The following is a 71707-nucleotide window of genomic DNA, read 5'->3' as shown; positions in this document are numbered from 1 at the left end:
TTGTAACAATCTATAACAATATTCCCGTTTATTTCATCTGCACCAGGTGCTTTATTTTTTTTTAAGGATTTGAAAGCTTTTTTAATTTCATCAAATGATAGATCGGCAGATAATTCTTCAGAGCAAATATCTTTGTCAATAGGTACCAACAAATCATAAAATGAGGTTTGGGTATTTGGTATTTTTCTTGATAGAGTTGATCCAATTTCAGTGAAATATTTATTGAATTCATGAGCTATTATTTGTGGTTCATACAAGCTATTGTTATCGACTTTAAGCATTTGTGGCAAAGAGCTTGAGCATGTTTTTTGTTTTCCAGTAATTTCTTTTAATACTTTCTAAGTGCTTTTTGAGTCATTTTTAACTTTATTAATTAATTTTGGATAGTGAGTTTTTTTTTAATTTTTTCGAAAAGATTTTTGTTATCTTTGTAAATTTTTTCACTAGCTGGTGTTTTTGTTTTCAGATATTTAATGTATAGCTTTTGTTTTGTTTTGGATGATTTTTTGAATCCTTTGGTAATCCAGGGATTATTAAAGTGTTTTGTTTTTAATGTAACGGTAACAATTGGAAAATTAGATTCGTAAATAGAGGTGAATGTTTCAAAGAACTTTTCATTAAGGTTGTTTGCGTTTTCATTAGAATTTAAGTGTTTCCAATGTAATAATGAGAGCTGATTTTTGAAAGACTCAATATTTGATGGTTTAAAAAAACGTTTTTTTATAACTTTATTTAATTTTTGTTGTGGTTGGTCAGTGTTTGTGGTTAGAAAAATAGGAAAGTGGTCTGAAATATCTGTTTTTAAGATGCCTAATTTTATATCATTGTTGAACAAGTCTGTGGAAATAATATTATCCAGCAAGGTTGCTGAATTTTTTGTTACTCTAGTTGGACGATTTATTAAAGGAATTGCTCCAGATTCAAAAATTGCATCATAAAAATTTCTAACTTTGTTATCGTCATTGTAGTCAAAACAATTCATATTAAAATCACCAATTAAAAAGTTTTTTTTCTTTTCGTTGTTACCTTTCGCAATAACTTTTTGCTGTAAAAACATGCTCCAGTTCTCGCTCACGCCAACTGGCGGTCGATAACAACAGCTAATTAAAATGTTTTATGTTCGTACATTAATAATCTTAATTGTTAATATTACTCCATCGCCGTCAGAAACGCAAAGATCATTTCTACAACAATGCCTAATATTTTCATGAACGTAAATTAGAACTCCACCACCACGCTTATTTATTTGTCTTTCAAGAGAAATCATTTCAAAATGAGAAAAATAAAAATTAGAATTTTTATTAGTGTCGTTTGAGGTAGCCCAAGTTTCAGTTAAGCAAATAATATTAAAAAAGTATTTAGTTTCCATAAGTAAATTTTGGAACTTTTTAAAATTACAATTAATGCTTCTGATATTTACGTGTAGAATTCTAATTTGAACGTTGCTTTCCTTGTTAACATTCTTAGAATTCCTTTTAATTCACTTGGATAATAGTAAGAACATTCGATTTTTGTATCATGAAAATAATTAATATCTAGGTCGGAGTTTTCGTGTAATGAAAAAAATTTCGTTTCAAAAAAATTAAAGGCAAGAGTTTCAAATTCAAATTAAATGTATTCTGAAATAGATTTTACATTTCATGGAATATTTACATATAGTACAAGTACTAATTTTAATTTCAAAATGAGAAAAATAAAAATTAGAATTTTTATTAGTGTAAACACCATAATAAGAAACTAAAACACCAAACAAAAAAAAAAAAAAGCACAAAAAAAAAACACAATAAACACACAAAAAAAACACACACACACAAAGAAAAAAAAAAAAAAAGAAAAGTAAAACAGTACAATACTTAAACGAAAAACTTTTGGAATAATAATTAAGTAAGAAGTTTGATAATTTACGACATAATTCAAATTTCTTTTATACATCTATCTAGAATAAAAGACTTTTATATACCTAATTAAAATATGGCAAAAAAAGAGAAGTAGATTATAATAATATACAGTAACAACATTGTAAATAATGTAGTAATATAAGTATCGGCAATAATAATAGGCAATAATAATAAAAACTCCAGTTATTGGTAATAATAATCAAAATAATAATAATACAAATGATAAAGATAACAATTCTATTAATAATAATAATAATAATAATAATAATAATAATAATAATAATAATAATAATAATAACAATAATAATAACAATAACAAGAATAATAATAATAATAATAGTAATAATAATAATAGTAATAATGATTGTTAAAAAGTCTGTTAAAGAATCTGTCCATTAATCCTAATCAGTAAATGTTAAATGTGCTGCATTATACATTGATGTGTTATATATATATATATATATATATATATATATATATATATATATATATATATATATATATATATATATATATATATGTGTGTGTGTGTGTGTGTGCGTGTGTGTGTGTATGTGCGTGTGTGTGTGTGTATAAATTTTTTATTTCGAAAAATCGTTTATGTATATATTTATTTATATAATAAAAGTTTATATAAATAAAATTAATTTGTTTTATAGAAAGATGGCTAAATGTTTCTAAAAAGTATTATTCTAAACTGTATTAGTAAAACGCCTCCGTCTTATTTTTTTATTTGTAGATAAAGTAAAGTATTTTTAGAGCATAAACAATTTTTTGAATCATTTTTTTGAAAAAAAAAAATTATATATAAATGTCATATACCACCAAAACCAGAAGTAAATCAGCTTGTCAACTTAATAAATTGATTTGAAAGAGTTCAGAGTTTCTTCCATCAGAACTCCCAACTTCCAGAGATACTCTCAAGTATGGCTTATATTTAAGGGAGATTTGTGGAAAAGCTACAGAAACTATACTGTAGATCAGCTTGTAAAGGATATTATTCCAGGAATTTTGTTAGAGTGGAAAAAAGCTAATTCTCAATTTATAAATCCAGTTATTAATTCTGAAAGAGGAATCAAATGCAAAGTAAAAGATTTGTGGTTATTGGCTGTTAAAGTTAGTAATGGCACTGTAGCCTTACTAATTAGAAATAGATTTATGGAAAAACTTGATTAACTTTTTGTTTTTATTTTACATGCAATTGTAAAATACTTTTTTGCTTAGAGAATAATTGTGAAGAAAACTGTGGCAGAAAAACTCACATTGTATGTACTTGTAAAAAAGAAGAAAAAAATTCCACTTCTTGAGTTGAACTTTGTTAGATATCAAAGAGAAAAAGTTGGAACCAAAGCTATACTTCAAATAGCTGGCATTGATCATATTGAAACTCGAAAACAAAATAAAAAAATTAAACGACTTTCAATAGAAAATCAGGTTTCACAAATAAAAAAATAAAAAACAGACCAGGAGATTCTTAATCAAGAAAATGATTTTTTTTCTTCCCAAGAGTGACTCAGATGAAGTCTGTGAAGATGATAAAAATTATCAAATGATAAAATAAAAATTAATATTTCAAAAATGAAAAAAGTGTATTATATAACACCATAAATATAAAAAATATAGCATTAGCAAGCTTAAGGCATCATACAGGTTTAAGAGAAACTGCAGAAATAGCAACTGATGCCCTTATTGATGCTAAAATAATCACTAAAGGAAACACTTGCTTAATTATTGACCACAACAAAGTTAAGCGAGCTCAAGAAAAAGTTGGAAAAGAGTTGACCTTAAAACTCCAAAATTAACTTAACAATAATGGTTTGAGATGTATTTTTTTTTATGTTAGAAAAGATGACACTAAAATTTTCTTTGATGTTGAAGGCAGAAAATTCTCATAATAAAAGAAGAACATTATACTGCGTGCAGTGAACCTGGTGGAAATTATCTATTCCATTTTGTTCCTGAAGAATCAGATTTAAAAAACCTGTAGAGATAATTGCTGATCATTTAATTGAATGGCTTAAAGGAAGACATTTACATTTGACAATGGAAGCCATAGGTTGTGATAGTACTAATTTAAATACTGGATGGGCAGGAGGAGTGATACAACGGGTTGAAAAAAAACTTAATAAAAAACTTTTATGGATTGTATGTGATCTGCACACTGAGGAACAAGGGTTAAGAAGTCTTATTAAGTTTCTTGATGGTCCTACTAAAGCCAGCAATCATTGGTCAGGACTGCTGGGTAAGATGTTAAATGATGCTACCAACCTTGAAAATAACCCAGAATTTTTAAAAGTGTGTGAAAACTCTCCACTTATCTACCTTAGTCCTGACATTATCAAAGATCTAAGCACTGATCAGAGGTATGCGTACCAAATTGTGACATCTATTAAAACTGGAGTTCTGCTTAAGAGACTTGCATTACTCGGTCCTGATTGTCATAGTAGATGGGTAACTACTGCTTTAAGGTTTTGTAGAATCTGGGTATCTAAAAATGGGTTAACAGGTGACCTTTTAAATAGGTTGAAAATGATTGTTGAGTACATAGTAGGTGTCTATATTCCCAACTGGTTTAGCATTAAAGTAAATTCGTGCTGGGTGGAAGGACCAATAAACTTACTTAAACATATACAATTACTAAAAAATCAAACTCAGGAGGTAATTGACATTGTTTTACCCACTTTTAAACAATCAGCATGTTATGCTCACTCTGAATCAGTTTTGAAAAGTATGCTCTGTAGTCAAATTGAAGATGAGCAAAAAGAAGCAGTTGATAAAATAGTTTAAATAAGACGAGGAGGGAATGAGGCACTTCAATTTGAATATCTTTTAGGATTCGAAAGACTCCTGCCATCATTATGGAAGCAACCTGTTTGTCTGAACTTATAGACTGAAGTGATATACTGAACCACCTCTAACATGTCATTTATCAACTGAAGCAGTTAAAGAACTTATTAATACTCCAATGAAAGTAACAATGTGGCCTTCCCATACACAATCTGTTAAAAGATGTGTAAAAATGACATCTGAAAGTGCTTGCCATGTCTTTGGTCAGGCCAGAAGAAATACTTACATTCAAGGTCAAATTGCTAGCAGAGAATTAATGCCCAATAATTCTAGTAAGAAAGACATGGTAAACCTCATTTAAAAAATTTAATCATCTTTAGTTAGATAACTATTTCTTGGGCTTGTTTTTTTTTGAAGTAAATATAAGCATATGAGTGTATAAAAAGCTTGATGTTCTACTTTTTACTTCAAAATCTAAACTCTTTCTAAGTAAAATAATGAGATATACACTTAGTTTTTGGTATTACAAATGTGTGTAAATACATATATATATATATATATATATATATATATATATATATATATATATATATATATATATATATATATATATATATATATATATATATATATATATATATATATATCGCCACACCCTAATATATATATATATATATATATATATATATATATATATATGTTTAAATATATATAATATATATATAATATATATATATATATATATATATTTTATTGATACGGTTTACGGCGAGCAAAATGGCGGCTTAATTAAGCATCGATTTACTTTTCTTTTAATCCGTGGTTATCAAAGCAATCACCAAAGAAAAAAGAATAAAGAACATAGTCAATATATTCATAATTCAATATATTCAGTTGTTGAAGTTGTTTGAAAGTTGTTGTTTTCTTGGTTGTTGTTTTCTGGTTGTAAAGTTGTTCAATAAGTTCAGCTGTTGAAAGTTTTCGTTTTCTGATTGTTGTTTTCTGGCAAATTTTTTTGTTTTGTTTTTTTGGTAAATTTGAGCAGAATTGTTTCTGATTTGAATTTAATAAAAGAAAAAGAACTTGATCATAATAAAGTAAAAGAAGAAATAATGGAAATTACATTGAAAAATATAGAGAAATTAATTACAAACAAACTCGAAGAACAAAAAAGAGTATTTTAAAAGAAACGGAGCGCCTGTTAAAAGGGCAAGAAAAATTTTTTACTGGTATAATTAGTGCAAATTTAAAAATACTCACTAATCGATTAGATAAAATTGAAAAAGAAGTAGACACTAACAAATCGAAAGTCTTGAGCATAGAAAAAGACCTACGCGATTTTAAAGAAAGTCTTAACTTTCAAGAAATAAGCATCACGGAAAAATTAAATCAGATCACGAAGCGTTATGAAAAAGAAATTAACAATTTAAATAAAAAGGCATTAGATCTGGAGAACCGGTCTCGAAGGAATAATTTAGGAATAGACGGGATATATGAAAAACCAAATGAAAATTGGGCTGAGTGCGAAAATGTAGTAAAGGAAATGTTCAAAAACTAACTAAAAATTAAAAATGATATAGTTATAGAAAGAGCTCATAGAATAGGCCCACCTAAAGAAGATAAGAAACCAAGAACTATTGTCCTAAAGTTGTTAAATTTTCAAGACAAAACAAAAATACTTAATGCTACAAAAAACTTGCGAGGAACAGGGATTTATGTTAATGAGGATTTCGCTAAAGAAACGATCGAAAACCGAAAAAAGTTGTGGGATCAAGTCAAAAAGCTGCGAATCGAAGGTAAGTATGCAGTTATAAAATAAGATAAAATTTTTTCTAGAGAATTTCGGAAGTAAATGTGTTTGTTCTTAAAAAGAACTCCTTTTAAATTTATTTGTTATAACTAATCATGGCTTTAAACTTAGTTTCTCAACTTAGTTTCTCCGCGCAGCGGCCTTGCTCGGCAAGGTTCGTGTTTCGGAGTTAAAGAGTTGAGAGAGGGTTGCACCACGAATAATGACTAAAAAAATAAAAATAAAAATATTAAAAAAAAAAAAAAAAAAAAAAAAAAAAAAATGAGTATCCTCCTCGACTGTAGTGGCCCCCCTCGGGCCTTGGGGAGGTGAATAATCTAAAAAAAAAAAAAAAAAAAAAAAAAAAGTGACTTTGACCTAATCTCTAACACTTAAAAAATTATCTCACCTCCAAAATAAAGCCCTAAAAATAATCTATTTTCAGCATTTTAACTCTAACCCAAATATCCTCTACTACATATCAAAGATACTTAAGTTAAAAGACCTTATTCAACACTCCAACTGTTTATTTGTTTGGAAACAGCAACATAAAACCTTACCTCCTCCATTTACTGATTTTTTTACTTATGAAAAACTTCGATCAGCTAAAAACTTCAAATTATCTATACCAAAACATAGAACTGTTTGTTATAGACATGAATCGATTAAATATCAGAGCATATGCACATGGAATAGTCTCCCCTCACAGTTAAAATCTCTCCCTACATTTTCCAAATTCAAAAACAGTGTATTAAATTTTTTATTAAACAAGTATTCTTCCTAATTTCTATGCTACTCTACTGCTAACTATCTACTATCCATCTTAATCTTATTCACTTCAATGCTGGTCTATAACTACTAATAATTGATCTTTTCTAAAATTCTTTTCTACTACTTTCTTCATTTCAATGCTGATTTAATACTTGCTCTTTCTTAAATTTTTCTCAAATTAATATCACTATTCTATTTCCAACTCTCACTATTATAAATATTGCTATTTTTAATATTGTTATTATTATTATTGTTGCTATTGTTGTTATTATTACTATCAATATTATTGTTATCATTACTACTATTATTATTAATATTATTGTTAATATATTATTGTAATTAGATGGTTGCAAATTTTAAGGAAAATAAATATCTTGTTGTTAAATGATTAAAATGCATATAACAAGCTACAAAGTCTATAAGTTAAATATAAACTATGTGACATTGTATTTATATACAAATTGTATATAGTTTATTATTTATTTTATTTATTTATTTTGTCATTAAAAAAAGAATACAATGCCGTTTTATATAAATAAAATCTACATGACCGGGGCTAAAAGAAGACAATATTGCCTTATCACTACGCCCCGAAATTATGTTACATAGTTTATATACTATGTGATATGTATGCATGTAATCTATTTATGTTTTTATAATATAGTTAATATAAACTATTAAAATATATTTAATACAATTTATATAATAAATGATAATATAATATGTTATAATCATATATTATATACGATTTGTGTGCATATTATTTACATTGTATTACAGTTTATATAATGCGCACACAAATTTAATGCATACAAATCAAACATTAAAAAATCATAATATATGTCCAAGCATAGTATATTACGTAATATATATAATATGTAATATATATATATATATATGTATATATATTATGTAATATATATATATATATATATATATATATATATATATATATATATATATATATATATAGAGCCGCCAAGAGGGAAGGGCAAAAGGGGCATACGTGCCCCAAGCGCCAAGATAATAGGGGCGCCAGAAGACGAATGACAAAAATTTTTAGAAGTGCTTATAATTGAATTCTAACTTTTTTGCTTTATCTAATGTGTATAAATGTCTTCTAGTCTATATAGGATGCAAAGTCAAAGCTTCCCAGCCGGCACAAACACGAATTTTTAGAATCTAAAATGTTAACACCTTTTAGACGTCTAAATTCAAATAATTATAAGACATCTAATTGTTTTTATCTTTGAGACAACAAATAATAGCTGCCTTAAGCCGTCTAAAAGAAGACTACTATTAGATGTCTTATATTTATTTGAATTTTGACCTTTAAAAGGTGTTAACATTTCAGATGCGAAATTTTTTTAATTTTTATTTTTAGGTGCCCCAAGAAGTCCTAACGGTCTTGTCACAGAGCACCGCGGAAGTGCATTTAACCAGGAAGTTCACGCCTCCTTCCTTACCGTGACGCGAAAATTTGTCCAGAGCTCGTTTCGAACCTGGATCTCCTGCTTATAAAGCAAGCGCTCTAACTACTGCGCCACGGCCGCACAGTTTTAAAGACGTGTTTGTGCCGGCTGGGTTATAACTACAAGCTGATGTCTCTCGCCTTTACTTTGTGCAAGGTGACGGAGAGAATTATTAAAGGTTGAATTATGAAACACTGTAAACAATCTAGTTTCAAAATCTCAACGCATGTTTGTACACCATATAGGCCGCTCAACAAACCCGATTGAACCCCGCAACATTTTGCCGGAGGCAATTTACCGTGAACACCTAACTAAGACAATTTTTACTAACTTTACCAAAGCATTCAACAAAATGTCACGCAATGACTTTTTTATAAGGTTCAAATCTATGACATCGAGGCCAGCTGTTAAACTGGATCACTGGCTGGCTAGCTGATAAACAAAAACGTGCAGTAATTGGAGAATAAATGTCCGAGATGAAAAAAGTGGTTAGCAGCGTCCTTCAAAAATCAGTTCTTGTATCACTGCTATTTGTGCTCTTCGTCAATTACTTTCTAGACTCCATTTGTTACCATACCAAATTATGCGTCGATTTTGGCAGGATTATTGAGTTATTGATGTTAGGTAATCAGCTCAGCTTGCCGCTGAAAATCACTGCTGCCCAAAAGCCTTGCTTTAGCTTTAACTGAAACATCATGAAGAGCAGACGATGAAGCGCAGATGATGAAGAGCAGATGCCTCTTCTTGACTATGAAATAGAATTTTCGGCAAAACATATGATAGTAGCAAAACCACGATGAACCTGGTAATGTATTTTTTTTCGATAAAATTCTTAAACATCAGCTTGAAGAAAGTATCTTCAAAGTTGCGCATTGTTTCATTCAAAAAATTTAATCTAGATTTGGCATTGTGAAAACTGTTACTTTAAGATTCTGCTTCATCTGGTTGAAAGATCAAAGGTAAAAACTAAAGCTTTTGATATAGAAAACAACTTCATGAAAGATGTTTTGTATCTTAATAGCATATAGAAAAACGAAGACTTATCGGATTTTTAACACAATGCCATTATTTGTCACAGAAGATGAACAACCTTTAAGCAAAACTAAAAATTGATTAAAAAAAAAGATTGTAGGATTACTTAGCACGTGACCTAAAAAATATCTTTTTAATGTTCAAAAGACGTATTTTTTTCGTCCCGTCAGAGAAGACTTTTTAAACATAAGGAATATTTATTGGCTTCAGTATATACTGCCCACTGGGCTTTAGAATATATCGTGTTTAAAATGAATCCGATACGTCTCTTTCGTTAGATGACATACTAATAATAATAATAATAATAATAATAATAATAATAATAATAATAACAATAATAATAACAATAATAACTTTATTCATTAGCAGAGCAAAAGTAACAGCAAAAATAATAGTATTTATTACAATTATGATAATAATAGTAATAATAAAAATAGCAGTAGTGAAAAAAATAAATAATGACAAAAAAAATGAAGTTTCTATAAAAATAGTAAGAAGAAAAAGTAAAATAAGAAAACTAAAAGAAATTAATTATGTTAAAAATGCTAAAATAAATTTTTTTTTAGAATTTGTTTAAATTTATATTGTTTTAAAGAAATAAAGATAAATTATTTTTAAGTTTTAATTTTTCAAATTCATTCACAATGCACACAAGACTTCGATTCCATTCACTGATGCACTGATGTGTAGTGTAGTTCACATAAAATGATAATTTTTTTAGCTATATATGAATGTAAGTGTATCACACATCTTTCAATTAAGACAAAAGTAGTGTTAGGTGAACTCGATATTTATTTAGAAAAAAATTATATAATACTCAGATCTGAGAACAATTCCAAATAAAGATAAGAATTATTTAAATAAAAAAATGAAAATTAATTGACACGCTCAGATTTTTAGAAAAAGAGTTTTGAAAATATAAATAAATCACGCTTTTAACAGTAAGAATGCCCCAAGAACACTTTGACATGCATTTTTAAATAAACAAGGAACGCCCCGAGAACACTTTGCTACTATTAGTTCAATTTAAGATTGTTTAATCACGAAATTATTTAATCACGAAACAATAAAGAAATGATCCCAATCAAATTTCTGAGAATCAATACAGTTACCACTAGTTACGAAGTATTAATTATTATTAAATATAAAGCAAGTTATAAGCCACAAATACTTTAATTCTTGCAAAACAATGTATAATATTAGTCTAAAATTCCAAATTTTTAAATAATATAAAAATACATTTATATAAATTTATCTAACTTTTTAATATAATATTTCTCTATAATGCATATTTACATAAACATAGTTTTAAAAACAAAACAAAAGAACAATAATAAATAACAAACTATAATTTAAATAATTTTATAAATAAACTTTATAAAAAAACGTTTTTAAATTATTTACAAAACGTTCATGTTTAATCACTAGTCAAATATTTTAAAAATCATTCTATATAGACGTAACGCGTATGTAAACATTACACAAAACTACAACATGGAACAGGTCTTTGAATTTTTAGCCTCGAAAAACGTAACTTTTTTTAAAGGTTTATCATCTATCTTTTCACAATTTGTTCCATTTAAAACAACTGCTGATTCTTTTAGAGACTTGGGAACTTTGAGAAAATTGAGAATTACATAAGAACTTTTATTAAATGAAAAGTTTTATCAAAAGTTACAAACGAATGAAAAAAATTTACTTATTAGAATTTTTTTAAAATAGGAAGCAACAGTAATATAAAAACAGCTTCATTTACCATATGTGTCTGCAATACTTTGCCAATTTTTACGATTATCACTAACTCCGTCATAAAGTGGTTTCAACAAAGGATTGATAGCATAAAAGACCTTTTATTTATAAAACAAAATACACAACTTTTAATTCACACTAAAAAAATTTAAAATCAAAAAAATAAGTTATACATAAAAGTTCTATATATAATATATATATATATATATATATATATATATATATATATATATATATATATATATATATATATATATATATATATATATATATATATATATACACATATATATACATATTATATATGTATATATATACATATGTGTGTATATATATGTATATATATATACAAATTATATATAAATATATATATATATTTGGATATGTATTTTGTAGACCCTCGTTTGCTTTTGATCACTGGCTGTTGCAGTACTCGGCAGATATTTCCTTTATCCAAACTTTCTTTGATATTTTTTTCAATGATTCAATGGTTGATGGGTGTTTGTCTGCAACCTTTTTCTTAGTAATCTTCCAGGGATTTTTGATTGGGTTGATGACTAGACTATTCTCAAGATAGAAACTTTGAATTTTGCCAAGAAAATTTTCCCAACCTTTGCTTTATACAAAAGTTTCGTAATGCATGAAAATGGAACATCAAATAATAGTTATGTGTAATTGCAATTTTCTTAGTAGAAGTTCCACATATTTGGCTGCCCACTCATAGTTGTTCTTTGGAACAAAAAATAGAGCCCAGTTGTCCCAAATCGTCAAACTTGGTGAATGTTTGATTGTTTGAATTGCAAAACAATCCTGAAATCTTGGATGTCTTTTGAAAATTCACAGAAGTTTTGAAATTCACAGTTGCAGTGTGCACAGCAGTCTTACTGCGCAGTTTTACACTAATTTGCTGTTCTAAATATCCTTCATTGAATAATGAAACGATTTTACCCCTTTAAGTTTCGGAAAGTGATGATTTTTTGCCCATTTATGAAGCTTACATTCAACAATGAATATCTTTCTGATCGCTGCTCTGCTAACACTAATAGTACAGTTTCAATTGTAAATCATGAGTAAATGATAACTGATGCAATAGCAATAGATTATTGCATGCTATTGCCTTATCCCATTTAGTATGCTGCAACAATGAACACCAATCACACATTAATCCTATTACAGCTAGGTGGTCTTATTTATTAATGATTTAACCAACTGTGATTTATGTATGTATGTATGTATGTATGTATGTATGTATGTATGTATGTATGTATGTATGTATGTATGTATATATATATATATATCTGTGTATATATATCTTTATTAGTATCAATAATAAGGGCAAATCTTTAATTCCACCTTACTTGTATGGTTCAGACTTTGTCACCTAAAGACAAAGCTGAATTGTTTGCTAAGAACTTTTCATCAATATCATCTCTTGATTCCACTAGCTGCGTTCTACCTGATATAACCAACAAACAGGTTGATCCATTGCTTGACATTCATATCATTCCAGGTTCTGTATCAAAAGTGATTTCCTGCTTAGACAGCTTGTGGCCCGGGCAACATACCTGTTATTGTCTTGAAGAAATGTTCTCCGGAGCTGTTGTCTATACTTTCAAAATTATTCAACAAGTGTTTATCAGAGTCTTGTTTTCCAGCCTGCTGGAAAGTGGCATCTGTCATCCCTATTTTCAAAAATTCTGGAGAGCGATCTGATTCGTCTAACTACCGTCCCATTAGTCTTCTTCCTATTATAAGCAAGGTTTTTGAATCTTTAATTAACAAACACTTAATTTCTCATCTTGAATTTAATAACTTACTTTCTGATCCTCAATATAGATTTCGATCTTCTCGTTCTACAGCTGATTTGCTAACTGTAATAACCAATAGATTTTATTGTGCATTAGATAAAGGTGGAGATGTTAAGGCCATCGCTCTTGATATTTCAAAAGCTTTTGATAAAGTTTGGCATGCTGGTCTTCTCCATAAGCTTTCTTCTTATGGTGCATCTAGCAACATCTTAAAAAATATTGAATTCTTCCTTTCCAATCATAGTATAAAAGTTGTCCTCGATGGACAGCACTCTTCTTCTTATTCTGTAACTTCAGGGGTTCCTCAAGGTTCTATCTTTGGCCCTATACTCTTTTTAATTTACACTAACGATCTTCCAGATATTCTCACATCTAAGATGGCATTGTTTGCTGATTATACTACCATTTATTCTTGTCGTGATAAGAAGCTAACACTCTCTGGTTACATCTCTTTATCGAGCTCGGCACTTTCTTACTTCGGATTCCATTGTCTATCTCTATAAATCTCAAATCCAGCCTTGTATGGAACACTGTTGTCATATCTGGGGTGGATCATCTAATGATGCCCTTTCTCTTTTAGACAAGGTGCAAAAACGCATTGTAAATATAGTTGAGCCCGCTCTTGCAGCCAACCTCCAACCATTATCACACCGTCGTAATGTTGCTTCTCTTTCTCTTTTCTACAAATACTATAATGGGCACTGCTCTAAAGAGCTAGTGTCTCTTGTGCAATCTACTAAAATTCATTCTCGTGTTACTTGTAATTCAATTATGTCTCATCCTTTTTCTGTGACTGTTCCTAAGTGCCCCCAAAACTCTTATTTATCTAGTTTTTTTCCTTGAACATTAGTTCTTTGGAATTTGCTTCCTTCATCTTGCTTTCCCAATTCATATAACTTGCAATCCTTTAAGTCGTCTGTCAATTGTTATTTTGCTCTACAATCTTCATCTTTTCTCTTCCAGCAACTTCCAACCTTAATAAGTGGTTGCTTGCAGCCTTGTTGGAAGCAAAGTTTCAACTGTTTAATATTTATATATATATATATATATATATATATATATATATATATATATATATATATATATATATATATATATATATATATATGTATATATATATGTATATATATATGTATATATATATGTATATATATATGTATATATATATATGTATATATATATATATGTATATATATATGTATATATACATATATATATATATGTATATATACATATATATATATATATATATATATATATATATATATATATATATATATATATATATATACATGTACATAAATCACAGTTGGTTAAATCAAGATTTAATGTTTACATCAATTCTCAAAAAAATCTTTAATGTACAAATTAACTATACTTAAAGTTGTGCAAGCAGGCGTTTTTAGACAAAAATTAGTTTAATTTAATAAAAAATTAAGTTATCAATTAAAGGCACAAAATTAAAAAAATACTTTATATATAGGCATGCAAACAAAATCTATGAAGCCAACTTGCATTTTAGGTAAATCGCGATGTTTTCCTCTGTCCATCATTGGCTATAAATACAAACAATAAAAAGTATTTGCATCACTGAATAAAAACATTACTAATTATATTTTACAACAACTATTTCAAATCTTTAATAGCAAACCATTTTAAAGCATTAAAAAACTTACAATGGGTTCTGCAGATAACTTGCTTCTTTCTTGATCACCTTGTTCAAAAAACTCATTTGCAACAAATTCAGCAACCTATATAATGGAAAAAAAAAAAAAAAAAAAACAGCATTAAAAATTTTTAAGTGAAAACTTCACCATTAATTTATTAATTAAAATTACAAAATTAATTTGTAAAAAAATGTTCATAACTTGTGATAAATATATTTTGCATAAAACAAACAAAATAACCCTGTTTTAAATGAACTAATATAACTGTAGCAATCAAATTAAAAAAATATTATTTCTTACAATTAAATATAGCAATAGTAATTAAAATATATAAAATAATAATAATAAAATATAAAAAGTAGATTATCACTTTCTTTCATGGGATTATTTTCACAAAAAGCTATTTGTTTTTGTTTTTATGCTGTGCAAGATTTAAACTATAATTTAAATTTATTTATTTCTTTTATAAAACTTTAGTTTTAAAAATACAAGGACTAATTTTGATAAATCTAAAACCTAAATAAAATAAAGTTTTTTGTTTATGCTGATATTTATAATACTTGCGCATTTTTTAATATCTCACCCTCTGCTGAACTTCCCATGGTTTAGTAATTGCTGCTACATCACATGCTGTCATCATCATACCTCTAAATTATTATAAATAAAATACTAAATATCATTAATATACAAAAGACATTAAATTCCAATTTTATTACTTTCTAAAAATTTGTTAGATTTTTAGAAATTATAATTACTAGATTCTATCTTGTAATTGTAATTTCTAAGAATTATAATTACTAGGCAGAAACAACCATTGTACAAATTGAACCATGGAATAAGTTCCATTAATACCTTGCTTTATGGTGCTGTGGTAAAGAACATGTTTAGTGAGCAAGAAGTAACAAGTTTAATTCTTAGTAGTAGCACATTTAATTTGTTTCTAGGCAGCCTTGTTTGTCAAACCTTGTGTTATGGAGGATTAATAGATGGTTGTAACAACAAACACCAACACATCTATATATATATATATATATATATATATATATATATATATATATATATATATATATATATATATATATATATATATATATATATATAATATATGTATATGTATATGTATATGTATATGTATATGTATATGTATATGTATATGTATATGTATATGTATATGTTATGTATATGTATATCTATATACATATATATATATATATATATATATATATATACATATATATATATATATATATATATATATATATATATATATATATGTATATATATATATATATATATATATATATATATATATAAATAAAGATGTGATATATTTTAAAAATAGTATATAAGTAGCATATGCAAACAGTATGACATCTCTCTCTCTCTCTATTTATATATATATATATATATATATATATATATATATATATATATATATATATATATATATATATATATATATATATATATATATATATATAAATAGATATATGCCTGTACATAAATATATATATATATCTGTGGGTATATATATCCCATTATAGTTCACATTATGACTGTTTTAAGTAAAAATTATTTCCATGGTGCAAATTATTTTAACTTGCTGAATCATTCTTTGTAATTTTGTTTTTGTTGACATAAACAGTTTTTAAATAAATAATGGTAATCTTAAGGATACTTTGAACAACTAAAAAAAAGAACCTTAATGAATTTTATTAATTATGAATCATTTATTTTTTAACTCATTATCCAATAGTAAATGAAAACAAAGACATTAAGAACAGTCAGTTTACATATTAATTTTGTACTTTACTTGCAGTTATAGTTACAGTTTCTAGAATTGTTCATGCATAAACATATACTGCATTTTTTTAAATATACATAGCCTTGACTTGTTTTACAAAGCCTACATTTTTACTTTTTTATTTGCGGAAAGTTAAAGAAAATAAAAAACATTTACTGTTACTTATTTTCTTTAACTTTCTGCATTATGTAGACATTTGAAGGCCATATTTTACTTTATATTATAAAAAACATTTAAAAATAATAATTTACTACAGACACCTTACGTGAAACTACATGAAAAAAAAAGAATTGATTCTGCTGATTAACTTGAATCTGTTGATTAACTTATCTTATGTAATAAAATATTCTAAATACTGTTCGATATATGTTATTGTATTTATAATATTAAAGCAATTTGCATCCCATGTAAATCGTATCCATGTATGGGGCGGTAGATACACAGATCTCCCATATAAACATTTGAATCTCTGTATGTTATTATCTTTTTTTATTTATATATATACATATATATATATATATATATATATATATATATATATATATATATATATATATATATATATATATATATATATATATATATATATATATATATATATATATATATATATATATATATATATATATATATATATATATATTACGGCTACAACAAGTATAAGAGGACAGAATAGGGATTTAATGAATTAATTTTAAAAAACTACTTTTACCAAAAAATTTTATAACCTTAAAGAATACAAAATTGGAGTATTAGTAAAACTTATACTATAGTAGTAAAACATGACAAAAACCCATAGTAATTCATCAACTCTATTTCTAGAAAAACCAGTTTGAAACCACTACTTAAAGAGTTTTTATTTTTGTATTAAGCTGATACTTTGCAGAATATTTGATAGTATTATGTATAATATGTCATCAGCAGAATACAATGCTCTGAAAATTGATAGTAGCCATATGGCTGCTGTAAATAATAAAGTTCTGGTGTCTTGACTACTTTTACTTTGATAAGAAAACATCTTGAACAGTCTCTATTTTGCACAACTCCTCATGAAAATTTTCCTGGAATCAGCAAATTTTGCAAGAATGCCATTTACATTTTTTAGGGTATGACTTTACAAATTTGGTTGTAGCAATTTTTAGTTTAGTATAAGACAATTTTTATGATGCAAAAATGTAAGCTAATCAGTTACCTGTTTGTGACCATGGAAGCTGCAATTAATGTAGTGCAGTGTCATTAAAAAGATAACAAAAATTAACCTTAAAAAAAAGTTTGTTATTTTGAATCTTCTGATATTTTGTATGTTGTCAGAAAATAATCTGCCATTTCATTTATGGTTGTTAGTAAACATTTTTTTTTTTTAAACATCTTCGTTTTCAACAAGGCTGCAAGCAACCACTAATTAGAGTTGGTAGTTACTGGAGGAGAAAAGATGAAGATAACGATTGACAGACAACTTAAAGGATTGCAAGTTATATGAATCAGGAAAGCAAGATGAAGGAAGCGAATTCCAAAAAACTGATGCTTGAGGAAAAAAACTAGATAAATAAGAATTTTTAAGGCACTTAGGAACAGTAACAGAAAAAGGATAAGACTTAATTGAATGACAAGTAACACAAGAATGAATTTTAGCAGATGGCACAAGAAACACTAGCTCTTTAGAGCAGTGCCCATTATAGTATTTGTAGAAAAGAGAAAGAGAAGCAACATTACGATAGTGTGATAATGGTTGGAGGTTGGCTGCAAGAGCAGGTCCAACTATGTTTACAATGTGTTTTTGCACCTTGTCTAAAAGAGAAAGGGTATTATTAGAAGATCCACCCCAGATATGACAACAGTATTCCATACAAGGCCGGATTTGGAATTTATAGAGATAGAGAATAGAATCCAGTCAATAGAATCCAGATAGAGAATAGAATCCAGAATAAGAAAGTGTCGAGCTCGATAAAGAGATGCAACCTTAGCAGATGCTAATTTTGCAACGGATTTGATATATGGTTTCCAAGAAAGATCGGAAGTAAGAGTTAATCCTAGAAGATGAAGGATAGATGACTCATCGAGTACATTACTATTCATAAATATAAAAAGATCTAAACTATTGCAATAACAATTGCCTGAAAAAAACTGGATTTATCATGGTAACATCATGGGATGGTTGGCCTAACTATGTCAAAGTTTTGTGAGCATTATTGGATAGATACTCTATGTAGACAAGTCAACTCAATAATTTACAATTGCAATTGGTACAAACGGGAGTGTGTTGTAAACATTAAAAATACAAATATTATTTAATTTCGTAAAGTTATGCAATACATATCATGCAATGGCGTTCATTTTTTATTATAGTAATTATAACAGTATCAAGTTGGCAATTAGTAATCTGTTTTTATTTACTGATAATTCCCAATTTTTTATATGAATAGGTTTGTTTATATTAAAAATATAGTAGCATTAGAATTGATCTAATTTAGTCAGTTGACATCAACAAAACAAAAGTTTTAATTCTCAACAGTGTTTGAAAATTTTATTAATATTTTTTCTGATTTTTTTAAGTTGAGGCCCTGAAGGTGAAACAGACTGTAGAAGATATTTAGAAAAAAGTTTTTACTAATTTATTATTGCTCTGTTCTTTAAGAACATTGAGCACTCTATTTGTAGAACACACTAACTTAACTTACATATTAAGCTCCAAGTTTATACTTGTTGAGCACTCTTAATTATATTTTACTTAACATAAACATAGAAACTAACAATTTTAATTATTCGCTAAAAAATTAATTGTCCAATAAAAATCCTTATCCCAAACAAAAAAAGTTATAAATTATTCAAAATAAACTCTCTAGTAGGCTACTTGTTCCTTCAAAAAGTGAGCTAGGGCATATTAGTAAAATTAAATTAGACAAAATAAATAATATTATTTCCAAAAAAAATTAAATTTGCAGCAGTGGAAAAATACCACTGATGTTATAAATTGGTTTTCTAAAAATAGAAAACAAAAATAAATGCACACTTATACAATTTGAGATTACCTCTCAAATTACAATTTTTACCTCTCAATTACAGCAAATTTTAGATAAAACAATAAGACTCTAAAAATTTTACACTAAAATTACAGAGGACACAGTTTGTCTTATTATTCATTGCATAAAAACTTTACTCTTTTTTTAATGAGACGCAGAACAAAAAACCATGCACAAATGCTTTGGTGTAACAATCGGAAGTCATGACAGAGCAGAAATTTGCAAATTTGTAGGCTTATATATTTTAAATTCTATACCTAAAATAATTCAATTTAATCAGTTAGACCTGTATTGCGATGATGGTTTAAAAGTAATGCAGAATAAAACAGGGCTTCAACTTGAAAAAATCAGAAAAAATGTTAAAATTTTCAAAAACATTGGCTACCAAATTGAAATCTAATTTAAAAATTGTGAATTTTCTTTATGTCACATTTAACCCCTCAGAAAATTCTTATAAACCTTATAAAAACCTAATGATTAATTATTGCATATTAATATAAATTCAAATTGCCCCCCCCCCTCAAATTCTAAAACAAGCTCCTATTTAAATTAACAATAGACTAAATCAAAACTCTTCTGATGAAAATATTTTTAACTCTGTGTGTATGAAGATGCTCTTAAAAAAAGCTGATTTAAAAATTTTGAGTTGAAATTTGCAAAAATTTTTTGCTTGAAACAAAAATTGAAAAAGAAATAAAATTTGGTTCAATCCTCAGCACAGCAAAAAATGTTTCAATAAATATTGAAACATTTTTTGCTGTGCTGAAAATCTGAATGAATTTCTAAATGCATGCATGAAAATAAATACCATTTAAAAAATTATAAAAACAAATGACCAAACTAAAATTATTAAAACTCTAAAGAATTCTTTTTCACAAATTTTTTGAAAAATAAAGTAGCCAATGTAAATTCCTGCTTGCAACATAACTACAGTTTTTATAAAATTTTAATTATAACAATTCCCAACTTCTTGTCAAAATATTTTTTTTATAACTTAAATTTTTAGATATTTTGACATTCTTCCTGATAAACCTGCTGAAGGTGAAACAGACTGTAGAAGAAATTAAGATAAGTGTTTTTACTCATATATTATTGCTCTGTTCATTAAGAACATTGAGTGCTCATTTTGTAGAATACACAATATTATAAATATATATATATATATATATATATATATATATATATATATATATATATATATATATATATATATATGTATATATATATATATATATATATATATATATATATATATATATATATATATATATATATATATATATATATATATATATATATATATAAGTTAAGTTAGTGTGTTCTACAAATATTATTTATTAAAAAACTTTCTAGTCATTATTATTGCAGTTTTTAAAAAAATAATTAAACTTTATATATATATATATATATATATATATATATATATATATATATATATATATATATATATATATATATATATATATATAATAGTGTTTTTGTTTTTTAAACATATTTTTAAAACAAGCGTGGAGTGTTGCTACATCGACTATCTTATAGCCTGTTGCTACAAGGGAATGCTGTTACATTGACTGAGAGTTTGGTTTGGGCAAGCAATCTATCAATTTATATTGATAGTTTTTATATGGTTGGCATATCTAATTTTGAATGGTGTTTCACTTATACCGATGTAGAATTTATTGACAGGAGTGTTAATGGGATCATTGGAACTTATATTAACTTGGTATACAATGTTTTTTGTAAAGCATTAGTTTGATAAAGGACAGGTATTTTTTTTAAGGTAGTTGCATTTGGTTTTAGGTGGAATTTTGTTGTTGTTTATAATGTGTTGATTGTATGCTTTTAAAATAGATTTCATGCTCGGCATATAGCTATAACTTATTTTTACCATGTTTCTGTTGAAAATTTCGTAAAGTTTGTAATTTATTGGGAAGTGTTTGTTGATTATGATTAAAAAGTTTTTACATACATTAGTGCTAATACTTTTGCTGAAAGGAGGGTTAAACCAAAAGATGTTGTGTTTATGATTCTTGATATGTGTTAAATATAATTTAAAGATTTCATGGGTATAGAATATGGTTGAATAGTATGGTCATTGAGATTTAATGTGACGCCAAGGTAATTTGTAACTTTCATGTTACACTGTATTAAAATAGTGTTTCTTTTAAATATATCAAAAAATATTTTTATTTTTTCCATTTGGGGACCACTCATGCTTTTAAAAATTGCTAAACTGTCATCACATTATAATCCGAAATCATTTGTATTATAAAGTTGTGCAATTTGAAACAAAAGGTAAATTCCCACAAGTTCATATACTTCAGCACCGTCAAATGCTCCCATGAAAACATCAAATAAACCGCTTGATTTTTTAATCCAAACTTGATAATTATTGCGTAATAATGACTTCCTTGCATGATAGATGAATGATTTATGGCTTGGGTCAATAGTTAGATGCTGCTCAGTAAAATTAGTAGCACTGTTAGAAAGTTTTTTTGTTATTGAAGGGTAAAAATCAATAATATCAAAAACAAGGAATTTATAAAGATGTTTATCACTGATGGAATTAAACCAATTTGTGGTATCTTGTGTTTTTTTCCACTGTATGAGATGAAATATGTTTACAAGTTCAGAGTTTATATTGGAAAGTATTTATTTATTAGTATTAATTATTTTTTTAAACTTTACCAATTCTGCCAATTTCATTTTTGGCAGAGTTTAAAAAACAGAGAGTTGGATTGTTTGTAAAATTTTCTTTATGATCTTTTAATTTTATAAATTAATTTAAAGATGTATTAATGTCAATTTTATTGAAAACATCGTGATTCTGTAATATCCGTTTACTTTCTTTAATTATTTTATTTTTAAATGAAAACAAAAAATATGAAATTCTATTCTCCAAAAATCAAAATCTGTTAAACAAAAAAAGTGAAATCTAATAAAAGTTCCAATGATCCTACTAACACTCTTGTCAATAAATTCTACATCGGTATAAATGAAACACCATTCAAAATTAAATATGTCAACCATATAAAACTATTTAACATTATTAAAAACAAAAATGACACTGAACTATCAAAAGAATTTTGGAAATTAAAAAATGTTAATTTAAATCCAGTTGTTAAATAGAAAATAATTAAACAGTGCAATGCTTACAACCCTAGATCGAAATTCTGCAAACTATGCATAAACAAAAAAGTATGAAATTCTATTCTCCAAAAATCAAAATCTGTTAAACAAAAAAAGTGAAATAGTATCTAAATGCAGACATCAAAACAAATATCTTCTTGCCCAATTTGACACAACTAATTAAGCAATTTTCAGGCTATTTGTCAGTCGATGTAGCAGCACTCCCTTGCGAGTCAGGCTATTTGTCAGTCGATGTAGCAGCACTCCCTTGCGAGTCAGGCTATAAGATAGTCGATGTAGCAACACTCCGCGCATGATTTACAGTAAAAAAAAAATAAAAATAAAAACATTTTATTGAAAAAATTAAAAATAAAAATATTTTATTAAAAAAAATAAAAATAAAAACATTGTTTATATTGTTAAAAACATTCAGAATGTTTTTAAAACATTCTGGTCAATTAAATTTGCGTTTTTGTGGTTTTTTTTAAAAACGATTTATTTGTAATTAAATTAATGGTTTTTACTTTCATCCAACACGCAAATGTTGGATGAAAGTCAAAAGTAATTAAAAGTGACGTATGTGTTGGTGTAAGAATCACTTTTTTCCTTCCGCTTTTCCCAAAGACAACAAACTATAGATCTATATATATATATATATATATAATATATATATATATATATATATATATATATATATATATATATATATAAATATAAACACCTATATAAGTTAAGTTAGTGTATTCTACAAATAGAGTGCTCAAAGTCTTTAAAGAACAGAGCAATAAAAAAATATATATGTATATATATTTGCATATATATATATTTATACATGTAAATTTATACATGCATACATATATATATATATATATATATATATATATATATATATATATATATATATAAATAACTATATATATATGTATATATATGTGCATACATATATACATATATATATATATATATATATATATATATATATATATATATATATATATATATATATATATATATATATATATATACATACATACATACATATATAAATTTAGTTGTGTATTCTACAAATAGATTGCTCAATGTTCTTAAAAAACAGAGCAATAAAAATGTGTATATGTTTATATATATATTTGTATATGTATATATATATATATATATATATATATATATATATATATATATATATATATATATATATATATATATATATATATATATATATATATATATATATAAGTTAAGTTAGTGTGTTCTACAAATATTAATTCAATGTTCTTAAAGAACAGAGCAATAAAAATTATATATATATATATATATATATATATATATATATATATATATATATATATATATATATATATATATATATATATATATATATATATATATATTTATATAAAAAATGAAAATATTTGACATAAAAACAGCTATATACAAAAATACATGTGAAATAATGTATATCTTTATAAAAAGACACATATACATACCTAAGAATGCCTCGGTTTTCAAAAATAGTCCAATTTGCCTGCTGAGATTCTGCAATCTTTGTAAAATCGGTGCGTTTCCTTTAAGAAAAAAAAAAGTAATTTAAAGTCCCTAAAACTAAATTAAACATTTATTAATTTACTCTATATAAAAATATAACATAATTAAACTAATAATATTTTTAAATTAAAATTAAATTAATTAAAAATAGTTCATCTTGTATAAATATATAGCATTAACTAATAAAATGATTAACATTGAATCTTATTAAAAACCATAATATAATATTAAAAAAATGCTTACTTAAAATAAAGTGCCAGATCAGTAGATAATATAGCATCTTCAAGAATTTTAATAGCCAATTTGTAGTCATTAGGATTTAGTGAGTCAAAGATCTGTGTACCCTTATGAATTAAAATATTCATTTTTAATACATTTTTAAAAAGGGATTTTTAAAGAAGATGTTCTTGGATAACTATTTTGGATATTATAAAACAAGTACAGTAATCACCAGATACAATAATTAGATAATTTACATCTGTGGTAAGAATCATGATAGAATGATTAAAATGATGCCTCTCCATAGTAGAAGTACCATACAGAGCAGCTATAGGTGATTGAGTCCTTAAAAAAAATAAAAAATTGTACAGTAAAATTAGCAATGTTTCTCTAATTTGTTATTTTCTAATTAAAATATTTACTTTAGTTGGAAGTTGTTATTTGTTCCACGATGATCTAAATCATGACATAAACAAGCAACAAGAAGTACAAAGGATTCTAAATCAGTAAACCAGGAAAACATTTGACCTATCTGAAGGAAAGGTTATATATTGAAAAAAAAATCATAAATAAAGAAATAAAAAAATAGTTAAACAACAGAAAAAACTATTTACACTTAAAATAGTAAACATGGTCTGTGTAACATTAAAAGCATGCCTCCAATTATGATATGTAACACGACGATAGTTTTTCTTCACAGTTAAAACAAATTTGCACATGGTCTAAAAGGTTAAATTTTGAAAATAAAAGATAAAAGATATAGAGCTTTTATAATTATTAAATAACAGTTACTTATAAAAAATCATTTTACAGCGGAGTACACTTTGCAAAACATTAGGAAAGGGAGATGGATAAAATTAATCCTGAAAAACATCAGTAGAAATTTTAATTAGCAATGCAACTGCCCCTCTCCTTCAAAAGTGTTCACCTCTGGTTGCTTACTGTGTAAGGTATATTGAAAGTGCTCAAAAAATTTTTTTCTAGAAATATTCTCATCGTCATTAGACATGTTTCTCTATCTGTCATTGTAAGATCGTCAAATGCAAATGAATTAAAACTAAAACTTTCAGCAGCAGGAACTTCCAAGATCTAGATAAAAATTTAGCTTATATTATAAATAAATGTATGTACCTGTACATATAAATACATATATAATAATATTAGTAATAACAATAATAATAGTAATAACAGTACCAATAACAACAAATAAGTGTGTGCTGTTTGTGTGCATATATATATATATATATATATATATATATATATATATATATATATTTATATATATATATATATATATATATATATATATAAATATATACACACATGCATATTTATATGTTTCTGCGTCTATGGTTAAATAAATCAGTTGATAAATGTATACACATATATGACCACATATTAATATAATAATAGACTCCTGACAAAACTTGTATCATTACCAAGTGCGATTAAATGAAAGTCACATTCGGTTTATAGAATGGTGTAAATGTAGGCCATGTGTGGCAATTGTATTTATAACACTTAGGTGGCAGCTACATATGGCCCACATATGGCTATAATAACTATATTATCCATTAAATCAAGTGTGGCTACCATATGCAGTGCACATCTTCTTGTCCAGTTTATAGTAGTAATACTAAATGTTTTAAATTTTTCTCTACATCTGTTGTGTATCTTAAATAATGCATTACTTCTTTATCTCATTATTTTCTTGTATAAATATATGCATTTACATATATATATATATATATATATATATATATATATATATATATATATATATATATATATATATATATATATATACACACATGCATATTTATATGTTTCTGCGTCTATGGTTAAATAAATCAGTTGATAAATGTATACACATATATGACCACATATATGATCTCTATAATATATACTACTAAATATTAAAAATAGTATATGTATGTTATATCCTATTTTATATGTCCCTCACTTCACTTATTGCTTGAAGTTTGTATATTATGATAGCTAATGCCTTTCCAAAACATAAATCTCTGGCTATTTCTGTATGTAAACAATGCATATATCCAAACAATAAAATTAATTGAAGAATGTGCAATATCTTTTACTTAGAAATGAAAACAAATATTTTATTAAATTCATATTTTTTTTCAAACTTTACTTTTATTCTTTTCTGCTTTGAAGGTTTTAATAAAAGTTTTTATTATGTAAAAATGAACAATTAAGTGCAAACAAAGATAATATTACACATCAATAATAATACAAATCATTACCTTCAAAAAAGCTGCAGGAAAATATTTTTTGCAAAATCGTTTGCTTTAACATACTATTATTTAAAAACTAAGTAAATTCTTAGCAAATACTTTTATGGAAATATATGAGCAGCATCTTAAGTTTTCAAAATGAAACTTTAATTCAAACCGCTGTACAGGCAAAGAAAAAAAAGAAAGACAAAATTAAATAATTTTATGCCATAAAAGTATCATTCATATGTAGATTGTACTTGCATGAACCCAATCGCATCTTTAATATTATGTACTGAAGTCCCTGCAGATGGATATTTCAGTATAATGTCATGATTGAGATAGTGATTATACTGAAATGATTGTGATTTGTGACTGGATTGGTTAAAATAGAGTAGTACTTTAATACACAAAATAGTTGTTACTAAATTAGGCTACTTTAAATTAGTCTGATTAGATCTTTAAATTAGTCTACTTGACTACAATATTATCAATGACTTCATGCAAAAAAAAAAAACTCACAGCAAACTCTTCTACACCTTCTATAGGCTCAGCAGCATGGTATTGGAGAATCTATTTTAAAAAACCATAAAACAACTTAAAAAAATTTAAAAAACCATAAAATAATCTAAAAAAAAATTATAAACTCAAATAATGTAGAAATTTAGTACGTTATATAAATCACATACTCTAAAAGAAAAACACTAGAATAAATTATACTAACTTGAAAAAAAATTTAATATTTAAATTTATTTTTTAAATGTAAGATTTATTTTTTAAATGTAATTATAAACAGAAATTAAATCTGATAAGTTAAATTTAATGCAAGTTGTTATTAATTCAAACAAATATATCACAATATAATTTAACTTAAAAAGTTGATTCAAAGATTTTTTTTTAATTATTTCTTTAATACATGACTGTAGTTATTTTTTAAATTAAGTAATGTGAATAATGCATAAACTAAATTATTGAGTTTTAAAAGTGGATTCAAACAGTTCTTTTTACTTTTATTTCATTTTACTTCATACTTTTACTTCATTTCTTTGATCACTTCACTTCTTGACTGTATTTTATATACTGATTTATAATACCCTTAAATAAAACAACATTGGATACCAAAAAAGATCTTGGAATTACCATGTTCTCAAATCTTAAATGGAAAATTCAACAAATCGTACATCAAATGCTTATTCAATGCTTAAAATGTATAACAATTTAAGCATTGAATAAGCAATTTAGAGTCTCACCAATTTCTACACCAAAAAAATGTTTAAGATACTATATGTAACATATAAGACCCCATCTTGAACTTGCAATAGATGCATGATGCCCATAATTTAAGAATAATATTGATGCACTCTAAAAGGTTTAACATTACGCCATTAAAAAACTCAAATTCGAAAACTAAGTTTTAAAACAAGAATTAAAATAGTTAGAATTGAAAAAAAAGACAAAAGAGGTAATATATAACAAATCCACAAATTATCAAAAAAAATTAAATAATATTGAACTAAATAAAAATATTTTTCCTCCATACCAGCTTAACACACAGAAGGATAATATCAAAATTTGAAGAAAAATTAAAAAAAAATGCAACCTTGATCATTAACTTTTAACAAATAGTCTCACCAATGTGGAATAAAATACCAGTGAAAGCGAAAACTTAAACCTATTTGAATATTGCATTGATAAATGCAATATGATTTGTAACTTATATTTTATTTCTTAGAAAAATTTAACAAGGTACATGCTGTCCAAATGAAACTAATTACTATTAATTTCACTAAACTAGTTTTATTAATCAATGCACATTAGTACATTGAACTCACTACACTAGTTTCCATCCTACTAAAGCTTTCTATTATACTATTATATTAATACAAAATATAAACAATAATATCCAATCAAATAAAATTAAAAAAAAAACAAAATTATTTATTCTAATTACATAGTTATAGAGATTGTACTTTTGTGTCAACTTTTAATAAAAATTACTTCTATAGTTCAAGAAATGTTCCTTTCAGTTATATTCTAAATTGAGGTTTGCTCTAAATTTTTTCGTTAAGTTAATATAAATTGCAAACATTTTGTAATGGATAGACAAATTTATTTACTTTATATCAGAACACTTATAGGTTTTTGAGGCAGTCATGTTTGGGTTTTACTTTGGCTAGCAATGCATGTTTGCTTTAGGTTATCGAAAATTCGAATTCCAAGGTTTTACTTAAATGTGATTGATTCAAGTTGAATTCTGTTGAGATTGCCATTTGATTTACGATTGTTAATAAATAATAGAGATTTGGAACAAATTTGTATAGATTGATATGTTTATATTTGCTTTAGTTCAGTAGTGTTGAAAACACTGAGAACTTTTGTATTATCAACACAAATGTTTCTGCTAGTAGTTTTTTTGGGTAAATAATTAATAAATAATAGTGTAAGACCTAAAACTAAGCCTTGAGGAAGGATGGGCCATTATAGATTTTTTCCCATTCCAATGTCACATTTAAGAAGAGAATGTTGTTTTGGATTATTTAAAAAAAACACTTTAATCTACTTTAGAATATAACTTTCAACTCAACATAATTCAATTTTTTGCAGCAGTTAATGAGAGGAACTTTGTCAAACTATCAATTTAAATTCAACTAACTATAACAATTTAAATTCAAAAAACTATAAATAATTATAAACAGAAATTAAATCTGATAAGTTAAATTTAATGCAAGTTGTTATTAATTCAAACAAATATATCACAATATAATTTAACTTAACTTAACATAATGCTACTAATTTAACTTGATAAATATTATTAAAATATCTTTTTACCTCAGTATTGACTTTCTGTCTGGCAATTAACATTGTTGCTTTCTCATACATTTGCGTATTATGAATACCAAGACCACAAAATATTACAAACCCCTAAATAAAAATTTTCAAGCTTAATAATGTAAATTTATGACAAGAAACTATCTTTAAAACATTTAATTATAACAATATTGACAAGACATTTTTCTAAAAAAGTATATAAAAGTATACTTATAAATATAAAAATTCTTTAGAATAAAATATTCTTTTGATTTATATATAAAAAATTAAAAATTCAAATAAACAACTTTTTATTTTAATTTAATTTTTTTTAATTTTTTACTTTTAATATTTTATTAATTTTGAGATATTACACTTAAAAAGGTTGTCACAAAATCACAAAAGTTATCTTGCATAAAAAGTAATGAATCTACCTATTATAGATATTCATAAAAAACTTTTGTATATGTTTTACACATTATCATACAGAAGTAAATAAGGTTCTAAAACAATTTTTAAAATATGAAAGAAGACTGTATCATAATATTAACACAGTTAAGATCATTGTGATCTAATTATCTAAATGTGATCTGATTATCTAAAATGTTGTAGACAAAGTTAAATATGTTGCAGGTAGTTTAGTAAACTAAACCAATCCCATAAATGTACATCTTTGTTAAATTTTAGTAACTCATTTAGTTACCCAAGGTTGAAGCATTGAAATATGTTTTCATTTTACATTCGACGTTGTTTAAAACAACAAGCACTAAATATTTTTCAAGTGACAAGTTTCTAAGTTCTGCGTTTCCAAAACCAAACTTCAATTTTTTCAGCAATAATCAGCTGATAGTAGAGATTATCCTGGTCATATTTAAAAAATATCGAAAAAAATTTTTCCTAAAATATCCTGAATCAATAATGAAAAAATTTTTAAATATAAGAAATTTTTAAATACAAGAAATATCTGGAAAATTCCAAAAATAAAAATGCATTTTAGATTGATTAGATTGATAATAATTAGAACACCAAATGTATGTTCTAAAAGATACATAGGTCCATACAAAGATGGATATTGAAAGCATGACCATAAATAAATTAAAAGTATATCACCACAAAAACAATTACAAAATTATAAAGAAAAAAATAGTTGTTGCTTTTATAATAAATTTGTCAAAAGAGTTTACTTCATTTTTAAAAGTTTAAACATTTTTTTGCGTTCAGAGCTTCTGTGGTCATTTTATTTCATATCAGCAACTTGGAAAGAAAAACCAATTTAATATAAATATGAACTCGGGTGTAGCTTTTGTTTTCAATTACAAAGAAAATAGATTGTCTGTACAAACCAGTTTGTGAAAAACTTTAAAACATGTTACTAAGTCACTTTTAAGGTGCCAAACTTTAAGTCATTCTAAACCAAGCAACTATAGTCAATTATGATTAGACAAATTTCTAAGGTTCCTAATTTTCTTAGTAAATTTTTGTTGGACGCTTTCAACTGATTTGGTGTGGTGACAAAACTAAAGAACAATATTCTAAAATTGTTCTTATATAAGCAGTGAAAGCTCTATCTAAGAAACTGGCTCTTTTAAAAAAAAATTTCAAATAAATTTTTATAAAAGAGCTAGTTTAAGTTTTTTAGAATAAAATGCATGCACATTACTATGATTGATTGAAAATGAGTTTTCTCAAAGACAACTTAACTAATTGTAATGATTTTCTTTTAATAATGATGCTTACATAATTAATTTTTATTTCAATAAAAATAAAATATAGCCTTAACTTTACAATGTGCAAGTAACTTAATTTTTTATAAAGTACCCGCCATCATCTCCACAATTTTACTTTATGCCACATTTTTTGTAGCATTAATTCATAAATCTCGGAAATTTTATAAACTATTTTCACATTTGCCTCCTTTCCTCAATATTCCCTTCACAATAGCCCAGTAATATTCGATAACTCGCTTCTTAGGATAGTTTGGTGGATTAGCATCCTTTGGAACAAAATTGACTCTTTTTTTCTTATACTAAATATTTTTTTCTTATGAACTACTTTTTTGGAATAGGAGATCGATGCCAGATCTGGCCAAAACAAGGTTAATTATTTGTGCTCTTTAATTAGAGGAAGAAGTCGATTATTTGTGCTTTTTAATTAGAGGAAGAAGTTGTTTTTTCAAGCATTCACTTACATATAGATCTGGTGTCAAAGATTGATTTGTTATGAAAGGAGAGCTTTTGCTGCAAATTGCCTGCCATACATGGAACTCGAAAGTGATTTTCTTACTCAAATGTACTTAAATTTGTCAGAAGCTTTATAACGCTTTGACTGATAATGGTATTGATTACCAGGAAGCATCGAGTGATCTTTTTTACAGTAAGTTTTGTCTTCTAAAATGCATAAATTTTTTTTTGTAATTAATTTTTAGCTAATCCGATTGCCTTGATTTCTCCATCAAATGACCTTTTTGGTATTTTTTTTCTTGTAATATTCTTTCAGATTTTCTTTTTTGAATACTCTTTAAACGAAAACTTTATTGCATTTAAACTTTATGCTAAATCTTGTCGACTATTAATTTTTCCTTCTTTTTGGAAATAAATCTTGATTTTCCACCATTTCCCGATTTTATTTTACAGTTTTGTTTTCCTTTATAACATTTTATAATAATTTCAACGTTGATTTTAGAACTTTAAATGATTTTGAAATCATAGAATATGAGAACGTTGGATTTTCTGTGTAAAATTTAAAATTTTTTTTTTGATTTTCTGACTCTTTACTCAACATTGCAAAAATTAATGAGGAGTAAACAAAACTACATTTACACACAAGAAAACTAATTATGTTAGCACCATTATAAAAAAAAATTATAATAATTGATTAACTGGTTTTTGAAAACACTCAATTTAAAATCGTCCAAATTTCAACTGATCATGGTGATAAGTCAAAATAATAAATGCATATATAAACCAAGTGTTATAGCTGCAGTCACAACGGACTGCACACACATTGACTTTTAAATATGGACAGGCGCTGTAAAGTATACATACATCAACTGAGGGTTTAAGTTTTGGCAAGCCATTTTTTTAAAAAAGTATTTCAATACTTAAATAGCGTTTATAAATTGATATAATTTATATAAAAAATATATATAAAATTAAACTAGGTTTTTAGGTGAAAAAGCCAAAACAATTAATAACAAATATAGTAAAAAAATTAGTTGTATGCACGTACAAACGATGTGTAACTTAAAAAAATATGATGTAGAGCAATTGATGAACAATACCTTAAATCTTTTAATTACTTAATGACAAAAAAGAATTTTCAACTTGTATTTCCAGAAAACTGTTTCAATATCTGGAACAAATCAACTTTGAAAGAAATATATAGAATTCTGGAAATTTCCAGAAAAAGGTAATCCCTGGCTGACAACTATATAATATGAAGTTTTTTCATTGATAATCAGCTAACATCTTTATAAAATAAGGTTTTTTAAATAATATTTTTAGACAAATTTCCTTCTCGTGAGAGGTAGCAAAGTAATTCCAGTAAATTTTTATTTTGCATTTGTTTTTAAGCAACATAATCAAAAGAAAATGTATAGTAATTTTAGGTAGGATCTATAGACCAGGATCATTAGGCTAGGATCATTAGACCAGGCTTGTAAATACTTTACAGCTACTTCATTAAGGGTAGATATTAGTAGATCAATAAAAAAATTACTGAATTTTTGATTGGTTTAAACAATCAGAATAATTTTAGATTTTATAAGAATCACAATATTAGGTAACTAATATCATCATAATAAATTCAATTAAAATAGTTGACATTTTTTATGATTTTTATAACTCTTATATCGTTTTACTTTTATAAAAAAATGTAAAAAAAATTTGGGTAGCATTTTATAAATATCACTATGTAAAAGCAGTTTTTAGTTCTGATGAAAAGAACACACGCATACATATTGTGTTCCTGAAGCACCAACAATAATACACCATTTTGGTCACAATTGGCAAAATTTCTTAGTTCTTGGTTTTGAAAGTAACAGTTTCTTTAAATTACATAAAAGCAAAAGTTTTTGTATCTGAGCATTTCTCATTTTTATTTGGCATTATACAGCTTTGTTCAAAATCTTTGTAAAAATACTTTATCAGTTAAACTGTTACACCAGGAAGAGTTTTTCCTAACTTAGAATAATGCATGGCTAAAATACTTTTTTCTTGTGATATTGTCTACATACATTTTAAACTAATTTTTTAATCAAAGTTTTACTATTCTGCTTCGACAGGATAGTTGGACAAATTTTTTCCAGGTATATGATTTTTAATTGTCTAATACTTTCTAACTTACAGAAAGGCTTTACCAACAGTTAATGGCTCCATTGGCTAAGTTATTTAAGGACTCGAAGAAAGAGTCTAGCTCCATTCCCACATTAAATAAAGTTTTAAATCAACAAACACAATGCGCATTCTGTACCACAATTCCAATCTTAATGGCACTCATGCCATCTTAAGAATACTTTTAAATATGTCTAGGCAATTTATTATTTATTTATCTGTTCAAATTTCAAATTTTTCCAAATTTTCTTGGTATTTAAACCTCCTATAGGTTTTATTAAGAAAAGGATTTTCTGAAAATTTTAACTCAATATCTTTGAGTATTCTAAATAACACAGGTTAAAATTTGTAGGTGATGTACAAAAGTTTAAATGTTTGGTGATGTACAAAAAACAAAAGATTAGTTTTATTAATGATGGCTCCATAACTTACCCACAAATAAAATAAACAATATTTATACTTAATATGTAAGCTAAGAACATATTTTTGGGCTGAATAAGTGCGAATTTCATAAATGCAAACTGGAATAAGTGCGAATCAGTATAAGTACAAACTGGCATAAGTGCGCCTAAAGAATTTGCAAACATTGGCATAAGTGCAAACAGTCATAAGTGCGACCTGGCATAAGTGCGAAGCAGTTACAAAAACTGGCATAAATAAAAATTGGCATAAGTGTGCCAAATAAATTTGAAAACATTGGCATGCACAGTGGGCCAGAATGGCCAATTTTGAGACAAAATTAATAACTAATTTAATAGTAGTGCTAGATTCACTATTTTTGGCATGAGTACCAATATAAGGTTTGAGCTTCTTATGAAGGCATTATTTTTTATTTAGTTGCTATGGATACCTAACTTTTGCATAGCAACAACTTACTTTTTGTAGTTGAAGAATTGTTATATGTGCTATATACACTAAATTTGGCATGAGCACAAGAGTAGGATCTGCGCCTCTTATTAAGATGGTATTTTTTATTTGGTTACTATGGATACCTAATTTTATCATAGTAACAACCTACTTTTTGTAGTTGCAGATTTGTTATGTGTGCTATATACACTAAATTTGGCATGAGCACCAGTGCAAGATCTGCGCCTCTTATTGAGGTGTTATTTTTTATTTGGTTGCTATGGATACCTAATTATTGCATAGCAACAACCTACTTTTCGTAGTTGCAGACTTGTTATGTGTGCTAATCATACTAAGTTTGCCACGAGCACCAGTGCAAGGTCTGCACTTCTTATGAAGGAGTTATTATTTATTTTGGTTGCTATGGACCTATTTTGGTGTAGCATTAACCTACTTGTGTCATATATATTAAATTTGGTAGGAGCACTAATACGAGGTATGCATTTTATATTATGATATTAAGTTTGGTTGCTATGGATACCTTATTATGCATAGCAACAAGCTTTTTATAGTGACAATCAGTTTTATACAAATTCTTGACTTATTTACTGCAAATTATTTAAAAAATGGGATTTTTAATGCTCTGGTGTTCCAAATAAATGTATGTGGGAACTTTTTAATTTATCTTAATTATAGAATACTGACAGTTTTAATTTGCAATGCATAAATTTGAATTTCAATAATAATCAAAGCAAGAAACCAAAATTTGGCATGTAAAAATCCATAAGAACATCTAAACACTGTTTAACAATTGCAGAACACCTTCTAGCAAAACCTTCTTCTTAGTACTAACTATTGTTCTTAGTGAAGAAATGACTGGAACCCTAAAGCAAAATAATCGCATAAATAAATCTTCATTACATTTGGTACTGTCACACTTATGTGTGAAATGATCACAATACTTTTTAAAATCTTTATTCCGGGCCTCTATAGTTTCTTCACTTAAGAGCCCAATTGGTAAGGTCATGTAATCAACAACACTGGGAGCATGAATTAACATTTTGTGAATGCTCTGCGGAATATAGTACCATGGATAGCACTCCACGTAAAACCTAGCTGTATGTGTACAGTATTCCCTGAATAAATCTGAATCAAGCTCAAAACCACATGAAATACAAGTCAGAACAACATGGAGTATTTTTATAAGTTCAAAATTAAGTCCTGTTATTTCAGAAAAGAATTGTTCATTCTAAAAGGCTCTTCTGGAGGTGTTGCTATCATTAGATGTTCCTGAGCCGCTAGCCTTAGGTCTATCGACAATCAGTCCCGTTTTCTCTTGAAAAGCAAGTTGAATTTTTTTCTTTTGCACTTCAATTTGTTGCTTGTCAGCTGGTAATTTTGAAGACCATTTTTTGATTGGCAATTTATAAGCAACGTAGATTAAGCATTCAAATGTTTGTATCCATGCATGTAAAATCGAAATCCCATATTGTTACCCATTTTGAGTGTGCAACTTTAGTAACACCTGTAAATACAAAAAGGTGCGTGTATTTATATATAAATATATATATATATATATACATTATATATATATATATATATATATATATATATATATATATATATATATATATATATATATATATATTACATATTCATTTAACAATGTTTTATCAATAAAGACTCATCAGAAATGCATCATTTCTGATGAGTCTTTATTAATGAAACACAGTGTTAAATGAAAAACTTTTATTAAGTGATTTCTACATATATATATATATATATATATATATATATATATATATATATATATATATATACATATATATATATATATATTCATATGTATATATGCGCATAAGGGTGTGCCTGTGTACAAAATATTTTCTATATACCTTGTCAATATCATTTATTTCTTTAGGACTAACACCACATAGAGGTCAGCACTGTGATGAGTCTGTTACATCTGATAATGCAGCATGGGCTTTGCCATCAATCATAGTTATTACAATTTTATGGTCAACATCAATAGACTTACCATTATGTAGGATATAGTTTGTTTTAGATAGCTGTATGATCCCATTTTTTAATGTCAATTCCTCACTACGAAGAAGGTCTGAAGTTTCCTCTACAAATTTAAATCGCAAAGGTACAAAGTACAAAGTAGATGATGGTTTAGAATTTCTCCAAAGAATAATCTTTTTATCATTATCTATTTATCAATAGATAAGAGCTCTATAGGCACAAGCATGTAATAAACAGAGACTCCTCACTCTTCAGATTCCTAGTACACTCATCATCATTACATGTTTGTTTATAAATAATATGCTCACTTGAGCCATCAAAACCAGCTTTGTATATTAGAGTAAGTCGATTACACTAATTTGCATTTAAAACACCGGTCTTTGTCTCCAAAAACCTTGTTGTAGCGTGATCCAGTAGATCTTGAAGTGGAACACTAGCAGAATAGTCAGTTACCCTAATGTTTTTAGGATAGCATTGATCTTTTGCCACTCTAACATTATTATATGCTGGGTAGAGATTGCATTCCTTTTCATCAGCTTTGTTTTTCATAAGTTGATAAGATGCCTTTGTCAAATTACAATCTAAAATAAGGGCCAAAGCTTTATCAGTAGACATGCAAGATGGGGATATAGTATCCACTAACAATTTTTCTGCTAGTTTGGCTTTTTTAGGCTCATTATTTTTTCCAAATTTGACTTTAGTTGCAAATAATAGTTGGTTAGCTGAGTATTGATCCATGTCAGCAACTTTTCTATACTTAGATCTCAAAGAGGACTCATCAAAATTTAAAGTAGGTCTACCAAGAGAAGTAGTAACAATTGTTGGAGTAGCAGGTGGAACATATGCAAAAGGTATAAAGTCAGAATCCAACCATTTTGCATATTTTTTCTCAAATGCTGCAGCTTTGCAGTTAACATCATTCCAACGAGACTTCATGTTCTTTAGGAATGCAATTAATTTGTTTCTTATAATTTCAGAATCATTTAAGTCTAACTTGACAACTAATTGATCATAAATTGCTGGATCTTGTATAGACATATTATTGGATCTAATGCAGTTGTATATATAATGGTACTTCATTGTTATATTACTACTTATTCTACAAATGGAAAAGTCATATATATATATATATATATATATATATATATATATATATATATATATAAATATATATATATATGTATACTTATATGTAATATATATATATATATATATATATATATATATATATATATATATATATATATATATATATATATATATTGACCGCCTAAAATATTGTTCAGGGTGACAACTTAAAATTAAAAGTGAATTAAAATTTTAGTGAAGGTGCATTTTTTGATTAACAATCCTTATGTTTTTATGTAAATCAATATGTTACGTTCAATGAATAGTAGTTTTTTATACAAAAATTGAATAAAAATAATTTTGACTTTTGGCACACCATGGCCCATTGTGGCATAGTGCAAATTGGCATAAGTGTGAACTGTCATAAGTGCAAAGCAGTTACAAACATTGGTGTAACTACGAACTGGCTATATATACAAATTGGCATAAGTGTGCCAAATAAAATTGCATATATTAACATAAGTGCAAATTGGCATTTTGCAATTATGTCGATTTGCACTTACACCAGTTTGCACTTATGTTAATGTTTCAAATGCTTTGAAATAATTTCAATGATTCACACTTATGACAGTTGGCACTTATGCCAAGTCACAATTATGCCAATGTTTGCACATTCTTTTGGCACACTTATACCAGTTTACACTTATGCCAGTTCACAGTTTCATCCTAATAGATGAAGAAGGGGTGTGAGGCTGGTCAATAGATAGAATCTGTCTACCCAAGATGAGTATTTTTATAGAGACACCATCTCTAGCCTTTACTCAACCAAAAGCCCCAAACTTATAAGATACTTATGAAAGAACTAAATTTCTCCAAATATTTGCTTATCCAAGGGCCCTAGACAGTTGTTATGTCACTGCTACTTATAAGGCTAGAACAGGCATTCAACCTTAAACTTATTGATTGAACTGTTAATCTTACACAAAGCTTCATCAATGAAAACTCTTCAGAAAATCCTTTTCGGAAGAATCTTTATTGACAATGTATATATAGTTAGTTAAATAATTATACCTCAAATAAAGCTTCATCATTTTCATCAAAAGAATAAGACCCTATTTTATTTAATAACTGAGCAACACCTACAGAAAAAAAAACTTAATTAATTTTGTTAAAAATATAAATGTATAGATAAACACTAACAAGTTTGATGCTTACCAATCACTTCATGATGGTTATTATATATTGGACAACAAAGCATGCATCTTGGTTTAAATGAAGAATTATCTAAATTCTAAACAACAAAGCATGCATCTTGGTTTAAATGAAGAATTATCTAAACTCTAAACAACAAAGCATGCATCTTGGTTTAAATAAAGAATTATTTAAACTCTAAACAACAAAGCATGCATCTTTGTTTAAATAAAGAATTATTTAAACTCTAAACAACAAAGCATGCATCTTGGTTTAAATGAAGAGTTATCTAAACTCTAAACATTTTTAAAGAATAACAAATATAAGAATTTAATTTTTATTGTTTGAATTTGAATTTAAATAACTCTGAAATAAGTGTCATTTATGACACACATTCCAAAATCCGAAAATTATAGGAAATAAACAAAAAAGGGAAAAACAATGAATGTATTTTTTTTTTAATTAAACAACATTTAAGCAGTATTGAAGTGTGCTCATATGGATGCTTGAGGGACTGATCTTAGTTATAAATACCATTGTTAAAACTTGAAGATTTTTGAATTAAACAAAAAAATATTATGTAAATTTACTGATTGAGGACATTACTGCATTCTTTTCCATTGGTAAGTTAAATGTTTATCAAATAATCTTTTTGAATTTTGAAATGCTCCAAAAAGATATAATTATCTTTTCAAAAATTGTAAATTAAAGATAAAAAAAAATGTAGAGAACTCAGATAATCACTAAAACTTACATCTTTTCCTGGAATATCACTTTTTGAAAAGTTATCAATGTTCATGCACTAGTATAAATAAGAAAAAAAAAGCTCAAATTTCTATTTTAACAAAGACATGTTTTTTTGCACAAAAAAAAATAAATAAATTAAAAAAAAATTCTTTTTAATGTTTTCAAAGTAAAAAGAAAAAACTTATATCATTATAAATACCTTGCCATTTTTTGCAACCAGCATGGCAAACCCTACGTAAACCTTTTTTTCATTTGAACTAATAAAAAGTTAATAAAAAAGTTTTTAACTAACAAAAAAGCAGTTAGCAACAAAAATATCATTGTTATTAAAAAAAAAAATACCTTGCTTCAGCAACATCTTGCCAATATTCTTTGCTTCTAAATAAATAAAGCATTAAAAAATTGAATAAAAAGAATTCAAACAAGAACAATTAAAAGAACATTTTTTTATTTTCTAAATTATTCAAAAAATTATAAAAAATTCACAAGTATTTGTTTTAACATTTGTTTTTTTACAAAAAATTCTCTTTTTGTGAAAGTTGAATCAAAAATAAAATATTTCAGTTCATACACATTACATGTGTCTACAAACTGATATTTGGATATAACAAAGTAAGACTATTAAATAATTAGGGTAAACAATCATTAGCCTTCGGATTTAGGGTTGGCATTTAGCAATGCCAACCTGACAGTGTCTGAGGTCGGCATTTTTTTGCTGACCTAGTTTTTATGTTATTGTGGTGGTAGTAATAATAATGCTTTTTTATGAAATATATCTATATGATGAAAATGCTTTTTTATGAATTATTTATATAGAGACCTCAATAAGTTTTTTTATTATTTTCTTTCCAGTTTTATAAAAGTCTCAATACTATTTGGCATAGATCTACACTGTTTATTGTATTTAATTTATGACGAAAAAACAAACATTTTGTTTAAATTTTAAACAAGTTAAGATAAAAATGGAATTAAAAATTCTAAATAAAATAATTATAATAAAAAACAGCAAAACAAATGTTATATTTTAATTCTAAATAAAATAATTTAAAAAAAAAACAACCAAAATGCCAATGTTTTACTTTAATTCTAAATAAAATAATACAAAAAAAAAAACAATTTAAATTCCTAATTAAATGGTGAAATGTTGTTAGATAACTAGTATTCTTTAATTTACAAAATGGCTGATCTGACTTTTTTGATCTGACTTAAACTGTCAAATGGTTGGCAAGTTCATATAGTCATGTATCAGTTCACTTATTTGCTGTAAAATTAGGTTTGAATCTACAGACTGTTCTCTAATGTGCTTTCGTTGAACAACATTTTACAGAATTGTCTTCCTCTTTTCTTTATACGTCTTATTCTTTATAATTCTGCTACTGTATGATTATTTATCATTATGAGTAACTATAACCCTCATCATACTGCATGGTTTTAGTACCATTGACCTAGTATGTTCAAAAAATTCACACCTTAAATAATTATTATGCTTAAATAAATTTAATATTCAATTAATCTGTCTTTTGCCTTAATGACTGCAAGACAACTTTTAGGCTTTGAACCAACCAAGTTCTTTAACCGTTGTAGGTCACATTTTTTCTTCACTTAAAAAAAATTGCTTTTAATTGAGAAAAACTTTTTGTTCAGCTGCTTTAACTTTAAAATTTCATAAGCTTTTGATTGAATTCTTGTAACTGAAGAATCTAATCTAACTTCTTTAAAACCATTTAGTAGCTGACTTTAATATGAGTTTTGAATCTCCATCCTGTTAAAAGATGAAATTACAAGATAAACATACACTTTTGGTGCTTAATCTTGAATTTTGCTTTATAATATCAATATAAACTTCTTTTATTATTATTCTGTCGATGAATTCAAGAGCCAACACTACTCTAAGCAAAGGAATTCAAACCAACAACTATCCCATGAAAAAAGGAAAAAATATGATAAAAGTATATAGAATGTTGCAACATTTAAATAAAGCCTAATTGTACTTTTTCCATGTTTGACAGTTGATCTAAATTTTTGACTTATAGTATGACAGTTGACCCAAATGTTTGACATTTAGAATTAAATGACTCACCACTTTTTTGATTTGCGTACAATACCAAATTTTAACTGATCACCATGATTGGTTGAAATTCGATGACGTTTTTAAATTGAGTTTTCTTAAAAACCACTTAATCATTTGTAATAATTTTTTTTTCATAACGATGCTTACATAATTAGTTTTTATTTCAACAAAAATAAATTAAGCCTTAACTTTACGACATGCAAGCCATTTAATTTTTTGTAAAGTATCTGCCATCTTTACAATTTTACTTTCTCATTTTTTATAACATTAATCCATAAATTTCAGAAATTTTAACACTATTTGCACATTTGCCACTTTTCATTAATATTCCGTTGACAATTGCCCAGTAAGATTCAATAAATTGTTGCTCAAGACAGTTTGTTGGATTAGTATCCTTTGAAACAAAATTGATTTTTTTTGAATAATGGATTGATGCCAGATCTGGCCAAAATAAGGTTGGTTGTTTGTGCTTTTTAATTAAAAGAAGTTGTTTTTTCAAGCATTCAGTCATGTAAAGATCTGATGTCAAAGATTGATTTGTTATGAAAGGAGAGCTTTTAAAATCACAACTGCAAATAGCCTGTATACAAGGAACTTGGGAGTGAACTTTTTAGATCAAATGTAATTAAATTTGTCAGAGGCTTTATAATGTTTCAACTGATAATAGTATTGATTGCCTGAAAGCATTGAGTGATCCTTTTTTACAGTAAGTTTCATCGCTTTCTAAAACACATAATTTTTTTTCATAATTAATTTAAGCAATTTTTAGCTTGTCCAATTGTATTGATTTCTCCATCAAGTGACCTTTTTGATATTTTTTTCTTGTAATATGCTTTCAGATTTTCCTTTTTGAATACTCTTTGAAGAAAAGATCTACTTTGAACAAAAGATTAAATAACAATGCCAACATTTTATAACTTTACAAGCTTTTGAAATCATGGAATATCAGAACGATGTAAAACTTCAAAAAAAAAGTTTCAATATTTAGACTCTTTACACGACATTGCAAAAATTAATGAAAAGTAAAAAAAACTACACCCACTCACAAAAAACTAATTATGTTAGCATCATTATAAAAAAAATCATTACAATTGATTAAGTGATTTTTGAGAAAACTCAATTTAAAATCGTCCAAATTTCAACTGATCATGGTAATATTAGAACTAAACAAACATATTTTTGTTTCATCTGACTATAAAACTTCTTACCATTGCAAATGATCCTAGCCCAAGACAATCTTTTTTTAGCTTTTAATTTTACTTTTTATATATACATATATATATATGTATATATATATATATATATACATATATATATATATATATATATATATATATATATATATATATATATGTATATATATATATATATATATATATATATATATATATATATATATATATATAATATATGTTACTGTTACCCGCAGTACCAGGAATTAGCTAAATGCTAATGTTTATAATATAATTTAATATAGCAACTCTGAGTTTCATGTGTTATCACAATCATCAGGCAAGTAATAAAAGTTTAATTTTGCTATATGAGTAACATATATATTATATAGCTCTAGTTTATCTATTGAGCACTCTTTCAAGTATACAATTATACATGATAATATAAAGATATTTTCTTTATTCATATATACACACTTACGTATATATATATATATATATATATATATATATATATATATATATATATATATATATATATATATATATATATATATATATATATATATATATATATATAGAGAGAGAGAGAGAGAGAGAGAGAGAAAGAGAGAGAGGGAGAGAGAGACTAAGAGAGAAAGAGAGAGAGACTAGGAAAGTCTATATATATAAAGTCAGGAATCGCTAAAGCTATTAAGCGACTCGTAAATTATTACATTTATCAATCAAGTTTACACTTTAATATTTTTGACATTTTAATATTAACAGAAGATTTTATTTAAGATATATAATTGTATTAATATTGATTCAAATATATTGAATCAATGTTGAGTTATATACATCGGGTCAACCTTAATCCATATACATTGAATTAACGGTGGGTAAATTACTTTGGATCAATGTTGGCAGTGCTTCCGAAGTTTCTACTTAATTTAACCTAACTTTTAAGTTTATCATATTATAAGATTCTAAAAATCTTTTAAAATATTTTACAAAAAATAAATACAAATTTTCTATTTTGTCTTTAATCATGCTTTTTTGCCTCAAAACATACAAAAAATCTTTTTTTTTGAAAACAAATTTGAAAAACGTGAAAATAAAATAGGCATATTAGAAAATAACACTCAAAATGATATTTCTGTGGTAAAAGCTAAAATACAAAACAATCTCTTACAATCACAAAAATAATTTAGGATTATACCCTACCAAAGCATTAGACTTGACTTTCAAAACACTTTTTAAAAGGTTCTAGGGCAATTCAACGCCGTGATCAGTGAAATCTTTTTTCTTTAAACAATATTTCATTTGCAATAGACTCAAAATTGTTATATTTGCAAAATTGTTATTTATTTTATCGATCTTTATGAGTTTTAATTGACTAAACTCTCTTTCAGCTGTAGCATTACTTACAGGCAGAGAAAATAGAAGGCCAACGTAGATTGTTCCGTAATTTAGGAAATCTCTGAACATCAAAAACTGTCTAGACAAAATTGTTTTGGACTTTGTTCCAAAAAAAATCAGCTGTAATTGCCTTTTTTTTTTTAGACTTAGCAGTCTTGGTTTTTATGCCAAATTCTTCTGTTTCTAAAAAAATATTAAATGCCACCAACTCAGAATGCAGCTTGACCAAAGTGCACTGCATTTTTAAATTAGAAAAACATTTTAGAAGAGCAGAAAGTTTTGAAAAAGCTGCATTTTGATTAGTCAGAACATAGGTGGGATCAAATACTTTGCAAATGTTGAAAAAGTGAATTGAATGTTGAAGGTGAATCTTTTTTTCAACTCCACAATGACTGCAATCATAAATTCACGACAATTTTTCAAATGCTATGTAAATGTACAAGTTTAGAGAATGCAAGAGCCAGTGCAAATGAACCAGCTACAACCGGTTGAGTAGAGGGATTGTTTTCTTTGTCAGACGAAGACGCTGCAAATGCATTGATGAAATCTGCAATGGTAGTACAATAGATTTATGCAGTAAATTCATAAATTTGTGAAGATATTTTTATTCCAAGTAAATTTATATTCAGAACAGAAAAATCTTACAAAAATTATGAAATCTTACATTAAACCAAAAATCATAAATCTCAAAAAAAAGAGGTCAAAAAATCTTACAAAATGTGATAAATCATGCCAAGTGCAAACATTGAACGTTAGGTTTAGATCATAAAAGCAATCAAGTTTTGTGATGGTTTTATATACATTGGTATCTGTGCAAGCTGTTTTTAGTTGCGTCAGAATTTAGCTTTTTATCTAAATTTAATCCAATTTTATGTTAAAAACATAAAATTGGATCAACGTTGGATTCGCATCAGAAAAAACAGTTGATGTTTATAATGGTTTTGAATACATTGGCCCAATGTATGTGTGCCAGCTGAAATTATTTTCTTTTTTTTCTTGGCTTATGTATGTTTTTTGTTTTGTTTGTTTGTTTAACATTTTTGATTGATTAGCTTGAAACTATTTGTGTCTCTTGCTTAGAAACTTTATTTCAAATTTTATAATGGTTAAACTAATAAAGTTTAAAAAAGTATGTTAATAGTCAAATAAGCAGATAAACTTGAATTTGATTAAAAAAATCTGCAACTCACACTACTACAGGAGAAACATCTTGATAAATTAAATCAAATACTTCAGCAAACTGTATTTCCTAATAAAACAAAAAAATTATTATTATTATTATTATTATTATTATTATTATTAATAGTAGTAGTATTAGATATTCAATAATATAATAGTAATAAATAATATTATGATATGAGGCTTGTTGAACCAATATGAAGCCAGAGCCGTGGATCTGCTGTTTTTTGGTAATGCCAGAACTGCAAAAATCAAGCGGCTTTTGGCTCTTGTATTTTTTTAAGTTATTTTTATTTGCTTGTGAAAAAGAATTTCTTTTTTTGCATTTTTTGTACATAAAATCCGGGAGCCGGAGTCATGCCGGGAGCCAGAGCCAAGCCGGGAGCCTGGCCGGACATTTCTTAGGAGCTAGAGCCAAGTCATAAAAAGATCTTTCAGCTCCACAAGTCTGATCTAACTAACATTTTCTGAAAATGCATAGTTTAAGTTTAACTTTAAAAAGTTGTAATTCTGCCTGTCAGAATTTAGAGCTTGCTACATTTTTATCAAAACATATATGTACTAGGTTGTTCATTTAGATCATGTATTATTGAATACCATGTAGGAAAAGTTATTTAATCCAAAACAGAACATTTATTTTTCAATTACTTTCTAATCAAACCTCAGAAGAAATTTTATGGCTTTTTTTCAATATAGACATATTATGTTATAAATGCATCATAGAAATTTACTCATTGAGTTTGTTGACAAAAAAGGTCATTTTTATCCAAAAGAATGTGCATCAAATAACTCTTGTTTGTAAAACAAGTAATGATCATCAATGTCTGATGAAGATTCTTTTTAATGAAATATATATAATTATGTAGACATGCATAGGTTGTTTTTTTTTTTTATGGTTTTGTTTTTTAACTTATGATAAATTTTGTGCCAACCTGAAGCTGACTAAAAAGAGTAATTAGTTGGCAATAAAGTTTCATTTTTTTTTGTTTGATTCCACTAGCTTATTTTTTCCTTGTTTAACATATCCACTTCCAACAAGGCTGCAAACAACCACTATTAGAGTTGAAGTTACTGGAAGAGAAAAGATGAAGTTCAAGAAGCAAGAAGCAATTAACAGACAACTTAAAAGATTGCATATTATATGAATCATGAAATAGTCACAATAAAAGGATGAGACTTAATTGAATGACAAGTAACACAAGAATGAATTTTAGCAGATGGCACAAGAAACACTAGCTCTTTAGAGCAACACCTATTATAGTATTTATAGAAAAGAGAAAGATAAGCTACATTACAATGATGTGACAATGGTTGAATGTTCCCTGTAAGAGCAGGTTCAACTATGTTTACAATGCGTTTTTGCACCTGGTCTAAACAAGAAAGGACATCATTCTAAAATCCACTCCATGTGACAACAGCATTCCATACAAAGACAGATTAAAGATTCATAGAGATAAAAAATACAATCTCAAGTAAGAAAGTGGGAAGCACGATAAAAAGATGTAGCCTTAGCAGATGCTAATTTTGTAATGGATTTAATATATGGTTTCCAAGAAAGATCGGAAGTAAGAGTTAATCCTAAATCCATATTTTTTAAAATTCTGCTCTCAAGAATTTTTGAAAATAGGGATTTTGAAAATAGAAATATCAGATGCCGCTTTCCAGCAGGCTGGAAAACAAGACTCTGATAAGCACTTGTTAAGTATTTTTTAAAGTATTAGACAACAACTCAGAAGAACACTTCTGCAAGACTATAGCAGGTATTTTGTCTGAACCATAAGCTTTAGAAGAGTCTAAGCTTCTAATAAATGCTGCTACTCATAAAGCAACCATCACATGTGGCAGAAATTAGTACAACATCCAGATCCAGTTTTTCATTAAAAAAAGTAAAACAGCTAAATGAATCTACAAGTATTTTATTGCATCATTAAAATTATTTATCTTCATAAACATCATGACTTTGACATTTATAATTTTAAACTGTTAACTTAATTTGTTACTACTTTTTGTTGGAAATCATTGGTCAACAATGAGCAGTTAAACTACTAAATTATTAAATAATTACTAAATTCAGCATTTTTGACACATGGACATCATTGTTTTACAGTTTCAAAATAACCACTTCATACTCAACACACCATATCTGTTGTGGAGGAATAACTATAGTTTTTTTCTACTTGGTAACTTAGACTTCTATTTGACCCTCTTACTGTATATTATAAAATTTGGACTATTTACATTATAAAAAAAAGAATTCGAAAATTTTTTTTCTTCTTCTTTCTTAATTGTAATTATAAACCTCTCTCAACCATTTGACTCTGAAACACAAACCTTGACAAACAAAGTCTATGCATAGTACAGAAATCTAAGTGTACACATACATATAATTATATTTTTAACTAATATATGTTAAATAAAAGTAAACACAAAGATTTTTTAACATTTCAAAAAATATTTACTTCAAAAAATATTTAACATTTTTTAACCACAAGTTGCTGTACAACTGTTCTGTTTGGTCAATATGTTCGTTTATGACATAAAATCAGCTTGTTCATATTGTTCAATATTTCAAAACTTTAAAATATTGTGCATCTTTTCAATTTTTAACTAAATATATTTCTTATTAACAAAAAATTATTTTTTTTAATTATCAAGATAAATCTCCCAGAAAAAAGAATACTAATACCTCAAGGTATGAAGTGGCACTTATTCAAAAAAAAAATTAAATAGCATTATTTGTAAAAAAAAAAACAAAAAAAAACTTAATTGTTAAGTTAACTAGTGGGTAGTGATTGGGTTTTATTTATTTAATTTTTATTTGATACATAAACATGTTGTTACAATATCAATTTATAGCAACGGACAATGTTAAGATACAAAAAAAAAAAAGTAGCTTTATTTACTAGAATATTTCAAAACTTTAAAATATTGTGCATCTTTTCAATTTTTAACTAAAACCTAGATTCAAACCATTTAGAAAAAACAATAAGATCCCAACCTAAGATCTACATAACCTAATCTACAACCTAAGATAGACATAAAGTTTATGCAGATCTCAAACTTGGTAAAAACAATTAGTTAACTGCTAATTTTTGGTTTTTAAATATTGCATTAAACAACAAACTTTAAACACTACCTCCTGATAATCTTCGTACATATAGTGTTTAAATCTAAACTACACAAGTTTCATAAAAGACCAGTATGTTATTGTTTTTACTAGTTGCAGAAAATCAACAGAATCCTATCAAAATCATTTGGCAGAAAAAAAAAGTTATTTTTATGCTAAAAAAAAGTTATTTTTACGCTAAATAAAAAGTCTATGAATTGAAATAGCAAGAGTCTTACACCTGATTCTTCTAGTTTGGTTTTGTTTATTATGTAAACAGTACATCTTTCACATTTAAGCATATCTTGAACTTGAGTCATAATACGACGAACAACAACATCTAAATGTTCTGTATCTTCAAATATACCTTTTGCTAGATTTAGTAACACCTAAAAATTAAAGTAAACATATAACTATTTTTAGCTTTTATACATTCTTATAATATTTTTGTTTACTTTGCTTTTAGCTTTGTTTTACCTGTTTTCAACTTTTCTAACAAATTTTAATTAGCTTGTATGATTTTTTTATTTGGATTTTACATTAGATTATTTTAATCTAGTTATGTTGTGTAAACAGAGATTAAAGAAAGAGAGTTCATGTTTTTTTTTATTGGTAAAATGATAAACAAATTTTTTCTTTTTCAATAAAATATTTTGTTCTATTCAAGTTTTATTTTGAATTCAAAATTTGATAATAAACAATTTTATTTATGTTTTCTTTTAACTTCCAGAGTGACCACATAATATTTAATATACAAAAATTTAAAACCTATATTAATTACTTTTATTAAAAATCAGTTTAAAATTAAAATTAAAATTCTGCTTAAAATCATTATATTCAAAAATTTCATAATTCAGTTGTTTGAGAAATACAAATACAATTACTTTAATAACCAAATTTACTGTTGATATAATTTATGATAAAACTATAATTTATGATATAACTAATTAATACACTTTTGTTTTAAAATTATACTCAAAGGAATTAAATAAAACTTTGTACTATAAATAATAAAAATTTGTAATTAGTTAATTTTCATTTTTTCTATTTACTAATGCAATTGTTCATAACTTAAAAAATTTATGGGTTAAGGCAAAAAATAAAAAATAAAAATAGTTCTCAAAAAACATTTCTACATTTAAAATAAAACTTTGTAACTTATATTGTTACTATATTTTATTTAAAAAATTTTTCTTTAAATAAAATTTTGTTTTCCTTGATTTTAATTTTCAACTTAGCATGAAGTAATTGAAAAACAATAACTAAAATTATTTGATAAACAATTGAAGAAACTTATAAATCAATAAAAAAGAATGAAAAGAATTCCTTAAATAAAAATCATTTAAATACAAATTTTTAAAATTTTAATACCTAACCTTTTTAATACTAATGAGACATTGAAATCACAATATAGAAAATTTAATTTATAGGCTTAATTATATATATGGTAACCAACCATATATGAATGGGTCATTTCAGAAATACCATAAGTTATTTTTAGACAAAAATGAGTGAAGCATGATATTGTGTTATCTGAGAGTAGAAACATGTTTCTTTGAATACATAGATGTCAAACCTAATGTGAATCACATTAGGTTTGACATCTATGTAACATGCATATACACTCATGTAACATGTTTCTGTGTTTCCTCAATTTTTTTCCAAAAATAGTGTTTCTGAAATATATAGGCTTAATTATATATATCATGGCCCGTTCGTATATAGGCTTAATTATATATATCATGGCCTACTATAAATACACGGCCGGGTTTGTTGGTTTTTACGGAAAAAATTAGGAGGCCAGTTTTTTTTTTTTTGTAATTATTGAGTTTTCATAGAAAATGCTGGAATAATAAAAATATAAATTATTAAAACAAATAAACAACTGTTTAAAATTCTTTTTTATTTAAAGTAATATAAACATTCATAAAATCACAATAAATTTTAAAATACTGTGAAATTAACAACAAGAAATAGATTAATCATTATGCTCTCTTTTTGTTCTTTTTGATTTAAAAGCAACAATCTCGTCTTTTCTTTTTCCACCATTGATAATTATTTGCTTGTTGTTAAAGTATATGTTTATAATTATATTATTAATAAATATTATAGCATTATTAAAATGCTGAGGATCCAGCATGACACATGAAGATCCCTCCTCTTCCAAGATTCAGGAGCTTTCTAGCAGCATATCTGATATTATCAGCATTTAAAAATAAATTTTCTTGAGCTAAATCTAGTTTAGCAAAGCAATGGGACATATATGATGCAAGATGTTTCCCAGGTAATTGAAGCCCTACTCTAGAGAGCAAATTTGTATACTCAACACAAATGGTGACCTTCTCATGATTTAATAACGCTTCACATTTAAAACAAACAAATTTTTTAGAGATTTTTTTCATAATAAATCCTGCAATGTAGGTTGCCACCTCCTTGCTGTCATCGTCTAAATCAATCTCTTCAAAATCATTTTCAAAATCGATTTCACATGAAAGATCTGGACTTGTCTCTGGTTTAAGATTTAAATCCCAGTAATTTATATCTTCTTTCATTAGAGATTTAATTTGAAGTATTTTCTCAGAAGATTCAACTTCACGTAAACCAACAAGAAAACGACCTCCACTCATTTGTCTATATTTTGAAAATCGACGTTCTAGAGGGTCACTTCGGAAACGACTTGTTAAAATGTAAGTATAACCTTCATTGAGTAAATCATCACACAAATCAGCAGAACTTTTTAATGTTTTTATCATAGCATTTGCTGTTTGCTTGCTAAGAGTAAACTTTCCACACTCCTTTAACTGTTTTATTTGCCATTCATTAATCCACTTCGAAAAACAACGTAAGAATTCAGGTTTTTTATCTTCCCTCACAACTTCATAACCAATATAGTTATTTGAATATTTTGACTTTAAATTCGATATTAACCACCAACTATTAATAAGGCGTAAAAATTCAGCTGCAGATAAATCTTGTGGAAAATAACTTTTAATAGCAGCTGAGGTTGTTTCATGAAAAACATTCAAATGATGTAAAGTTTAAAATGTGAGTTTATGTGTCTTACGTAAATTAGCACTAAGTTTTTCATCTTTTTCGTAAGTTTTATGGAGAAGATGCCAAGATATTTCACCAGCAGTAACTGAAATAGGATCATAAAGTCTATCGAAATGGAAAACAGGGAATATAAATTGCTTAGAATTAAGTAGATTATTTCGAATATTTTTTAAAAGATGAACACTATCATACTAAGGTAAATTTTTTTTTCTTCGTACACAATAAAATGATCTTCTTCAGATTTACCAAATCTGAAGCATTTAATCAACTGTCCATATCCTGATACATTTGTCGAATCATTGTCTGCAACTATTGAACATACATTAAATCCTGCTAATTTCAAAACAGACAAACTTTCTTTAATTTCAAGGAAAACTGTATCTCCATTTATTTTTGTTTGTGGACAAGACTTTATGACATAAGGGATAGATTTTTTTAAACTCACAATCATAAAAACAAGGATACTTTTGAAAAAGTTACCATTTTTATCCAAACCAACATATTTACCGCTATTAACGGGTGATGCGGAAGTTATCGGACAAATCCTAATTTCATTATTTGAGCATAATAATTAGTTTTTGTGGTTTTATGCGTAGGCATAAACGTTCTATAAAATATAAACTTTATTATTTGAAACACAATTATTTAAAATGAGGTTAAATGCAGCTGAACGAGAACCTTTTCGAAAGCGACTAAAAATATTTTTTGTAAATAAACCTAATATAAAAAAAAAATAATCGTAAATCATTTTGAAAAGGAAGGATTTGCTCGAAGTACAATATATGATAATCTAAAAAGACTTGAAACAATTCAATCGTTTTCTAATAGAAAGCACCCTGGTCGTCCAACATCCTGGGCTAGAGAAAAGAAAGCCGAATTAACGAGACTTGTCAACAATCGAAAAGGGGTCAGTCAGAGAAAAATAGGTATTAAATTCGGTGTAAATCAATCAAAAATTGGTCGTCAGTTAAAAAAAATGAATATTAAATATAGAAAACGTGAAAAAAACACTATAGAAATACACTATAGAACAACAAATAAAGGCAAAGAAAAGAAGCAGGAAACTAGTTAACCAACTCTATAACACAAAATCGCTTCTAGTCATCGATGACGAAAAATACTTTTGTTTTGCAGGGAACAACATGCCTGGAAATTCTGGATACTACACAAACAACAAAAAGACATGCCCAGAAAGTGTTTGTTTTATAGGAAAAGAGAAATTTCCAAAAAAATTATTAATGTGGATAGCCATATCTGACCGTGGTATGTCCGAGCCATTGTTTCGCACTTCCAAGGCTGTAGCGATCAATTCATCAATTTATACTAATGAATGTTTATAAAAACAACTTCTTCCATTTATTTACAAGTATCATGGAGACTTTAACAATTTATTTTGGCCAGATTTAGCAAGTTCTCATGGTTCTAAAGATTCTCTAAATTTGATGGACTAATATGTCTATTACGTTGATAAAGAATCCAATCCCCCAAATGTGCCTCAAGCACGACCAATTGAAAATTTTTGGGGACATTTGGCACAGAAGGTTTACGAGGGAGATTGGCAAGCTTCAATAGAGCAAGTTTTGATTGATCGCATTAAACTAAAACTACAAGAAATTGATTTAAACTTTTTACAGTCGCATATGAAAGGCGTCAGAGCAAAATTGAGATCAATTGCAGATGGTGGTGTTTTTTTATATAAAAATAATATATTTTTATTAAAAGATAAATGCTTTATTTAAAAAAAATATAATAGTAGTTAGTTTTTTTATTTATAACTAAGTTATTGACGTTTTTATTTTGTCCAATAACTTCCGCATCACCCGTTATACTCACTACATTTCTGTAAATACATTTCATCCAACATTAAAATACAGTCTGGGTCTACTTTTCCTTCCTCCAAAAGTAACTTAATAGCTTTTAAGTGTTCAATTCCTCCAGCTGCTGATTTTTTTAAAACTGACAATGACGGTAAAGGTATTTTTTCTTGTAATTGAATGTATGCTTGCTTTGAAGTATAGCGTTGTAATAATGAAAAACGAAGAACTTCAGATGAATATGGTTTCCTGCCTTTCGGTTTACAATATTGGATACTATGAATTTCATCTAAAATAGTATTTTTTTTTTCTGCAACAAAAATACGCATATATGATGCAAGGTTTTCTAATATGCTAATATTTTTGAGTAAATATTGGTTTTGTTTAAACCACTTTTGAAGAGGAATTTGACATCCATTGTGATGCAACTTTACATGCAAAGTAGAATCGACTTGTATTGATTCAATACAGGGGGCATTATCAATAGATGCCTTATTAAAAATACGATAATATAAAACATGGGAGTCAAATTTTTAGAAAATAAAGCCAACAGGACTTGAAGATGAATCTAACATATTTAGGTCTTTGATATAATCTTTTTCCATATAAATATCTGATTCACTGAATGCTTGTGACACATCTAGATGGAGATTTTTTTGATGGACCTGGAATGGATAATAACAGAGAAGGTGGAATTTTTTTTATAACATCATTTGAATAAATAGTCGGTATTGGATTAAGATTATAAATAAGAGTCATTCTAACACTGTGCTTTAGAAATTTTGGATCAAAGTGAACACTACAAACACCTGAATGTTCTGTAGGAAACCAATTTTTTCTATTAACAAACTTAATCCATTTTTTTCTTAACTCATGTCTTTTAAGAGCATCAGGAAATGCTAAAACACTATTTTCTTTGTTATAAACTGTTGTTTCTGAAGTCAATTTTAGAGTATTCACATTTGTATTTGATGATTTACTTTTGTATCCACTGCAACAGTATATCACTGCACACTTGTTTGGCATTGTATTAAGAATTCTAGGTTTGAATATAAAAGTAATTCTTATATTTTTGAAGCACAATAAAAATAATCATATCTCAAAAGCGACAAGCTATTTTAAATGTGTCTAATTTAAATATTGTATTTATTTTGTTACTTAATTAAAATCTTATTTAAAACATCAAAATTAATAAGTTCCTCATAACTAAACTCATAATAAAATTCATATATAATCAAAAAATATTATATATAACAAGAAAAACAAAGCCTTCTGTTTAAAGATATCGTTTATTACAGCAAATAAAACTGGCCTCCTAATTTTTTCCGTAAAAACCAACAAACCCGGCTGTGTATTTATAGTAGGCCATGTATATATATATATATATATATATATATATATATATATATATATATATATATATATATATATATATATATATATATATATATATTTATATATATATATATATATATATATATAAATATATATGGTGATTGTACAATTTATATGATACCTCCTCTTGGTCCTTAAATTGTTAGCAGTTAGTCTTTTCAACTATTTTTACAACTAATGGAAAAACAGAGATATCCAACAAACTTAATTTCTTTTAGTTCTATTCATTTTAGATTTTGATCTGTTTAAGTAATGCTGAAGTGTTGTTTTTTGTTATTAAAGTTTACAGCCTTGTTAAAAATCATAGAGATTCATATTTTTTTCTAATAATATTTTGACTAAATCATTATAAAGTTGTATTTTTCAACTAAATACCTAATTTAATTCTAATAATTGATATGACTATACTTATAACTAGACTCTAATGTTCCAACAGCATTTTTTTAGTATTTTTTCATTAAGTCATAAATTTCTGTTTTGGAAATAAGAAATTTCTCTTTTTTATTTTTTTAGAAATTTGTAATATTTTGAGAAACTAGTGATTTCAAAAAGAATGTCATAAAAAAGGTGCTGAAGAAGTGGCTGCATTGATAATAGGAAAAGATTTACCTGTTGACAATTCAACAGATACAAATATTTTTGACTTTGAAGTCAATAATTTACCAATAGAGGAAGATTTGTTGATATCTAAAGAAGAATTAGAGTTTTAATCAACATTGAATGAAATAGTTATCATTCTAAATACCAAAAGTCATTAAACTCATGGTCAAAATCTTTTTCAAGAACTCAATGTAAATTGGAAACAGTTGTTTTTCATTGAAATTGAATTCAACAATTAATTATGGTTCAATTAAATATGGTTCTTATTTAATAAAAATCATAAAGCACATTTTGACAATTTCTTATTGGTTTCACTCGCTGAGTACTTGTGGTTGAAAAATGTGCTATATTGTTGAACAATAAAATACAATAGAAAATATTTAATAACTGGTTTATTGAGTTGTAGAAGGTTGTAGGTTGTAGAAGGTTGTAGGTTGTAGAAGGGGATTGTGATCATCTTGTTTCTAACCTTGATATTGTTGTATATAAATGAATGGATATTGTTGTATATAAATAAATGGATATTGTTGTATATAAATGAATATTGTTATATACAAATAAATGAATAATAAGGGCATTTATTTAAACTTTAAAATTCAAGAAGAACAAATAAAAAAAAATAGAAAGACTGCTCAATAAAGATGTTCTATTGTCTGAAAGCATTAAATGATTACAAAAGAAACAGAAGTGATTTCAACAAAAGCGATTTTTATTGCTACATTTATAACATAGATTAAAAAAATATAAAATGGTAGCATAATGGTAGTATAAGTTACTTTTTGGGCTCGTTGATCAAACAATAACTAATGCATATATTACATATTTAAAAGCAAAAAATTTAAAAATCACAAGCTTATCGTTTCATTGAAATGTTATATTAGGACTTTTAACTTTTGGTTGTCCTACCAAAGTTAATCAACTGCTTTAATTTTATTTTTTTTAAATTTTGTTAATTTAACTGAACCTTATAAAAAAAGAAGAAAAGCAAAATACTCTGCTCCGGATTGTATGCGATTAGTAAGTAGGGATGTTGACTAGTTTTTATTTGTAAATAAAAGAACACAATGCGAAATTTGTTCTAAAAAATTCAAGAATCAAGATCTTATAGCTATTGTGAAACCTGTAAAGTTTTTCTCTGTATTCAAAAAGGAAAAAATTGCATTCTTGAATATTACAAACTTTGTTTTCTTATTAATATTGTTTATTTTATTATGTTTACTTTGATGTCAACTTGTTAGTTGTTTTGTAATAAAGAAAATCAGTGCATGTCTTTATATTATATGCTTGATTATAACCAAAAACATAAAACCATAACCAAAAAGAGCAGAGGAGGGTAAACAAAAATGCTATAAATTTATCACATTAAACCATAGATTTGTCTTAAAAAAATTACAAGGTAAAGTAGCTATGGTAGATTTACTAAAGACATAGTAGGATTACCACCCACACTCCTTACAAAAGTAAACTGATGCCCCCTTAAACATTCCAACTAGCAACAACATCAACCATTTTGAAACTGATTTTATTACAAATCACTTTCTTGGTTTACAAAATTTAAAATTTAATTTTTGATCATTTGATGATTGTTAAAATAAAGTCGAAACAAACAAGTCCTATTATGACAGAAAAGTCCGAGATGGCAGAAAAAGGTAGTTACTATGTAGTAAGGTATTTTTAATATATCTATTAGTATTTGAAAACACAGCATTAGATTAGAACTCTTTTTCCAGAGGTGGTATCGAAAGGATTAAAATAAGAAAAATAGGAATTTGTTAATAAAAAAGAATCATCAAAAAATGAATAAAAAATGACTTACATCTCTAAGTCTAACACTACTGAATTACCTGATTTCTATTGTGTTCTTGAAGTGATAAATCAAATAATTGTGCATTAGTCAAACCGATTCCACAAAAAGTTAAATAATTTTTGAAAACCTAAAATTTGAATGAAAAAATATTAAAAATTATATTTTTAATATTTGGAAAAGAGATTTAAAAAAAGAATACCTCCTCATCTTTTTTAGTAAAAACAGGATTTTTTTCTTTCTTATTAATAATTTGAGCAACACCAACAACCTAAAATAAAAGGCATGGAATTTCTAATTCCAATTACAGCTGAAAAATTAAATTTAAAAAAAAAAGTAAAATAAAAATTTAATGTAGTAAAACCTTATTGTCTTGATTTTTAATAGGCATGCACAAAATGCTGTGTGTTTTGTAACCAGTATCTCTGTCAATAGAAGGATTAAATCGTGTGTCCTAAAAAGAATGCACACATATTTTATAAAACAGTTAAACACAATAGATTTATTATTAAAGCATGAGATTAAAAAAATGAGAAACGGAAACCACTTCCAAAATAAATTACTAACACATTAAAAAAAAAATATATATATATATATTTTAATCAAATAATAATAGTAGTTAGTTAGTATTCATTGCTGTAACTGGATTGGCCAGTGAGTATGCTTTTAAGCACACTGTGACAGCCGTTTCAATCGATAGTTGTTCGTCCAACAGTTAAATCCTGCTTTAAAGGAGTTTACAGACAATGGTTTGACTAGTTTCAAAGGCAATGAGTTCCATAAGTTTGCCGATCTATTGTAAAAGAAATTATGCCTTTGCACATTTTTTGTTGTTTCGCTATAATATTTGAAACAGTGACCTCTAATGTGATTTTGAACAGTTTGTATGTTATGTTCTATTTTATTAATGTTGTTCATTATTTTAAATAATTGGATCATATCACCTGTTTCTCTTCATTTATTTAGAGTTGTCAATTTCAAAATTTTTAACCGATCTTTGTAACTGAAACATCTAATTGATTTAATCAGTTTGGTGGCTCAATGCTGAACTTGTTCAATTACTTTACAGTCACCTTTTTGATATGGGGATCATACTGGTACTGAGAGCTCTAGAAAAGGACAAATAAAGGTTACATATAGTGATTTAAGTAAATGACAGTCCAATCTTGCAAACGATTTTTTATTTCAACCTAACAATCTATTTGCACTATTTGTTACAGAAATAACTTGATCTTTCCACTTTTTAGAAAATATTACACCTAGATCTTTTACAGTGTTTGATTCTGGTAGTTTTATGCCATTAATATATAGAGGATTCTTTTTGTTATTTACTCCATAGTGCATTACTACACATTTATCAACATTAAACTTTAAAAGCCAGTCTTCTGTCCATTTAAATGATATATTTAAATCCCTCTGTAGACTTGAGGTACACTCATCTGAAATTACCTTGGACAAAATCTTAATATCATCAGCAAACAATTTGCATTTATTTATTAACTTACTTGGCAAATCATTAATGCATATAATAAACATTAAGGGTCCAAATATAGAGCCTTGTGGTACGCCTTTAAAAATTTCAACTTGCTCAGAAACAACTTCACTCAGAACTATTCTTTGTCTTCTATTATTTAGAAAAGCTTCCATCAATTTTAGAACTAAGCCATTAATACCATATGCATTCAATTTAGCAAAGAGTCTTTTGTGAGGAACACTATCAAAAGCTTTAGTGACGTCTAGCATTACTACATCAACAGGTATACCATTGCTGTTGCACGAAGAAATAAAGTTAGGAGTCTTTAACAAATTTGTGGTACAAGGTTTGCCTTTTACAAAACCATGCTGTTGGATTGTTAGTAAATTGTTTTTGTAAAAATGTTTTTCAATTCTTTCTCTTATAATAGATTCTAATATTTTGCAAGGAATAGAAGTTAATGAAATAGGGCGATAATTGCTAGCCACTGTTTTGTCACCTTTTTTACATATCGGTGTTACATTTGTTGACTTAAACTGGATTGGCAGTTGACTGGTTTTGAGTGATTCTCTAAATATAAGAGTTAGTGGTAAAGTAAATGATATAGCACAATTCTTGAGGACTATTGAACAAAGTTTAACAGCTCCAGGTGATTTATTGTCTTTTAGTGATTTAAGTTTAGATAAAACTCAAAGCTAATATCATCAGGTTCAATATCTTCAAATTTAATTACACCATTTAATTTGAGATGAAAAAGTGGAAGATCTCCTTTTCTTCAATAGTAAAGACATCCTGAAAATGTTTATTTAGGCAGTTTACAATTTTATTTGGTTCATGGGATAAATCACCATTAGGCATTCTCATGGCCTTTATTGTAGTTGTCTAAAAACAACAACAGTGACAAAAGAATCAAAGCAAGTAAAAAATTGGAAAAAAATCTTGCACATTCATGAAAAAAATCATGGAACTTCAAATGAGTCTCTGTTATCTACTGTTGAAAGGACTATAAAAATATACAATAAGATTTTCTGTCAAACAATTTTTAACAATAAATCTGTGGCAAATAAGATTTGTTGTTCTATTGAAAGAAACCCAGACTTGGCTAGTAGTGAAAGAGCTAAAAAGTACAAAGTTTTCTGATTTTTTAGTAAGGAAAGTGAAGAAATACTACAATTAAAAATTTTTTATAGCAAAGAAAGTAAAGAAATACTAATATTACAAATCTTTTTTTTTTGATGGGCTGTTATGATTTTCTCTTTTTTTTTTATCTTATGCTTTACAGTTTTACAGAAGCATTTGGAAAAAGCAGAAGTTATTACATACTAAATACAAGTTTATCCTTTTATTATGAGTCATTTAATTCACTTTACCTATAATTAGTTTTGGAATAAGTATATGTAAAAACTAGACAAATTTAAGATGCATGTATTACTTGCTGAACACATTCCATCACTGTTTTTTTATACCATTAGGTTTTCAAGCAATAAAAACAATTACTCTTTACCTGTTTGTGAATATTATATATTGAATATGCACAGCTAAATATAATTTCAAATAATGTTAAAATCATGTTTTAAAAAAGTAATAATTTGTTTTAAATAAAAAGAGTTATGACATTATAGCAACTTTATGTAACTAACTTAGAACTTCTGTTTTGTGTTCTATGTCTTTATTATATTGTGTTCTTTAATTTCTATACTTTGATTCTATATTTTTACATTTATATTTATTCTTTATTTTCTTATTTTATAATATTCTTATATTTATTTCTATATTCTTTATTTCTATACTTTATTTCTATATTTTTTTATTTCTAAATTTTATCATTCTGTGTTCTTGTTCTTTAGGTGAGTAATTTAAAAAAAAAAAAAAATTCAGACAGCAATTTTTTTTCATTTATAGAAATCTTTTTTTATAGTTTAAGTAACCTTATAAAATGAAAAAGGGGAGTAGTGTTTTTGTAAAATAAAAATGGTGAATGGTGTTTTTGTAAAATAAAAATGGTGAATGGTGTTTTTGTAAAATAAAAATGGTGAATGGTGTTTTTGTAAAATAAAAATGGTGAATGGTGTTTTTGTAAAATAAAAATGGTGAATGTTTTATAAAACAAAAATGGTAAATGGTGTTTTTGTAAAATAAAAATAGTGAATGGTATTTTTCTGTAAAATAAAAATGGTGAATGGTGTTTTTGTAAAATAAATATCTTAACAATAATCTTATAAAAAATTTGAAATTAAATTTATGCTAAAGTATAAATACAAGTTTATAAAAGTATAAAAAAATAAATGATTTTGATATTTTAAATTGTTTTACAAATGAAGAGAAATTAATTATTACAATGGAATCTTGTGAAGTTAGAAAAGCTTTAGGTGATGACATTCACAAAATATTGTTTGTACAAGAATAAAGTTTAAAAATTTTTGTAATCTGGAAAAAGACTTTCAAGATGCTTATATTAGGTTAAGGCTTCTTTGTGACTAGTGATTGACCAAAACAGAAAAAAAGCTGAAACCTAAATAAACTAAATTTTTGAATACTCAACTTTGGTGCCAAAACCAAAACCAACATTTCGGCAAATATTCTGCCGAAACTGATACCAACATTTTGGCTAGTCAAAATTAATTTTATTAAAAAAATTTTTTAAAAATGCAATTTTACATTTGTTATTTTTTGATACTCGTACTATGTTTGAATTGATTACACATGTATCCCAAATTGAGATTTAATACATAAGTTGGTGATATAAGTTAATAGCGAAAGTTAACAACTGACAGATATTCTCTGCAAAACAAGCTTTTTTCAAGGTGTTTTGTAAAAACTCTCAAAATTTTAGTGAAAATTCTGGGACCCAGCAGGGATTTATCTTTTTTTCTAGGAATGGATTTTGGATGGGAATTGATCTGAGTAAAAGGTGGGTTTAATATAGTGTAATAATATAGTCACAAATTAATTCTGGGTTTCAGCTGGGATTAGCTTGGGATTTTGTAAATGGGCTACAGTTGAAATTTAAACTTAGAATTAATTAGAAGATGGGATATATATAGTATAATGGTAGCATGCATTTTCGTGTTAAAAGCTTTATAGACATTATTTTCAATAAAAGTTTTCAAAGAAATGTGATTTAAAAATTTCATTTCTTTTACATACTCATTTCTTTAACATATTCAACAGCTTTTAATCAATAATAAATAGTTGTAAATATGTTTATAGCAATATTTAGATATTCATTCACAAACGTTTTTGCAAAAAAATACAAACATGCTGTCAATTATCTAGTTTTTTTTTGTTGAACTGCTCTGAAAGCATGTTCAACAAAATGATAAAATTAAGATTATTTTCGTTATATCATTGTTGTTCTTATTATATCATTGGCTTAGCATGCCTTTTATTTACGTGATTGAGTAGTATTTAAATCTATAAGATGTTCTAAATTATTATCATACTGTAGTAACTATGTATGTATAGCAAAATCTTAATTGCAGAGTTTTATATTACATTTTGGAATCTGTTGTTAAATAAATTAAAAGTTATAAAATGTGTAATAAATACAAGATAAAATTGAAGATACAGTTTTGATACTAGATAATCTAAACATCATATGTTTAAATAATCATGAATATTTTTTTAGCATTTTTTACTTCAATTTTAAGTCAATTTTATTGTGCTCTTAGTTATAAGGGAAAAGATTATTTAAAAAAAAATACTAATCTCAGACCTTAGCCATGGTGAATAAGGATTTGATGTCATGTTGATGAATTCACCTTTAATCATAGCAATATATTTAAATTAATGCTCATCAAAAAGTACAGCAAAAATCTGTTTATAATTTTATTCAAGTCAAACCTAATTATTAACATTAAACATGAACTTTAAAAGTATATTATTTTAGATTACCTGAAGGAGGGTAGTAGTAACAGTTTCAAAAACAGCCAAACTGAATAAGCTTGAAAAGGGACTTTCCCCAATAATATCAAAATAGAAAATAAAACCAAAATTGTAAAAAAAGGAATTGTATCTAAAATACAAAAAGCAGAACAAGATCAAAATAGCTCAAAATTGAATAAGTTCAAAAAGGGACTTTTTGGATTATTATCGGAAAAAAAAATATGATAATGATTCAAATTTTTTTAATTGATAGATTGCCTGCCAAACCAAACCCTCAGTAGATGTAGCCTCCTTGCATGCTCTACCTGTTTGTCAGTTGATGCAGCAACACTCCTTGCATGTTCTACCTATTTGTCAGTCAATGTAGGAACAAACCTTGCATGTTTTACCTCTTTGCGAGTCTTTTCATACTATTTCTAAATCCAAATTTGGATATTATTTTGTATAGGTACTTTCGACATTATTCCTTTTAAATCAATTTCAAATTTTTTTTTTTCAAATTAATTCCTTAAAATTAATTTTCGATCTTAAAAAAATCCAAAAAACATTTCCATGAAAAATTTACAATATTTATCCGTTTTTTGAGCAATTTTTTTAAAATGCTATTTTGCTTTCCCCTGTAAGATACATGCAACAAAGCTCAATTAGTTAAAGAAACTTTAACCTAAGTTATAAAAACAATGAAGAAGTATGAACTTGATAACATAAAAAGGTATATTTGTATTTATGTATTTTTATTAGTAAAATTTTAGGAATAAAATTTATTAAAATACATATAAATATATATTACTGTTGTTAACACAGCATTTACCTTTTAAAATTTTTGTATTTTAATAGAAATAATGTAAAGATATCATCTTATTTGTAAATATGGTATTACTGTTGTTTTGTTAAGAAGCAGATAGTTATTATTGTCAAAAAATATTAGTTTTATTTAATCACACATAATTCTCCCAAAAATCTAAAATAAAGGTAAGTTTACACTTAATTTGATAAGTATTAGTAGTAGTTTTGAGGCCAGGTGTAAGAGTATCTATAAGTCTGAAAATATAACCTGTCATGAACTTAAAAGTGAAAAGAGAATGCTATACCAGATCAAAAAATACTTAAAAAAAAAACTATCTGTTTTTCATTAGTTTATAATTTTCTTCAAGAAAATAAATATTCTAGCAGAAAAAAAAGGATTGTTTTACAATTAAAAGTGGTCCTATATAAAAAAACAATAGATTACTATGCAACCTTCATAACCTTTATACTTAATTGAAACTAAAAACTATAATTTTAAAATAAGATTATATAAAAGTTTTGTATTTTGCAGCCAAAATGTATCTGTGTGTAACAGAAAAAGTTAAACACAAAGTTAACATTGGAATAAAGAACAATTCACATTACAGTTATTTAGCATAATTAATCCTTTTTTTAAATGATGACAATGACTCATATACACAATGACAAAATGTGATCACACATGTTTTGTGTATCAGCAAAATTTATTATTTTTCTGATAAATGTAACAAAAAAGATTTCCAAATGAAAACTGAATGAGTATTTTTTGCATCTACTCATTAAAAATCCTTGTATAGTTGATTTAATGACTAAGGATACACTAAGGAAAAAGTAAAAGCAAATTGATAAAAAAAAAAAAAAATAATAACAATTTGATACAGACAAAAGGGTAAAGAAAACACTATTACAAATCCATTTTGAATTTTGAAATCTGTTCAAATAACAAGTAAGCATCAATATACAGACTAATATACTATCAAAAACATTACCAACATCAGATACTGTGGCTGCTCCAAATTAAAACGATTTAAATGATTTTGCATATAAGTATGATTTCTTTTATTAGTTTGGCATGGTTACTCAAATAGTTCTTACTGTAAATAATAATAATTAATACAAACCAAATTTATGCACTTACATGATCTATCTCAAAAGTTTATAGGGACACCCAAAAAAATGCATACATGTTGGGTGCCAATTTCAAACTTGATCAAAAAGATTAAAACAAAACTATGGCATCAAAATGAAACATTGTGCTTCTATAATAAATAAATTTTAATTTTTTGAGTTTAATTTTGACTTTTATACTATTCTTATTTCATGAGTTTCAATGTAGAAAATTTTTTTCTTTATTTCTTTTATAACTATAACATTAGGTAAGAACTCATATTTTATAAGTGATAAATTTATTTAGGTGATAATATAATTGATAAACTTATTTTGGTGATAACATGAGTGATAGGTTACCACTCATGTTATCACCAAAATAAGTTTATCATTATCAAGTTTATTCGGTGATAACATAAGAGTTAAATTTATTTAAGCAATAATGTAAATGATAAATTTATTTAGGTGATAATTTAAGTGATTAGTTACTTAACTAGTTAGATTTTTAAAAAGTTTTTTCATTTTTAAAAAAGACCCTTCTCCAAATCTTTGTATTAATGCTAAATAAATTATACAAAATGAAAATAAAATTGACCTATATCATCAGTTTTATATTTTAACTTTAAGTTGGCTTATTGGATTCCTTTAAGTTGGTTTATTGGATTGCTTTAAGTTGGTTTATTGAATTCCTTGCTTTGAAATTTTCAGAGTTTTATTTGCTTGACACCATAAAAAATAAAAGTAATATTCATGCAACAAAAGTATTCAAATCTGCATTATCAGGAATGAGACATCCATCTTTGGCATGTTTACAATAAACAAAGATTCATTATACTAATCAAGCAGTTAAAAAAGAACCTGGAAATAAAGATCTCTAAAGAACAAAAAGAACTTTTTTTTTAATATCTTGTAATAGCAAAGCTGTTTAACAATAATTAAATTTAAATAAAAACAAATTAAAAAAAATAAAAGCATGATAAAAATTAATCCTTTAGTCCCATTCAAATATTCAAAAAGTATGAAATTTTAGTTAATATAAAATTAAAAAAAAAAAAAGTTTATGATAAAAACCTTATAAGCATCTGGAATATTAATTTCCTGGCCAGTCTCTGCTACATGGCCTGCTATACCAACTCCTATTGGAATAATGATAGCATCTTCATGAGACTTGATTGATTGTTCAAGAGTGGAAAGTGCGGTTACATCAAACAAACGAGAAATAAGGTACTTTGCATTTTCTTGACCTTTAACAAGAAATAAAGATGATCTGTCACAGTTGGTAAGTAGGCAAACATTAACCAGAATTTTATGTGAAAGTGAATCAACATCTAACTCATGAGCTATATCACGAATTAGTTCCATTAACAAGTCTTTCTCACTCAGCTGTAAGAGTTGTTCAAAATTTTTTTTTTTATTATTAACTGCTAGTTCATTTGCATTATTTAATTCATTATTTTTTAAAAATTTGGTCAAATTAGAAGGAATAGGCTTGAGAGTATAATCTGATTTAGTTACAACAGTCTTAATTTCAGGAAAATTTAATAGGTGCGAACGTTGCATAACCCATTCTTCCACCATTTTTCCTGAAGCATGTTCTAAGAAATATTCCCTTGTGTATTCTGGATTTTTATTTAATATTTCAGTTACTTCTTTCCAATCAGATACAGTTTTGAATACTTCAGCCATGATATTAGTGATATATTTGGTCAAATAGTCTCAAACATAATATTTCGTTGCATATGTGAATGTCATTTTGATGTAACCGTTTCCATAGAGATTATGCCAGTCGGACGCAAACGCAAACCCTAAAATTTGGAAACTCCGAGTTCAGGTAACGCTAACGAATCCAGAGTGCGGATTCACAACACTTTCGTAAGTCCAAAATTTGCGTAAAGTTTGCGTAAGTTTTGCTTAAGTTCAAAGTTACGCTTGTGGTATTCACAAACCTTGCATAAACAAAAACTTTCGAAATTCCTTAGTTTTTACGTACGTTACTTACACAAGGCGATCTATACTGAAGGCCTAGTCATCGCGCAACCGTAGGCCGTGACTGGGGGTCTATTTTAATATTCTAAAAATTGCGAAGGTGAAAAGCTCACATTAAAAAACTTGCTAGAGAATTTTTAACTTTTTCAACTTTATCTTGTTTATTATTTAATATTTCCAATAACTTTGTATTATTCATGTTTTTTAAATTATAAATTTTTGTAAATAATTTTAAAACGCTGTATTTTTACTTACTTGTGAACTCCTTAGAGTGTATATATATATATATATATATATATATATATATATATATATATATATATATATATATATATATATATATATATATATATATATATATATATATATATATATATATATATATATATATATATATATATATATATATATATATATATATATATATATATATATATATATATATATATATATATATATATATATATATAACTTTTTCAACTTAATATATATAAAGTGTTTGAAAATCTTATGTTATGGTTTGCATATTTTTATATTCTTTTAAATAATTATACTTTATAGATGCAAAAAAAGTGTTGTGTATATGGCTGCAAAACTAATTACCAAAGTACTAAAAATGATAAAAACTTTGAAAAAGTACCAGTTTATCATTTTCCTAAAGATATAGAACAAAGAAATATTTGGATAAAAAGTATTCCAAATTCTATTCTTTTAGTTTCAGATGAAACTGTTATTTGCCAATTACATAAGCCAACAGTTTTTGAAAAAGCTACTGTTCAAGGAAAACAAAGACCGAAAACGCCACCATCTGTATGATCAGGAATACCCTCAAGTCAAATACCTACTCCATTACCACGTCATCGCACAGCATGGAAATCTTTAAGCATTGTTAGAAACCTTAGAACTGATGAACTTAGCACTTTTTTATTGGCTGATACAGCAACATATATTGATTTTAAAAATGTTTTATTAAATATTCTCAGGGTTTTTTCAGTTTCAGTAATAGCATATATGATTGAAAAAACAATTAGTGTTCAATCTATTACGTTTTATGATGGTATTCCTTTATTTCTTGATAAAATTTTCGAGAATTTACATTTTGAAACATTTTATTGTGGAATAAAATGTTTTATAAAAAGTTTGTATAAAAATTGTATAAATATTGTTAATTCTTGGTCAAAGTTTGAGGAAATACTACATTTTTTAAATGTCATAGAAATAGATCATAAGAAAAACATTATTCAGCAACAAATATCAGTTATGTCTGCAAAACTTATTGGAAAAAAAAAAAATGAATCAGATACAATTATACGTAGTTTTGAATATTTTTGAACATCTCGTGCTTTATACAATAAACTAAGAAACGATTTTCAATTGCCATCAGTTAGTACTTTGACACGCATAACATCAAAAGTTTGCAAAATTGATGATGCTAGTTTCTTAGACTCAGTTTTCAAAAACATTGAAGAAAAACAAAAATTTGTATAATTATTCACGATAAAGTATATGTCAAAAAAGTGATGCTTTACCATGGTGGAACATTGTTTGGTAAATCTTTAGATGATCCATCATTATTGGCTAAAACTGTGTTGGTAATTATGATAGTATGTCTCAAAGGTGGTCCTAAATTTCTGTACAAGATGATTCCAATTTCAAAATTATGTTCAAATTTTCTGTTTGAACAAATAAACTCCAACATAAAACTTATAAAATCATCACCTGGCGATGTAAAAGTTGTTATCTGTGATTGTAATCGTGTAAACCAACCATTTTTTAAATTATATCATACTATTCCAGAAAAACCTTGGAAAACGAGGATGGGTTGTATTTACTGTTTGACTTTGTTCATCTTTTGAAAAACATTAGGAATCTATGGCTTACAGAAAAAACTGGGGAGCTAGTGTACAGTGATAATGGTATTCAAAGAACAGCTAAATGGGAGCACCTTAAATGCTTATATCAAATTGAATCAGAAAAGTTAGTCAAATTGTCAGACTTGAATGAAATTGCAATAGCTCCCAAGCCAATTGAAAGGCAAAATGTATCTACTTGCCTTGAAGTTTTTTCAGATAAGACATATTATGCCTTACCAACCTATTCTCAAATAATTTCAAATTCTAAGGATACTGCAATAATTATAAATAAAGTAATAACCTGGTGGAAAATTTTGAATGTGGAAGGTTGTGGAGCTGATGTAAGACACAATGGTCCCCTAGATGCACCTATTTGTAGTCCTGATGATTGCCGTCTTAATACTCTACTTCAGTTTGGTTGATATGGCTCTTGAAATGTGTTGTAAAAATAGTGATTGGTGATATGGCTCTTGAAATGTGTTGTAAAAATGGCAAAAGAGTGAAGCAGTTATCTAATGACACTGCAAAATCAATTCACCATACTTGCTATGGTATTGTCGAGCTATGTATATATTTATTAGCAACAAGTCATGATTATGTTCCTCTTGGTTTGTTTACAAGTGACCACTTAGAAAAAGAATTTGGGAAATTGAGACAAGGTTCCGGGGGTGCCATATTCTAGAAAAATTGCATATAAATCACATGTCACTGTCGTTATCTTTAAATATTGACATAGATTCTTTTGATATTAGTTCAGGTCATGAGTGTGCTTCTTGTACATATGTTTTATATGAAGCAGGTAGTGAAATATTTGACAATTTAGAAAAACTAGAATCATCAATTTCTGATACTACCAAAATATCTTTGATTTATATTGCTGGTTATGTATGTAGAAATGAATATAATGAAAACATTTTGTTCAATCAAACATTACTTTATTATGAAAAGTTTGGTGAGTACCTCAAGTCTATAGATCGTGGTGGTCTTAAAATTCCACCAGACAATGTTTGCCAATTTTTTTTTTGCTTTGTCTTTCCATTTCATTCGATAAAAGATAAAGTTTGTCATAAGTCCTTAAGTGACATCTTTTTGCTTGTTTCTGAATTTTACTATTTTGAAATTAATCAAAAACATTGCAACACACTTGCTAATATATTTTTAAACAAATTTTGTGCACAAATTACACCAAGATCTAATAAAGAACCTGCATTAAAAGTTATATATTTGTCATAAATTTATCATAATTTTGTTTAGAAAAGAATGATTTGTATCTGTTGTTGTTAAAATATATGCAAATATTTTCTTTGTTTTAATTTTTTTTTTAATATAAAATTTTAACTTTTAATTACATTTTAATATAAATATTTCTAAATAAACTAATTAAACTCATTAAGAGTCATATTTTGACTCCAAAATATAATTTTATAGCAGAGTTGCTGATAATCCGTAAAAATAATAGGCCCCCAGTCACGGCTTACGGTTGCGCGATGAATAGGACTTCAGTATAGAGCGCTTACTTACACCATAGAAATAGATAGTCTGGTCACTCGGGCCGTGTTATTGATTTTTCAAATAATCGTTAAAAACACTTGAAAACTGTCGAACGGCCAGGAACAGAGTGCGCAAAAGTATGGAAACGGAAAAAGAGTTTGATGGTGAATTTGATATTGAAACATTTTTTTTTTCTTTGGAAAATGATTTTCTTTTTGCAGACGAAAATTTTAATAAAGATTTAGACGCCTTGGTGTTAGAGTTGTCTAGTGAACCTGTGGAAAGCACATTTTCTTGCACAATTTGCTCTAAGAAGTGCATATCTCAAAGAGGCCTTACAAGGCATAAATATTCAAAACATCAAAGTATTCCTTTAGATTTAACATTACAAAATCCTCAACCACCTATTTTTCTCAGCGAATTTAAAAGTCTGCTTGATAAAATGCAATGCTATTAGAAAATTCACAACAAACCCTATCTCTATTAGAGGCAGCAATAGCTAGTTTTAAAGATAATGGCGATGCAGAAAAGTTTTATCCTCAATTTTACAAAGATAATAATTGTGATAGAGGAATTTTCATTAACAGTCTGACTAAAAAAACAACTAGACTTCTTGGCTATGAACTATGCAATCATATTTTAGCATTTCTTATAAAACACATTTTGCAATAATTCGTTTGTAAATTTAAATTATTTATCGTCAGTTGAACTTTCAGAGTGGTTATGTATTCGGTACATTTTATTGCAGAGTTCGCAGTTCGCGGTTATGGCAGCAAGAGTTAAGCACAGACTGCCTTTCATTTCTTAATGCTGGTAAAATAGAACATATTTTTAAGAATCCTGAAACATCCACTAAGTCTTACCAAAAATTTGTAGATGCTAAAAATCGAGGTGGTTTGTGGAAAGTGTCTCCTTCAGTTTTAGAAATCTTTACAAAAGTTGAGCTTCTCTTTCGCCAACAAAGTAATGGTTTTGCAAAAAAAATTGATTCAGAACTAATTGTAACTAAAATTTTAAAAAACAGTGTTGTTATGGCAAGCATATCTGAACTTCGTAGTCTTTGCACAAATCAAGTATCCAAAGAACTGTCTTTAAACTTATTTTATCATCTGGTTACACTTTATGTTAGAGTGAGATCTTTTTCATATGCAAAAGAAAAACTAAGTATCCACAAACTTAAAGAGAATCAAACAAAGTCAAAATCACTCCGTTCAAAAATGAAAAAAACATCAATTGAATTTGAATAAATAGTTTAATGTAAAATTACATTCAAAAACGGCTATTTTCATAGCCACAAATTTCATAAAAACATACTTGGCATAGTAACTCAGTTATTTATTTGTCATTAAAAATATTAATTTGAGAAAATGTTTCAATTTGTTTGTGTCAATAAGTCATAGGTAATGCCCATAAGAATTTAAATCCAAAGGACCCTGATCAAAATGTAATACAAAATTAAAATATACACACAATAGTTTTAAATTTATAATAAACAAATATTTTCAGGTTACCTTTCTGCTCTGACTGATTTGTAGTGAGAGAGTGTTGTTTCATTAAGGCCAGAACTGGGTATTTTTATAGTGACACTA

At 26.4% G+C, this 71707-nt stretch overlaps 1 protein-coding gene across 1 annotated transcript; it reads right to left on the bottom strand.

Moving 5' to 3' along the window:
• Positions 1–11162: 11162 nt before the first annotated feature.
• Positions 11163–66580, bottom strand: LOC100198279 (cGMP-specific 3',5'-cyclic phosphodiesterase). The gene is made up of 24 exons (XM_065793510.1): positions 65860–66580; positions 57901–57990; positions 57739–57807; positions 57577–57666; positions 49109–49258; positions 45775–45833; positions 40283–40318; positions 40140–40197; positions 39948–39995; positions 39218–39293; positions 39074–39141; positions 29754–29846; positions 27447–27497; positions 25633–25779; positions 25305–25412; positions 25113–25222; positions 24948–25035; positions 24715–24815; positions 24414–24491; positions 15557–15620; positions 14983–15057; positions 14779–14862; positions 11506–11596; positions 11163–11364 (listed from the first exon to the last, which is right to left on the bottom strand). Exons 1-24 carry the CDS (start codon positions 66472–66474, stop codon positions 11237–11239), a joined length of 2577 nt encoding a protein of 858 aa, XP_065649582.1. The 5' UTR covers positions 66475–66580; the 3' UTR covers positions 11163–11236.
• Positions 66581–71707: the final 5127 nt, after the last annotated feature.

Source organism: Hydra vulgaris, chromosome 03 (assembly GCF_038396675.1).
Source record: "Hydra vulgaris chromosome 03, alternate assembly HydraT2T_AEP".
NCBI lineage: Eukaryota > Metazoa > Cnidaria > Hydrozoa > Anthoathecata > Hydridae > Hydra > Hydra vulgaris.
The sequence above is the reverse complement of the archived record's forward strand: the minus strand, read 5'-3'. Positions and strand labels throughout refer to the sequence as shown.

What these genes read in the sequence shown, in the direction of transcription:
- LOC100198279 (XM_065793510.1), bottom strand. Translation starts at nt 66,474, where the DNA reads ATGGCTGAAGTATTCAAAACTGTATCTGATTGGAAAGAAGTAACTGAA. An exon ending in TTACTAAAAAAGATGAGGAG is followed by an intron (nt 57,667 to 57,738) that starts GTATTCTTTTTT and finishes TTCAAATTTTAG; the next exon opens with GTTTTCAAAAATTATTTAAC. An exon ending in TAACCATCATGAAGTGATTG is followed by an intron (nt 39,142 to 39,217) that starts GTAAGCATCAAA and finishes TTTTTTCTGTAG; the next exon opens with GTGTTGCTCAGTTATTAAAT.